Here is a 72,089-nt window from a genome sequence, read left to right as displayed (position 1 = left end):
TGCAACTATTAGAATCATTTTAACTCTTGCATTGTATTTTGGTTGATATATAGGGCAATTCGATTTCAATAATGTATTTTTAAATGGGTAATTAAGTGAATTAATTTTGATGAAACAACCGCCTGGATTTAGTGAAGAAAATCTGGATCAAGTTTGCAAATTAAATAAGAGTTTGTATGGATTAAAATAAGGATCATATGCTGGGTTCTTAAAATTAGTATTGTTTTGTCTTTTGGTTTTCAGAATGTTCGATCAGACCTCTCTTTGTTTTTTAAGAACAATGGTAAGCTCCAATTCTAAATTTCAGTATGTAGATATCAGAAATTATTTTTAATATAGAAATGAAGATAGTGTTTTGGTTGAATATTGATATTTGAATTGTATTACAGTATTGTGAAAATTATTCAACACGCTTCTATGTGTTTCAATATTCTCCTCACATGTTGGCCAAAATGTTGCCACATATTCAACACGTCTCTCATGTGTTGGTCAGGATATTACCATATATCCAACATACCCATGTGCGACTTCTCACCTACAAAATTTACCTTAAATAATTTCATTTCCAATAAAAACACCAATAGTTTTTTTATATAAAAAAATCAACGGCTATTTAGATGACATATTGATCACAGGTAAAGATCTTTTTGCTATTCAAAATATTATTTGTATTCCGTCTTTATTTTCATCTCTTTGTTTTCAGGCAATTGATTCTCAATCCTTAATAAATTTTTATTTTTTAAAAATTTTTGAGAATTATTTCTATCTAATAGATTTATTTATCTCTTATTTTAAAAAGAAATTAATTTTTCTTAAAATATATTTTTTGAGATTTAATTGTCTTATAATAAAATTTATTTTTAATTTTTTTTTATCTAACACATACGTTGAAAATTTGATTAAAAGCGACTCAAAAATCATTTGATTTAATCGAAAAAAATTCTTGAATATTTATAAAAAATAAAAATATCTACTTTAAAATTTGTTAGTGACTCATGAGAATGTTTACTATTGTTATTAACCGATATTATCAATTAATAACCATCGTCAATCGTTTGTTGATTATCTTTCGACTTATCTATTTATTTATTTTTGGATTTTTTTTAAAAGAATAGAAGTGAGTAAGGCATGCCCTCTCCAAAATGTTGTTGAAGGACTACCAATGAAAAGGCATGAATCTCCGCTGTCCCTGCCATGCCTGACTCTTCTGAAAAACACTGACGACAACAAAACGTGAACAACAACAATATCAACATATTATCAACTACTCCCCCTGCCACGTTCATTCTGCGTTCCCTCTTTCACATAGCTACAAAAGAAAGGAAGAAAAAAAAATTAAAATAGTAACAAACTCTTCCCGTCTTCCGGTCTTCCCCGTTCCACTTTCTCCCTAAACACCATTCACGTCCTCCTTTTCTTCTCTGGCTCGGCCACGGAGAGAACCAGACCGGTTCGGTTCGACTCATCAGAAGGGGGATCCGGCTTTCTCCGCAGTTGACAATACGTAACGGCCTAACGGAAAACGGAAAAACTAAACAAACTATTTGCTTTTCTTTTCTCCTCGGGTGATGAGATGAGAGGGAGCTACTTTTTCAACCGTTGGATTGAGCAGAGGGTCCGCCTGCTCGCGATCTCAGCCGTTAAATCGTTCAAGATCAAGCTCCTCCTCTTCTTCTGCGTCGGGCTTACGCTAATCGTGTTTTCCACAAGTGCTTCCAGCTTCTTCCTTTGGAATAATCAAGCACCTGCTCCCTATTATGGCCCTGATTTCAGGTTCTAACTACAATACGCTTTTTTTCCTTTTGATTACTTAATCATATTTGTTAATATGTTAATTGCTTAATATATGCTTGTTTTTTATTTTTATTTTTTTTCAATTCAGGCCAACTTAATTGGAGAAATAAATTAAAATAAGAATAAAAATTGCTATGTTTGTTGGTGAGAAATCTGTTTTTTATGAAAGTTTTTGAGTTTAATAATGAACGTGTAGAGTGTTAAAGTAACAATTCTAGGCTTTCCTTAGAGGTTCTTAGCTTCCATAAAAATGTAAACAGATTCTACATTAAACGACCACTGAGGAACTTGTATTTTAGTACTTTGTTTGTTTTACAAGAGAGAGATCCATGTTAGATTCACGTTCAAGCTGCTGGACGAAAAGCTATAGAAAATGACAAAAAGTTTTTTGTTTTGTCTTTTTTAAATTATGTTGAACATTTCTTATTAAACAACATCTAGCTTAACAGCTGCACTAATTCCATAAAAACGATTTCTTTTCAAGATAGTGAGTGGAAATGAACAGCTTTTATCTATGAGGTAGTACTTGATTAGATACCAGAAATCAAAATCATCTTAGTATTGGTGTTTTCAGGTTGAACTTATTTTCTTAACTGGTGTTCTGAGATTATGCTGCTTGTAAACGTCAGCAAAGTGAATTTTAAGGCTTTTGTGTTGTGTTTTTGTTCAAAGGAAAGGGTACTCAATAGTGATGAACACATGGAAGAGATATGATCTTCTTAAGCAGTCCATCAAGCATTACTCATCATGTCCTCGCCTTGATTCAGTGCATATTGTGTGGAGCGAACCAGATCCGCCTTCGGATTCTCTTCTGAAATATCTATACCACGTGGTGAAGTCCGTGCCTAAAGATGGGCACCAAGTCAAATTGAAGTTTGACATCAACAAGGAGGATAGCCTGAACAACAGGTTCAAGGAAATTAAAGATCTAGAGTCCGATGCTGTCTTCTCAATTGATGATGATGTCATATTCCCTTGCTCTTCTGTGGAGTTTGCATTTGATGTTTGGCAAAGTGCACCTGATACAATGGTGGGGTTTGTACCTCGTGTCCATTGGGTTGATTACTCGGTATGGTTTATCTAACTTCACCCAATGCAAAATGTTTTTGATGATTTTGTTTCACTATATTTCTTTCTGTGCTTATACTTTTGTTGAGCAACGACCAAGCCCATCCTTTTCTTATTGGAATTTTCATACATTGTTTCTTGTTCATTGTTTTGCTCTTCATCGTTTGGAGTCTAATATGCAGATTTTCAAAACACAGGAAGCAGTCTTTTGAAACATAAAGTGAAGCTCCATTCCAAATTTTTGCATGCCTACTAATTGGCATCAAGAGAGGCATAGTTTTTAAATCTTTAGTTAAAATATTCGAGCCTCACAAACTGAGGACTTGGCAATCTAATTCTAAGGGATGGGAAAGCTAATTAGCTGAACTTTAGTCAGAGAAGAAGGGATTTCATCACTCTATCTTATGTCCATCCTTGTAAAACCTGGTGGCTTTGTTTGTTGCACCTATAAACTTGACGTGAGCTTAAGATTAGTTGAATGTTAATTCATAATTCTGCAGTTCCTTACACATTTACTTTATTAATATTTCTATGTAAAATATCAAAAACTTCTTAAGCCAATCTTCTAGTTATTGAATGTGCTTGCAGAAAGGTGGCGGCTCCAAATTTAAATATGGTGGATGGTGGTCCGTGTGGTGGACGGGTACATACAGCATGGTGCTCTCCAAGGCAGCATTTTTTCACAAAAAGTACTTCATTCTCTACACAAATCAAATGCCAACGTCACTTAAAGAATATATAACTAAGAACAGGTTGTTCTTTTCAGCTAATCAATCATTCACTGCTTTCTTGTTTATGAAGTTTAAACATTCCATATTGTCGATTCCAACTTCTTTTATTGTTTTCTTAATACCCAGGAACTGTGAAGATATTGCAATGTCTTTCCTTGTTGCAAACGCAACTGGTGCACCCCCCATATGGGTTAAAGGTAATTTGTTGAATACCTGAATGCATTTTATGCTTTTAATTAAAAAATACCAAATAATTATTACGTAGGAATTGGATAATTTATTTTTTTTCCATTTTTGCTTATTTTGTTCACTTGGAAAGTTCCTTTCCCACACTAGCTCAAATGTATATTATTCCTTTGTTCCAAGTGATTTGTCATTTAGCTAAAACTAGCCCATTTGCTTTAGGGAGTAATACTTATTGATTGCTAAAGCTTCTTGTAATTCCTACCTTTGTGATGTTTATTTGGAGGTTGTTTTCATGTGTCTTGCATAACATGATAAAATGGTTTTTGATCTTGTCTGAATAAAAACAGATCTATACCCTTAAGCACTGCTAAACGGATGAAGCTGTCATGACTAGTAAAGGTTTTAAGTATAACTCACCTTGACTAACTGCACCTTCTTATCCTTGTCTCTTACTTCAAAGCTCTATCATATATTTCAACAATTTACAGTATTGATTCCTTTTTTGTCCTTTCTATCAAAGAATTCTGCAATGCACGGTTAGCCGTGGTAGTGCAACTTGCTTTGAAAGCAATGAAATTGCTTGTGTTTTGTTATCAATTGACATTTTTTATTCTCACTCAAGTGCTTCTGCTCAAGTACATTTCTGGGTTAATATGTACAATCTTCCGTTTCCTTTTATTCGTTACTGTCACTTACGATGTACCAAAAGGTGACAGTGACAAATAAGAAAGAAGCGGAAAGAGTACCTGGTCGCCATGCTCCATCTAAGCCTTGTTTTAATGTTGTCCATGATTCCAATGATCGTAACGCGTAGTGAACATTACCAATGCCCCTCTTGAACCATCTTGCTTATACCACCTTAGTACACAAGTTTGTCAACTTAATCATTCTTTGTTACAGGAAAGATATTTGAGATTGGATCAACTGGAATCAGCAGTTTGGGAGGTCACAGTGAAAAAAGAAGTGAATGCGTCAACAGGTTTGCTTCTGTGTTTGGAAGGATGCCATTGGTGTCTACCTCGGTGAAGGCTGTTGATAGTCGCAATATTTGGTTTTGGTGAAGCTAGATTTTCGTGTTATAGTTTTTATAGAAATTTCAATGTTAGCTAGTTGGGTTACTTGATTTCACTGTAGTTACAGAGCTGTATAATATTGTGAATCTTGCACACAATTCATGCACTTAGTAAGGATAGTTAGCAGATTCCTTAGATTGATTTCTTGTATTATTGTCTGTAATACAAGCACAACAGCATGGTGCTTTTTGTTCCGAAACCAAAATATTATGAATTTGATTGTAAAATATAGAGGGGTATTACACCCTTAGCAAAGATACTTCTCTTCTATATTTTTTGGTCGGGTTTATGTTCATCCTTGAAGCAAGGAGAAGTGAGCAATTTCATGTCACAGTTCTCATACACAAGCTAAGAGGGAAGTAATTCTAATCATATTTTCTAACTCGTAACGATATATCTTGTTTCATGGCTGGTTATGCTACTGTGAGGAAGAAAAGTTTTTTCCTCACTTGCTGAAATGTCGTGGTTGCAGCAGTGGGAGAGGACGCGTGTTGTGTTGGTTTCAATATAACCAGACAGCTGCTGTTGCATTTGCAAAGATGGCAGAAACCATCGTTGTGGCTAATTAGGGTGAATTAGGCAGTCGCTGCGTATTGTTTTTTTGTTTTTCACTATATTTTTGATAGGTTAAAGATTAGTCCGTAAAAAAGTAACGTAGTAATATGTATGCTTTTTGTCACAAAAAAAATTAATATATATATATATATATATATATATATATATATATATATATTTATGACTTAAATAAATTAAATAAAAAAAAGTGTTTAAATTGAGCAACTGTCTCATTTAAGATTATTTTTAAATTTTTTTAAAAAAAGAAGTTCCATTTGATGAAGTTATAATCTCATCGTCATCTTTGTCATAGTATTTGCTACTATATTTGCATTCTTTATAATCAAATGAATGTCAACAACAATTCTAATGCATGATATTCCATATTTTGAACATCAACGGATCAATAAATCCAAAATCATCTTAGTGATTAGTAATAAAATTAAACACTTCTACACAATCCGTCTCATAAATAACATAACCCACATTCCAAACTAAAAGATATCCTCTCCAAATAGCAAACAATTCCCCTTAAAAAAACTATTACTCTCAATCATTCTCAAACATCTCATTTGCCAACTCCCATTACAATCTCTAATAACGCAAGTAAAATCAACACTATCACCAAAACTAGGATAACTAGCATCACAATTAATCTTAAAAGTACTAATGGATGGGGGATTCCAAGAACCACTTAAAATAGAGGGGAGGGACATACGCTGTAATTCAAAAATACTCATAAGCTCCTTTTCTGAAACTTATGCCAGACAAATCACTTTTTTCCGAGGTCAAGTCTCATGAGGATTAAAGATGTCATTATCCCTTACTCGTCATATCCACCAAAGTCCCAAAATAAACATGAACGGATGCTCTCTGCTATGATACAAGAACCAGTTCTTCAAATCTAGAGGATGACAAGAAATATCCAACCTATGTCATACAAACTGAGCCTTTGGACAATCCTAAATACAATGTAAAACCGATTCTTGACTAAAAAGGCATCTGGGGTACCTATCCGATGACGACATGCTTCTTTTGAAGCGAAAACTTGTAGTAGGAAGACACAGCCAAGCCAAACATTTGTGCTTTTTTCGGAACAAGCTGGCACCAAAGTCAAAGCCAATTTTCTCGCTCTTCCCAACCAAACAGCTGCTTATACAACCACAAGTAACCGTTATGTGAGTCATAGACTTTGGCAGCAGACCCAAATCAATACCAACCTATTTCTAGACCTGTTTACACATCTGAATTGTAAGAAAGAATATTACCTTTTAGATTTTGAAATAAAAAGGAATAAAGAGAATCCAAATACTATCTACCAACCAATCAGATATCCTGTATCCGGAGGTTCAAATCATAAATGTAAATATAATCCATCTCATTATATAATTGCCCTTCTCTCCTCCGTCTAGAAAACAAAAAATTCTGGTTCAAATTTCTAATACACCTAGCAAATCCATCTTTCAACACTTTCAAAGTCTTGCAAAGACTCTTTTAAATGGGAGAGCCTTTGTTCTTAGGACAACCAAAATAGTCATATTGAAATTATCAATATTTGCCATCCAATAATTGGACCCATAACTTATTTGGATGATGGAAAAAAGTCCAAACTAGCTTTTCAAGAAGAGCAATATTCACACAATATGGATCTCTAATTCCTAAACCTCCATATTTTTTTGGAGTAATTAGTACCTTCCAACTAACAAGATTCAATCCTCTTCCATCAACTTGTCCTTTTTAAAGAAAATTTCTCATCATAGACTCCAGTTTACTAATGATCCCTTTGAAAAAAATAGAGACTTGCATCTAGTACATGAAAATAGTGGCTGCAATGGAATTAACCAAACAGATTCTACCTGTCCAATTGAGTAAACTTCCATTCAAGTTTGCTAGTCTATCCCGAATCTTATCCAGGACACTATTAAAAGGTAAACAAGTCACCCTAAAATGGCTAATGGTAATCCCAAGATACTTATCCAAATCTTAGATAAATCTGATGGAGGACACCCCAGTGAAAATCTCTTTCTTTGTCGTAGAAATATTCTTAGAGCAAAGCGCTTTAGACTTTTTCACATTAATTTTCATCCCAGATGATTTGTAAAAAGTCTCTAAAATCATCATCACAATTTACACTTGTTTTTTTTATAGCTTTACAGAATAAAAGCAAATCATTTACAAACATTACGTGGGATATTCTTGATTCTTCTCTAGAAACAGGAATCGGCTCCCACAAGTTCAAATTAACCTGATGACTAATAAAACATGTCAATCTCTCCATACACATCACAAAAAGATAGGGTGAAAAAATCTTGAAACCCATTAGGACCTGAAACTTTAAAATAGGCTTTAGTATGATCATTGCCCTATTTTAGAGTATTGTAAAGGTCGTCCTCCGCCTAAAAAAAAAAATCAGCCTTTCTGATTTATTGCTAATTGGGCTACTCATCCCGGGTATAAGGATATTGTGAATTAGTCATGGTGATCTGGTAATAGAGGAATTCATGACAAGCTTTCGAAAATGTAGAAAAATTCTTTAGAGTTTAACTCAAAGGTGTTTGGTAACATTTTTGTTAAGAAATGTAAATTAGAGCAATAGATTAATTATTTGTAGAAGTGTTTGGAAGCGGTGAATAGCATTTATTTGCGCTAGAAAGAGCAACCGTTGCTTGATAATTATAATAATACTCTAGTGCAAGAAGAGCTCCTATAATTCTAAAAGTACAGAGAGCAATGAATAAAATTCGGGAATAGGAATATAAAATTTTTTCATGTTCGAGCTCTTATGCAAAGAAAGTATAAGATTTATTACCTTTTTTTTAATGATGGAGTGTGAAAAACTAATTCAAAAGTTCTGAATCGAAAAACAGAATCTTTCTATAAAAACTTATTCTATCATTTGGATGATGTTAATTTGGGTTACTTTAGTGATGTGTCTCTTTTTTTTTTTGAATAACAAAATTTGCAATGATCTTACGATATCAATTATTATAGAAGAAATTAAAACAACAATTTTTCACATGAATTCTTTTAATATATATGCTTTAATCTACGTAAAAGCATGTTCAGAACAAAAATCTACATAAAAAGAGTTTAAAATAACATAAAAAGTAATAAAACGTGCCTTCAACGTTTCACACCCTAAGCATAGGGTTTAGGTTTTTTATTCAAATATTTTTATTTAAAGGATTTTATCAAATGATTATCAATGATATATTACAAAATTTATTTTATTTTGGATCTCACTAAATTAATTTAATATTTATTTTAAAATTTAATCTTTTAAACTTCTTTTTTTAACTTACAAAAATATTCTTAGTTTAGATTTAAAGACTTTAACAAACTTCTTATATATAGAAGTGTACATTGCCACTTTATAATTCAAAGAAAAAAATTCAATAGACTAAAATTTTAAAAATAACTATTATATGTATCTGTGATATGTAAGAAAATTTAATTTCTTTTAACAATCATTTAAACCAAAAAATTTTCACTACAATAAGCTAAAATTGAAAAATGTAAAGTGTAAGAAAAAACATTTGTATTATTTTATGTCAACAGAATTTTATTTGATAACATGAAATAGATGAGATTAAAATCAGTTAAAATTAAAAAATGTCTAAAATTTTAATTTATAAAAAAAATACTGAATACTAATAAGAAAAAAAATTATTTGACAGATTTCTTTAACAAATAAAATTATTATTATTATTATTATTATTTTAACTGATTATTCGACTAATTCAAATTAATTTAACAAATTAAATTATTATACTACAATAAATCAACACATATTTTGCAGGAGCTGAATAACGGCCCACAGCCACAGCTCTAGCAAAAACATAGTATCAATGTTTTTTATATTTTTTGTTAGCATCACTTCTTAATTTTTCTCAATCATGCAGCAAGTATTGGGGCAAAGTCCTTCCTCACCAAACATATGTGAAATCTACCAACCAAAAGGCCCAACATCATAGCCACCTTCATTAATGCATAATCTCCCTATGATTGTGGTTGGAGGTTTGATTGAGTGGCATATCACAATATCATACGTTTCCTTAATAATTATACCCAAATTCAAGTCCCACAAAAAAAATGAACCCATGTAGTGTATAAGTGTGATGTGTAAATGTGTGGTGCATAAATAATATCTAAAATTAAAGATTGTTTAATTCATTTGACCCAAAAAAAAAAATCTTCGTATGGTTAGAGGTTTGCATTAGTTGTTATGAAATTATTTTTCTCAAAAATTTAAACAAATAGAAAAAAATAACATTAATAATTATATCTCTAACACTAATGGTATATATTATGCCACATTAAAAACCACATCCGGATTCGACTCTCAGTGAAGACACTAGATGAACTCTCTCTAAATAGTGTTAGAGAGTGTGTGTGAATTGTATGACAAAAAGAAATGCATAATCTCCCTTGCTTATCGATGAACAGCGTCTAACACCTCCTGCAGCTTCTGCTCCTGTCGCAGATGCTCCCTGTGCTTGTCCCTACATCATTACCACGCGTCACCCATCCCATTCGTCCACGCAGCTTCATCAACCGAAGAAGAATCTTCTCTTCATCACACTAGCATTCAACTTTGAGTAATTGACTTTTTCTTCAAATTTTCAAAACATGTTTTTGAATTCAGAAGGGATTAAAAGTCAGTTTGAATAAACAATTTAATTAAAATATTTTTCAAAATTAAATTTAAATTAAGAATAATTTAAATTATTCTTTTAGTCACAGAAATACTTATAGAGTTATAAGACAATTATAGACAAGAAGCGCATACATTCCATACTTTATTCAAAGATTATAGAGCCCATGGAAGACGGGTAGTGTCCAAACCTGAAAAACAAATTTGTAAAACGACAAAGAAAACGTAGCGAGAAAAAATAATATTAAAACAACACAAATATGGGGAGGTTTATGAGAAAACCATGTAGCCATTTTGTATTGGTTTCTTTCCTGCTATGTTGCCATTTTTAAATCTGTGATTGACAATTTAAATAAAAATTAAAAATGTGATAGAACATGTTTAAGAATTAAGTGGCAATTGATTTCTAATTAATGATATTATAGATTATATAGATAATTGAGTCTACCATTCTAGATTAAGTTTGGAAGAGACTTGCACCACCGTTCTATTCAGTTTCTTTTGTTATCTGAAGTCCGAACTCATTATTTATATGACTCTTTCTATGGTGCACGTAAGATTTGTGTATGATTACTATTCTTGTAGAAGACGTTAGCATTATTTTCTTGTCTGACTATAAGTGGCATGCACAGATGCACTCATTTTTTGGTGTAAAAAAATGTATTATACATTTATTATCGTACCTCAATTCATTATCGCTGAATTAATCTAACAATTTAATCCACAGATAAATAAGACCCGATCCTAGTGGATCATAGAACATTTCCAATTTCACCGTAATAGACATGTCCACCTTCTTTTCTCTGTCTCTTTTTTTTTTTTCATTTTTTGGGCAAAAACATATACTTTCTAGAAGAGGTTATGTCTCACATCCAAAGTATTGTGCTTCGGCTTCCCATGTTTGACTAGTTTCTGTGTCCAAGCTTCTTCTATATTCATCAAAAGTCAATGATTTACTTCTACTTCGTTCCGTTAATTTGCTAATTAAGCAAATGACCCTTTTAATTTAACTCTAAAGTTTGCTTCTTGGTAAGGTGTATTGGGGAATTATATTAAAAAAAAAGAAAAATGATAGGTTACCAACATATTATCTGCCAATTTCTGCCAACTCTTATTTATATTTGTGTTTCATGAAAGTGTGTTCGTAGATGTGTCTAATAATTAATATATTTTAAATACATATATAAAGAGACACATCCAAAAAATATATCTATAAAACACTTCTATTAAACACAATTATAAAAAAGATATTTTTATTAGATACATCTACCAACAGTCCAACACACTTCTATAAAACACAATTATAAATAAGAGTTGGCAAAAATTAGCAGATATGCTGTTGGTAAAGTAGCGGAATCGAAAAAAAAACTGTGTTAGAGAGCATTTTTTGAGAATAGGCAGGATTAGCTGTTTAACAAGATTAAGAAAGAGCTGCCCATAATTGTCATCCTTCGTAACTGTTATGAGTCAGGTGAGTGCATTATTTATGTAGCATCGGTTAGGGATATATTATATATATAAGTAGGAAAAGTATATAACAATTTTTTCTTTGGAAGATATAATCTTATATAATTATTTCACTAATATTTGGATAATACAAGAAAATATAATAATTTTATGGAGACGAATTCGTAATTCACATTTCATCGATTTCCCTCAGATTGAGGAGAAATAAAAATAAGAAAACAAAGTGGTATTATATATATGGAACTAGAGTTTGCTAATCTATAAAAATATTTTGGGTCAATAATTTTTAATATTTATTATTATTATTTAATCAATATAAATATTAAATTATTTTTAATAAATAAATTTTATTAATTTATATATATAAATTTTAATAAATATAAGTACTTAATTTATATATGTAAAATACTAATAAATATAGGTATAAAAATATTTTTTATTATAAAATTCTTAATAAATATAAATATAAATTATTACTTTTTAAATATGGATTAAAAATGATAATATTTATTAGTTAAGTACTTTTTAACCTGTAACCGGACAAAATCCATTTAACTACTCGTTCTATATCCAAAAGTTATTTCATTCAAAACAACAAAACTCATGAAAAAACTTCATCCCGTTCGGCTTTGTGCTTGTTCTAATAATTCAACTTTTTTTTTTCTTAGTTTAACGGTTTGTTTGTGATTTAAGCTTTTTTTAAATAGAAAAAATAAATAAAAATATTACAGGATTTGAAACTAAAAAGGAAAAATTACTGAAAAGATCCATGTGAATGTAAATAATCCAAAAAATTGTTAAATATTTTACAGGAAATGGTTGTTACAAGAACCATTTTACAATGAGAATTTAGTTCATATATAAAGGAACTACAATTTCTTTCTTAATTTCTAGCTTCTGACACCTTTCCCTCTTTTCTTTTCCCTCCTTTAAGTCCTTATTATTGGGTATCATTGTATCAAGCGTCAAGACAATGACAGTGCCATTCAAATGTCAGTGTCAAGCAAGGGCATTTTCGTGTCCCAATAATACCCCAGGAACGTCTTTGCTGCATCGAGGCTCGGAAAATACGTTGGCTCCAGGAATATCTGACTCAGCGAGTCGCCGGAACCAACTCGGTTCCCGCCGGCCTCTGCACTCCCATCACCGCCGCCACAACCTGTTTGTAACCGAAGAAGAATCTCTTCATGGCTGCCTCTATTCCCTGCATCCGCTTCCCTGCAAACCCTCCCCCACTATCGTCCTCATCACCTCCAATATCTCCGGCACCATCCTCTTCATTTCCCTACACATCTTCGTCACCTCCACTAGCTCCTTCGACCGAAAGCAAAATGCCGCCGTATCGCCGAAACACCGAATCTCGATCTGCTTCTTCAGCTTCATCAAATCGTTTGGATCCATCAATAAGTGAAGCTCCTCGATCTCCGTTAGAAGCTTCCAGATCCGCTCCACTGCGTAGCACTCCCTCGCCGCCTTCTCGAACCTTCTTCCTTCCACCAACTCCGCAACACTCTCGAGCAGCACGCGCGCGGCGCGTGACCAGGACTCCACAATCTGGTGCGTCGCGCGGAGATTCAAGTTCTCGAAGTTATCCACGTGATCAAACGGCGTCGTTTCGAGGGAATGAAGCTCGTTTGGCCTGCAAATGGCGTCGTAACGGAGGATCGGTTTTCCGGCGAGGTTTGGTTCGCCCAAGCCTATAGTGTACGGACACCTCGTCATCTCGGCTTCCACGATGGCGAGGATTCTCTGAGCCACATCCCTGGATCTGTGCCACGTGGCGAGCCTTGGAAGCAAGCTAGCCTCGCTGTAGCTTCTGTAACCGCTACTGCTGCTGTCACTAACCGGAACTTCGCCACGTGTCTCAGGGCTTTCTTGCTGGTCCTCGAAGAGCGTTGCGATGAGCTGTACCTGGGCCTTGGCGAGGGACTCGAGCCTGCGGCCCCACTCGCGTTTGTTGGCATACGGCCTTGGGTCTGAGAAAACGGTTGAGATGAATCGGAAGGTGATCTCGAGGGCGTGGAGGGCGGGCTTGATGATGGGTTCGTGGGCCCAGTTGGGGAAGTTGTTTGAGGCCCAGAGTGTTCGTAGCTGAGGGAGGCTGAGGTAGTTGTCGTAAGCTTCACAAAGGGAAAACGACGCTGTTTTGAAGTCGTTTGGTGTAAGATGTAGCTGCAAAGCGGGTAAGTTTGGTTGAAGTACGGATTTGTCTGAAACGGTGAGTTTTGGGGACTTGGGATGGTGCATGTTGATGTTGGACCTTACCATCTTTGATTTCCACTCTAAATCAACCATTTTTGGGATTATGATTGATGAAAGAATAAAAGTGGTACACTTAGACAATGTTACTGATTTCGGTAATGCTAGAATTTGAGATACTAATAAGAAGGTAGATGAATGAGTATTTATATGGATGGATAAGAGGAGAGAGGTTGTGGAAACAGGAAATTTGAATAGAGATGGAAACGAAAGGAAAGACGTGTGGACTGGGGGGAATGGGGGCAAAGGGAACACTACACGAACGAGGAATTTGAAAGTCGCGGCGCTATGGAATAGAATATCATTTTAAATTTCATTACGTAAAATGAGGAATTAGATTACATACACTTCATAAATAAATAGATAAATTCTGATTAAAATATGTGACTGAGGGAATACGGAGGGATATGAGAATACATGATGGAGCTTATCCACAACATAAAAAGACAAGAAAAGGAAGTTGAAGAGGAAGTGTGTTATCTTTGTTTAGAATCTAAAAATTTCAATAGTGGAGTCGTTGAAATTGGACCTTCTTAGTAGTAGTAGTAGTTTCTTAGGTGCTACGCGTTAGGACTTTCAACCCACGCCTTAGCGTCGTGGCCAATCACTCTTAGCCATGTTACATTAATATGCCACCATGGTTGGGTTGTTGGCTCCATGCTTCTCTTTCCATAAGCCATGCTTCTCCATTCGGAGATTTGAAACCCCCACTCAAATACATCTTTATCCAATTCCACCATTTATTATTATTCCTTCCATGTACGTACATTAATACCATAAATAAATTATTTCTTCTCCTGTGCTAAGATATATCCAAAATCCAAATGCATGCTTACTCACTATTTTTATAAAAAATTTCTATATATACTTAAAAATCAATTACCAAGTTAATTATTATTATTATTATTATTATTTTACACTTTTCCAATATGTATTAGATATAAATAGTTAATTAATAGTTAATTTTTAGTTAATTCTTAGTAGTAGTAGTAGTAGTTTCTTTCCTTACATGATGAGATGCATCAGATTTAATTACTAAGCTGCTGTCGCCTGGGTTACCTGCATTATAAAATAATTAATCATAGTAGCTTATATTCAATATTTTATATAATTTAAAATATATTGTGTATTATAAAGTTATTAAAAGAATAATATATATTACATTACCAACAAAATTTATTATTTTTAATATAATCAATATACTTGTTTAATAATTTTTTTATTAAATCTTAAATCTTTTATCTTAAATCTTAATAATATAAAAATAAAATATTAATCTAAAGTATTAGTTAAATATTAATAAAAAGTGATGATCTCCAATTTTTTTTAATATAAAATCACCATCCCTATAACTTTACATTCTAATGAAATTGAAAGGTTGAATCTAACCACTGCTGTACGAATACAACAATGTTTAAACAAGGGGAATCTAGTTTCCCATGATGCCATAATTCTTCCTAAATCCTAATCCCTTATCACCTCCTAATACAACATAAGCTGCCCAATTGACATTATGGGACGGCAAAAATATCCATAAAGTTTTCCATTCATGACATCGTTAGTCATAAACGACATTAATAAATTGTGTTACTATTTACTATTTAAGGAGCATGCCCCAAAAGCAAAGTTGCCAAGTGGACAGCGGAAGGATAATTTTTTGATATCCTTATTTAAATTTAGTTCAATTTATTTACAATCTAAAGTCAAAATTAGTTTTCTAACCCATTTGAGCGAACTTTAATTCCTTGTCCGTTGTCCCGGTACTTACACATCTGAACAAAATGACAACACTACGTTCCTAAAAACACTTTAAATAAATTGATTTATAGGATTTTCTGTCCATTTTTTCCGCAAAGGTTTCTCCATGATCAGTTTAAAAGAGAAGGCTTCATCTTTGTTGTTTCTTATTTTTACTGACGTCCTAAATATCGAATCTATTATCGAACCGATTGAGTGATCATTTAATTGTTTAATATAATGGTCTAATCGTAGTTAAATTGTGTTCGATTCAATTTAATTAAATAAATAAAATTATTAAAAATATAGAATAAAATCTTAAACATTTAAATTTGATAATTCGTATAAAAATAAAATTAAAAAATTTGTAATTCCACAAGATAACTTACTCTATATTTATCATTGAAATTTCACATTCGTATTCAATGATCAAAGTTAATTATAGCATCTAATAACAACTTACTAACTAATAAGTTACCAACAAATATATATATATATATATATATATATATATATATATATATATATATATATAGTGTGTGTTAGGATGTCTATAGGATTGTGATTATGATGTCTTAAAATTAAAGTAATATTTTTAAATTTAAAAAATAAAAAATAAAAAATATTACTAAAATATAAAAAAATATATAACTTTAATTTTAATTATACTTATATAGTCAGCTATCATAATTACCGAAATATTTTAATACTAAAATTTGTCTCATACACACAAAATAAAGAAAAAAATATAAAAAAAGAGATCTTAACATATTCGACGTTTAAATGAGTAATGAAAATACTCACGTGTGCGTATACACAATTGAAGAAAACAGAAAAAAAAAAAAGTAAAAAAAAAAGAGATTTTAGCATGATCGTAAATAGGTAATGGGTACACATATATAATTAAAAAAGATAACGTAAAGAAGATACACATATCATTAAAAAACATATGTAAAGAGTATAAAGTAAGAAAAAGAGATCTTAATCTATTCCACGTTTATGAATAGGTAATGGATACAAATACAATTAAAGAAGATAGAGAAAAAGAAAGTAAAAAAGAGAGATTTTAACCTGTGAATCTATGAATAGGTAATGGACACAGATACTTATACATATAATTAAAGAAGACAAAGAAAAGAAAGTACACACAAATAAATATAATTAAAGAAAGTAGAGAAAAAAAAAAGGCAAATAAAAGAAGGTACACATAAATATAGAGAAAAGAAGGTAAGTAAAAGAGGTCTTAACCTGTCCGGCGTTGTGAATAGGTAATGGACTTTGTTCTATTCCCATTCCAAGTTTGTAATCCAAGTTGCTACGCTTTTTGACAACCTACTGCGGCTGTAGCCACTAACCAGTTCAATGCCATTTACATGGCGTGGTGGCAACCACGAGCCTCCACTCATCTTTCTTTTTTTTTTTCATTTTGGTCGGTGAATTGGACAATCCCCAATTCTAAGTACACAACACACCCACACACTCCTCACACATATTATCATATTTTTCCTCAATTACTTTCTCTGGGTTTAAACCCTTGACTTTGATTATATATATATATATATATATATATATATATAGGAAGGGGGAGAGATGCTATTAGAGCCAAGGCTCATTAGCACTCATCCTTCTCAGTCAAAGGTGACATCGGGTTATTTTGGGCCGCGCTAGGGATAAATTTGTTACCCCTATAAAATACTGTAACAAAAAGAAATTTTCCATCGAGTTAGTTAATGGCTTAATGCCTAAAGAATAATTTTTGTATCATTTTTTCTATATTTTTTATATTTGTTTGTGATATAAAAATAATTCTTTTATTTTCTCCTATTTTATTAGTAATTTTCAATATTTAAAATAAAAAATATACATAAAAAGTGTACATATATCATTCCATCTCTAGTGTCCATCTTTAACCTTGGTTGTGGCGATAGTTATTATGGTCTCACAACTCACAAGTCAGTGAAGTCACGTATATGTAGTAGCAATAGTCACCGCCAACATTGGACGATGACCAGTAATAATATAATTCTTTTTCTTTTATCCTTTCACAAAATATTACGCCTATTATTTTTATACTTTAAAATTAATCACTAAAATTAATTATTAGTATAAATTATATGTTAAAATATAAAATATATATTAAAAATAAATAAAATAATATATATTATATAATTAATTTTAATAACTAATTTTTTAATATATAAATAATATTTTTTATTTTAAAAAATAGAATAACTAACAGTTAATCTCCCACTTAATGATAATAACACTTTTTAAAAGTCAAATTCAAGTGCTATTCGTTTTTTTTTTTAATTAAGAATTTAGCTATTTACTACCTGTTTAAAAATTTGTTGTCTTCAATTTTAATGTAATTTCGATGAGAGGTTCATTAACCAATACTTTCAAGGACATTGATTACAATTTTTTATGGTAATTTTTTTTTCAATTTCTAATGCAAACAAAAATAAACAAAAACTATTTTTTTTCTTAATCAAATAAAAGTAGTCTATATTCAAATTAAAGATGTTATATTTGTATATGTAGAAAATTGATTGATAATTTCTTTTTCATTATCAGATAGATAATGCCAAATCTTGATAAAATTAATGCACAAAATTGGGATGAAAACTTGTTTGACTTATAACATGTGGGAGTCAACGGTACGGTGGGAAGGTTGGTATAAATATTTGGTTTATGCCCACGAATGGTGATAACCAAACGAGTGATTATTACAATATTATTATTATTATTTTGGTAAGCAATTTATTATTATTATTATTATTATTATTATTATTATTATTATTATTATGTAATAAGAACCCAAATTAATAAGTGATATGTGATATTTTTAATTTAATTTTGATTGTAAAATAAATTTATATTTACATCAAATTACATAATGCTATCGACTATATCAACAAAATAACTAATTTTTATTTGTTCGCATAAATAATCATCTAAAAATAACTAATTTTTTGTGTTTAATAATTTATTCTCTCAATATATCAAAATTAAACCTATATTTCTTTTTGTGTCTAAACAAATCAGAAGAGCAACCATAAGTAATATGTGATATGATCCTTAATTATTAGTGGGCTATGATTAGAGTGCATGGATGAAGGATGCAGAAGAATAATATTATATAATTAATAAAATTTATTATTTTTAATTAATATTTAACTAATTAATAAAAATATTTTTATATTAAATTTTAAATCTTAAACTATAAATTTAAAATTCTAATAATATAAAAATAAAATATTAATTAATATTAACAAAAGGTATTAATTCTTAATATTACTCAATACGAAATTAGGGCATTAAGTGGAGAATGACATGCATATTTAGAGATAATGAATCAATGATAGTAGATCATCTATAGAAAGCAAAAGAATAGATATGTATATTAGAGTTGGATTTAGAACGATAAGTAAGAATCCTACGCTTGGATGTAGGATGTATTGGAGTTGCATTACCAATATTTGGGTTTGAAAAGACCACGAAAGAGAAAAATTAAAATTAAAGGAAAGAAGAACATGAATGGAAAAAGAAGATAGCGGCATGCACTTGCTCTATTACCACCACTTCCATGGATATTGGATGCTATGGTGCCCAAAATGTTGGGACACTTAACAAGTTGATTGTGTTCTTTTTAATGTGTTGTTATCACACAAGGTTCTTTATTTCTATCCATAATAATATAATATGTGAAGTGTGGCCTAGGATCGGATAACAATCATTTTATGGACTGATGACTTTTCTAATGTCGTCTATGAATTCAAAAGCATGCGGTCTTTCCTTTACCAAGTTGAGCAACCGATCCAAGTCGGTTCTTCTTTATTATTATTTTTTCTAAAAAAATTGTGTTTTGTAATAAAATTTCTTTAAAATATTACATAGACTTGCTTTGGAAGATAGAATCTCCATTGTTCCAGTGATTAAATATTCAAAATGTCCCACGATATAATGACTATTAGAGTTGCTTATCAATTTAGGTTTGGGTGTTAAAACTTCTCACCTAACATTTCGTTTATAGAAAAATTCTAGAGATATTAATACATTTTTAGACTTTTTCTTTTTCTTTCTATTTTTGTTTGTTTGTTTTTATTTAATTAGACCTTTCTTTGGCATAAAAAAGAAAACAAAAAAACAAAACTGTTATCTCATACTATCATATATTCAATAATATCAACTTCGTAGCTCAGGGCCGGGGGACTCGTAGTGGCCATTTGGAAACATTATATATATATAGCCTTTTAAAAATATTTCGATAGATTGTTTTAAAAATATAGAATAAAATATATTGTTGGATTATTAGATTAAAAAAGTTAGGCTAAAAAAATTGAATTAATGATTAAACAGTAACAAAAGATAATAAATTTTGATAATTTTTAATATTTTTTTAATTTAATTATGATATGGCATAGACAGGGGACGTGTGGTTACACTAAAAATTAGATTAAAATAATTCGTAAATTGTGGTTATTTTTATTATATATTTATTTTTTGACGTTACATTTTATTTTATTTTCTTCCTATTACAACGTCAATAATTGAATAAGTTTTTTCAACGTAAAAATTATGAAAACAAGATTTTGAAACAGGAACGAAAATGATTGTCTAAGAAATTAGATGTTTGTTTGCTTTGAAAAGGAAATTATTGCAAAGTAATTTATTTCAGATATGATAATTGATAAACTTTACTTAATAAAAAATTGTCCGTAACAATTAAAAATGAGATATCAAATTTAAGATATGAGTATTAATAAACATGCATGTTATATTATTAGTATTTTAATAGATATTAATTTACATTTTTTATTTATAAAAATTCGTATAATATAAAATTAGTTAAGATGGTATAATTAATTTATACTTTCACAAACATTGATTATATATATATATATATATATATATATATATATATATATATATATATTAATATGGATATGTATGGCCGGACATCATTTGGGTCACCAGTCTTGGCGAGGTTAACCAACAACTCCACTATGATGAAAGTAGTCATAAATTCATTTTAATTGGCTTGGCTAAGCCAAGGATGTATCTCTTAGTGTTTGTTTGAGCGCTATTATTTCAATGAAAAAAGATTTTTTTTATTATTTTTTAGCGTACTTGGCAAATTTCTAGTAGTAAAAGTAAAAGTATTAGAAAAATAAAAAAACATCTTTTTTGAGAAGCTGTAATTTACATTTTTTTAAAAAGATTTTTTTTTCTTAAAAAAAAGATGTTTTTCATGTAATAAATAATCAAAAAAGTACTTTTATATTGTTATACCCGGCCAAACATAATTGATAAATAATTGATCTTTTAAAAAAAGATAACTCAAAAAAAGTCCTCAGCTTATTTTATATACAAATAAACTTCAATTCTATTCCATAAATAAAAAATACATTAATTATTTATACTAGTGAGAGAAAGAAAAACCTTTATAACTTGAATGATGTGGGACTAATACATAATACAAAATTCACTGTCCTAAATAATATAGAATTTATATTTTCTTATTACAATTAACTAATATAATTAACCTACTAAACTCTACTTGGTCCTGCGTTAATGTATTTTTTGAATATTTTATATTCAATCTATATTAGTTTATTAGCGAGTAAAATTTCGTACTAGTCCCTTAAACTTACACAATTACTTAATTTAGTTATTGAGATTCTAATTTTACTATTTGTAGTCTTCAGATTGACTTTCGAGCACTATAAGAGCAACTCCAATGGGCATACGTTGAGGCCCTGTTTCTGACAAAATAGGAACTGAGACTGTTGGAGCAAAATGGAGTGGGATCCTTGCACAAGGATTGATGGGACAAAGTCCCTCTGAACGGGGACTGAGAGCAACAAATAATAACTTGCCATTTGGCAAGTTATTATTTAAATAAATAATTATATAAAATTTTAATTAATTATATTAAATAATTATATTAAAATAAATAATTATATTAAATAATTAAATAATAATTAATTTAGTATAATTATAATAATTAATTATATTAAGTAATTATATTTGTATTTAATTAATGATTTATATTAATTATTTAAATAATAATTAAATTATAATTAATTTATTAATAATTATAATAATTAATTAGATTAAATAATTAATTTTTATTAATTAATAATTTATATTAATTATTTATATCAAAAATAATATTAAATATATGAATGATTGTGTATTATTGTTATATATGAATTTATTTAATATTAATATATTTTAATAGTGAATTGTTTTAAAATTTAAATATTTAAATTATATTATTAAAAAAATTAATTACATTAATTACAAGTATTTTAATTAATTAATTAAGTGGGACCACAACAGGGACTAAAGTTAGTTCCTCCTAATGGAGAAGAGAGAGATGCTTTGAGTTCCTATTTACTGTTTATGACGCAAAAGCTGATGTGGAGTTACTTTTTATGACAGGTGGGCCATAAACAGGAATTGGGATGAGTTCCCTACTGGAGATGGTCTAATGGTCTCTAGTCTTTTTTCAGTAATGACTCGGCTGTTGTAGTACTGATATGACAATTTGGTACCACGCTAAAGTGTGCCATGACTAGCTGATCTTATTGGTTCTAGTGATAATGTGGCAATCCGGTGCCATACTAAAGTGTGCAATGGCGCAGCTAACTACTTGATTGATCTTTGATTTCTTTCAGGGTGATAACTCAGCTGTTGCAATACTGATGTGACAATTTGGTACTATGCTAAAGTGTATAATGAGTAGTTAACCTGATCATATTGCATTTTAGACCTAATTTGATCCTTTCTCTTTTTTAAGTATAGTTGTGCATAAAACTAATTCTAATCTATGCAACACATTCCATAATTACATACAGAAAGTTAAGAATTTTTAACTGTTTTTTCATATTTCATTACAATTTATTATTGGTTTCTTTCCATATAATAAAGACATTATAAGAGGCACAGCAAAAAATGAATACATGAATACAATTTAATCATAAAAAGGAATGAAATTATTATTACATCTCTAGCTGCAATAATTATAGCAGTAATTTTTTCACTACTTGTTAGTACATATAGTTTTAATACAACAAAGGTTAATCTTCCAAAGTTGTTGATGATAAATGTAGAACAACAATTTCATTGCTAAAGGTGTAGGATTCTAATATGTACTTATCAATTATTCATGGCTAGTTACAAAACAAATGACAAAGCTTGCAGACCAAAATGCCCTTTTTCATCTTTAGTACACACGTGCTCTGAGCAAGTAAAAAAGAATTGCAATTGAGATAAGTAGTTATTCCAATATTTTCATACACCAGAATATAAGATAGTAACAAAATGATAAAGATTTACACAGAGAATGTAATCACAGGAAGGAAAGGATAGTTTTCTTACTTAGGTACTCAGATGTCAATATGATTGAAGTTCCCATCATTGACATACTAAATAATCTTGGACCAAACCCTCTATAAAAGCCTATCCAACCACCTTCGTTGATTAATTTTTTTGCGACTTGTTTTATAGAGCTTCCATATTCAGTGGCAGCAGCAACCATCCCCCATACCTTGAACTAACATAATCTTTTAAACGGTAGGAGCATTTTCATTCGATGGGTTATCATGGCCCAAGAATCTGCCATGCGACCATGTGCTAATTAATTGTTTAGTAATAGTGTTAGACATCAAAATATAACTGTATGCAAATGTACTAGAAGTTCATTACTCTATTACCTATGAAATTCACCGATCCTAAAAAGCTTGTAAAAATAAATTCCTTATAAGATAATTACAAAATTGGGTACCCGATTTGAGAGGCTCTTTCACTGTAAGAAATTAACAATATAATCATCGATTTAGTGATTAATTATGGTAGTTGCTAAAATTTTAGTCGCTAAATTTAAAATAGTGACCGAAATTAGTCGTTGATTATTATCGACAGATTTTCAATAAAGGCTACCAAACTCTCGCCAAACAATACCAGTCGCTAACAAAAGCTATATAGTGATCAAATTTTCTGTCACCAAATCGGTCACTAAAATAATCGATTACGAATTAGTAACCAATATTTCAATAGCTAATTAGCAACCAAGCGTTAGTAACCAAATTTTTTGTTGCTAATAACAATTAGGTTTTTTGGTGACTAAATCTGTCATTGATCCTAATTTTTTAATTATAATTTTTTTTACTAAATTTTGCATCTATTATTCTTAAATACTAGTTTTTATATAATTATAATTCAACAAAATATAAAAATCATCAAACTTAAATTTATAAAAGCATTGCTTTTAAAACTAATTACATCATTTCAATGTCTCTAATTACTAATTATATCATTTAAAATCTTTAATTAATAACTAAAATCATAACTACGATGAAAAAATTATTCTTTAGAGGTATGTTTATCAATTTTATCTTCTCTTATATTTGTTTTTCCATCGTATCGGAATTTTAAAATTAAGTTTTTTCATTATTTGTTAAAACAAACAGCTATTAAGTTCAATTTTTTTTATCTTTTTTAATGTAATTTTTAAGTTATTATTTTCCTCTTGTATTTTGTTAATTATTTTTTCATGCTCTGATTTTCGCAATCAATTAGATGACCTAAAAATTAGAGTCACAATAATTAGATTTTTTTTAACTATAGTAAATTCTATCCTAAATCTATAAGTTTCTTTTTTTTTAAGTCACAAATATTTCAGCAATTCCTACAAAATGAGAGTGATATATAATTGACCGAATTAAAATCTAGAAGTATATATTAGGACATAATGATGAATCTACCTAATATAAATAACCAGATAACCACTCACTTGAAAGTAATATTTATTTACTTATCCAATTAACTTAGCTATATTGAATCATATATAAAAAAAAGACATGGCACTCGCAATAAACTGTTTCTTTATTAAAAATTGTAAGTTTCAATAAGACAAATTGGAGGGATATTTTATTACAAGAGATAATAAAAAGAATAAGAATAATATAATATGGTGTATCCTTCCTTCCTAGCTTGTGTCCCACTCACTCATGTCGTTGCCTTTTATTGACAATCACATACATCATACATTACATACATGCACGTTTTCATTATTTTTATTCTCTCATGTCCCAACTACTACTTAACTATATTGCTCCCTTCACACAACAATCTATAAATACTTAAATTCAGCACATACACTACTCCTAGTTACATTTACTAGCTAGATCTTATCCTTCAATAACTATTATTTTAGTCTTAGCTAAGCAACAGAACGAACTAGGAAATTTATCTACTTAATATACTAAAATCAATTTTCTCTTAATTAATAAAAGTGAGATGTCATTTTTTTACGAATTTATATTTTCTTTAAAATAAATATACTATTTTCTCTTTTAAATTTGTCTAATAAAAAAAATCTTTATTATAATTATATTATAATTAACATTAATAAATAATACATAATTATATTAATTTAAAAATATCTTTATTATAATTATATAAAATTAATATTTAATATATTATTAAATTATTTATCAATTATTGATTGAAAATATTTTTAATAATAATAATAATAATAATAATAATAATAATAATAATAATAATAATAATAATAAATATGATGATATGATAATGGTAATGGTTATTCTAATTATGATAAAAGTCTTTAATTCTAATCATGATATGATAAAATCTGATGATATTAGCAAAACAAATATATAATATATAAGGTAAATAATAAAAAAATTAATTTAATAATAACCAATTTATATCTCCCTTCTAAATTTATTTTAAAAAAATATTTTTATTATAATTATATTATAATAATATAATTATTATTTAATGAATAATCCATAATTATACTAATTTAGAAAAATATCTTTATTATAATTATATAAAATTAATATCTAATGCATTATTAAACTAATTATCAATCAAAAATATTTTTAATCATTTTAATTATATTAATTTTAATTATATTAATATAATTTTAATTATTATTCATTATACAATAATTTTATTAGTGGCAAGTTGTTATCTTAATAGTGACCTATATATAATAATAATAATAATAATACTACGAAGTTGGCCAGGGTTATTGTGATCATGATAGAAAACAATAATTCTAATCATGATATGATAAAATCATATAAATTTAACAAAATCGATATATGATGTATAACTAAACGTAAAATAATAAAAAATTATTTTAATAATAACTAATTTACATATTATTTTTATTTTACTAAAACTTATATATAATATTTTTTTGTGGTACATAAATTTAAATCTGAATCAACTCATAATTTTAAATTTATTATTTTGTTTTACTTCTTCATTGAATAAGAATGCATTTTTCGTTTTTCATCGAAGTTGATCATTTTAAGGTACAATTTATTATTTTTTATAATATTTTTCATATACTCATTCTATTATATTATTCTTTTGATAATTTATTAATTGTTCTTACTCCAAGTTATTTTTTCGTCTAATGTTCTAGTGTGATTGTCTTTTGTCGCAATCGTTTATAATGCATCACATCCATGAAATACCTTATCGAGTTGTATTCACTGATTCAGATTCTAACTACATGGATATAAGCGTCCAAAAAAGGAACAGTAAACTCTATTTTACCGAAGGATGGTTGGATCTACTGATATATTATTATGACCAACCTAATAGAATGTGGGTAAAGTTAGTTTTCTTGGAAGGAGCTCGATTTTTTATTGAGGAATTGTTTCTGCGGAGCTTTGTAGGCCAAGTTCAAGTTCCATTCCCTCCATGCTTTTTACGTCTGCCCAAAAATTTTCGAAGTGGAGCACATAATGAGATTGAATTCCCTCAGTTTAAGTTCAGTTTTGGTAAATTCATGACAAACTCGGAGATGCAATTTCAACGATTGGTAATATATTTAAAATTTTCTTATTTTAAGCTTTTTGTTAATAAGATAATTTTATAACATATTTTTATTTTTTTCAGAAATTACCAGTCTTCTTTTGCATTAATACAATGCCATTGAGGGGAACAAGGGTCAGTTTAGTTTTTCGGTGTGACGATTTTATACCTTGCCGCATTACATGAATAGTGGATGATGAAAATTATTTAACAAGGGAATGGTCTAAATTTGCACGAATTCTAAGCGTTCAAACTTACGAAGTTGTTTCAGTTGGTTGTCGTTACGAGAATGACTTTAATCTATATGTGTCTAAAGACTATAATAGATTAAATATTATTTAAGTAATTTAGTTTTAATATTAGTATTTGATTAAATTAGTTTTAGAGAAATTTAAGTTGTTGTCTCAATTTATATATTACGACTATTTTTTTTGGATATGTTATTTTTAAATGTTTTAATATAAATTTTTTTTGATATTTAAGTTTATTTTCTTCTTTGAATATATGTGTCACCTTTTTTTCTCTATTTGTATTTCAATTTAGTAACGCAATTATTAATAATAAAAGTGTACTTCAAACAAAAAAGAAAAAGAAAACTTAAAATATCACAATTTAAAGTAAAAAGATAAAGCATGTGAAAGAAAATAAATTAAAACAAAAAATTAAAATTGCTCTATTAAAAAAAATTATATACAATTTACGTATAAATGGGATTGAAATTGAAGATTATATATGGATATAAAACATAAAAAATTATTGTACGATTGTAAAATAATATATATATATATATATAAGAAAATAATTATAACAAAAAATAGTTAATATATGTGATTTAAGTATTTTTATGTATAATTAATATATATGTATGTATAAATAAGAAAATATTTATAATTATTTAACAAAATTAATAAAAATGTATACTACATAAATAAAAAAACTATCATAATTTATGAAGACTACACGTGAATTTTTTTTTCTTTCCAAATAAATTTATTCTAATTATATTACAATTAGCTCATAAATAATGCATAATTATATTATTTTAAAAAAATATTTTTATTATAATTATATTAAATTAATATTCAATACATTATTAAACTAATTATCAATCATTAATATTATTTTTATTCATTCTAATTATATTAATTGATATAGTTTTAATATTCATTCATGTGCAATAATTTTATTAGTAGATAGTTGTATCCATAATAATTAGTTGTATTCACAATTTTAATAATAAATAATTGTATCCACAATAATTCATGCTCTAATTCTTATTCATTCTATAGTTTTTTTTTCTACTTTAATTAGTGGATAATAATAATAATAATAATAATAATAATAATAATAATAATAATAATAATAATAATAATAATAATAATAATAATATTGTATAGATACAAGATTAATTAGTTAACAAATGAAAGAAAAATTTATTGCACGATTGTAGAATAAATATATATATATATATATATATATATATATATATATATAAAGAAAATAATTAACAAAAAATAGTTAATATATATGATTTAAATATTTTTATGTATAATTAATATATATATATATATATATATAAAAGTAAATATTTAGAATTATTTAACAAAATTAATAAAAATGTCTACATAAATAAAGAAACTGCTGTAATTTATGAAAATTATACATGAACTCTTTTTTTTTTAAATGAATGTATTCTAATTATATTACAATTAGCTCATGAATAATGCATGATTATATTATTTTAAGAAAATGTCTTCCTTATAATTATATCAAATTAATATTCAATGCATTATTAAACTAATTATCAATTATCAATTTTTTTATTCATTCTAATTATATTAATTAATATAGTTCTAATTCTCATTCATATGCAATAATTTTATTAATAGATAATTGTATCCGCAATAATTAATTGTATGATTTGTATCCACAATTTTATCAACAAATAGTTGTATCCACAATAATTCGTGTTCTAATTTATCATTCATTCTAATAATAGTCCATAAATTAAGAGGGTTCTTTTTCTTTGCTTTAATCGTGGATGATGATGATGATGATGATGATGATGATGATGATGATGATGATGATGATGATGATGATGATGATGATGATGATGATGATGATGATGATGATGATGATGATGATGATGATGATGATGATGATGATGATGTATGGATACAAGATTAATTAATTAATAAATTAAATTTTAATTATTATATTTTATTTTTTACTCATATTTTTATTCATTAATTATTTTATTTTTTATATTTATAGTAAATATTGAATATAAAAAAGAAAAAAATAATATTGTTTGTTATCTATTTTATTTATTTACAATTATAATTAAATTTGATATAATTATAACAAGTATCTATAATTAATAGTAACATGATACTATAATATTAAGTTATATAATATAATAAAAAAGAACGTAGCAATTTATATTTGCTTTATATATATTTATATATCTCCTCTTTTAGGTCTTTTATAAAAATATTGGCATATAATTAATGTAGATAACATATATACTGAGCAAGTATCTCCATTAAAATAATCATAAAGGTTAATAAAAAATACTGACATAATTTTTATCTAATTGTAGCAAGTATTTTTATTAAAAGTATTGGCTAATTATTACCGTGTACAATTAGTGTGTGTGTATATATATAAGGAGTAATAATGAATTATTACAATTATTTATCATCTAGAAAATTTGTATCTCAGACATAGTTCTTTTTCTACTTATTATTTTTCATACTTAATGGCTACTAGCTACGATTCTATCAATACTATTACCTATGGTAGATTATGTAATGAAAAAATTTGGAAAATAAAAGCAAGAATTATAAGGTTATAGAAATTCCATTTAAATTTGACAAGAGTAAGATAGCTTACCTAGAAATGGTTCGCATGGATGATAAGGTAAGTTGATTATTTTTCATGATTTTTTTCAAGTGATGCTAGGTCCAATTTATAAATATTTTTTGTTCATATTTTAAGTTTATTTGATAAGTAAACCTTTGCACGAATCAAAGACAGTGCAATTTAATAGAGTTATAAGTGTTAATAACCTTTATATTTAATTTGATTTACAGTGTGATGATGAAATTCATTATTTAATCAAGAATTAATTGGCAAAGATGTTTGAGAATGATCTGATCGAAGAGAAGGTTTATGTCATTTCAAATTTTCTGATTGAGGAATCAAGCGAAATTTATCTTCTGATGACTGCACAGTGTGTAAAATAACTTTTAAGAAGAAGTTACGTATAGTAAATATGGTGAATGATCGTAAAAATTCCTAACAACAATTTTAATTTTCTTGCTCATGCTGATATATTGAGACAAATAAAATAAAAATTTAACTTATTTGGTACGAAATTAATTTGTATTATTATTATGTTATTCATTTATTTGTCCTTAATTTCATGCTTTTAATTCGGTTTTCTTTTTTAATTAGATGTTATTAGACTCTTGATCGGAAAAAGAGAACTTATATCATGGTCAAAAGCAGAGAAAATGAACATTACATTGTGGTTGATCTTCATGATTTGCAGTATGTAAAATTTTAAAATTTCACAATTAGAATTTATTTTGTAACAATTATCTATTCATATGCAAAATCTTTTATTTTTTATTGTATATTACTATTATTTATTTCTCTTAATTTTCGCTTTAATTTCACACATAGTCAATTGTATGTTGCATTATCAAGAGTAACAAATAAAGATGGTCTGCTAATGCTGTTGTAAGATCATAGATACTTGAAAGATAACTGCACGATAAATGTGGTATATAGAGAAATTTTTGAGAGCTTATAATGAAAAGGTAATAATGAAATATCTTAATTAAATTTATTAATTTATTAAAACTTTTTACTATCAATTAAAAATATTGGTAAATTCTAGGTGCTAATGGATAATGCATTCTTATTGTACATTAATAACTTGAGAATATTAAAATTATCATAAAAATCCGTATTATTTTATTCTTCTGATAAACAATTTTATAATTACATTAATCATATAATTTTGTATACTAATATTGATATAGTGTTGTTTCATGAATATATTTTGCAGGCATAAAAGGATAGTGTTGAGTTGTTATTCAGTGGGTTTAAATTATTTATTATTTATTAGAGAACTTTCTGTATTAAAATTCTCTAATAATTTGTAGTTCATTTTGAACTGATTTTGATATATTCTTACTTCACAGTAAACTAACATAAAAAAATTTGTTGGTGGATTTAAGTATTATTAGATTATTTATGATCACATTGAATATATATGTCTGATTTATTGAAGAAAGTAGATTACTAAAATCGATTTTAGATTTAATATAGTTAACACTAGATTAAGAAAAAACAAACAATGCATAACATGTTATTTTTTTTATTAATCAAATTATTATAATTCAAATTAATTTTAACAAAATAACTTAAAATTATAATTTCAATCTTATCATGTACATGGCACGGATTATTACACTTGTTTAATTGTAAATAATAGATAGATTGACGGTTGAATTAATGTCGGTTCAGAATTTCACAAAAGAATGATATTAATAATATAGTTCTAAACTAACAATTAATTTTTTATCAAAGTTTAATTTTGTTTATCACGAATGGAAATAAAAATATCGAAAGTATTAGATCTCGAGTCGTCTCTCAAAAAAATTGCAATGAGATATACGTGTCAGCGGTTATGAAAATCAGGAGTTTAAAGATGATATATAAATATACGAAAAATTAAATGACAAGAAAGCAAAGCTAACAAATACTAAATTGATCCCCTACGTTTAGGCATAATCGTATTTTGGTCCTTAAGGTTTAAAGTATCTTATTCGAATCCAAAAAACTTTCATTTAGTTTCAATGTAGTCCCACCATAAAGTCAAAGTTAAATAAATAACAGAATGTCCTACATGACAGCAGTACAAGAACAAGGTCGACAATTTAGAGAACAAGTACAAGCTCCAGAAACACAAAATTAACCGTGAATACTTTAATACATTTATTCATCATTCTCCGATCCCTACAATTTAAATGAAATATTTTCTATAGAACTAAGAAGAATGATAAATAAATGTATTGATGCATCCATTTTAATTTTGTACCTTTGGAGCTTGTATTTGTTCTCTAGATTATCGACCTTATTCTTGCACTGCTGCCACGTAGAACATTCCATTAATTATTTAACTTTGACCTTAGTATGAGACTACATTGAAGCTAAATGAATTTTTTTTGGATTCAAATAGGATACTTTAAACCTTAAGGATCAAAACATGATTACGCTTAAATGTAAGAGTTCAATTTAATACTTTATCCTTTATTTTATTAAACATAAATGTTACAAATTTTTAAAAAATTGTTTTTCAAGTTAGTGTTGATGAGCTATTTTCTAGAAGTAAAAATTTACAAAACCAAACTAAAGTCTAGGAAATTCAAATAGGTTTGGTCACAAGGTATTTCTCTTCCAAAAATAAACTAGGTTTAATTACCCTTGATCCTTGTAGTTTTATTAATTTTTTAATTTGATCCTTATAGTAAAACTTTTTCTTTTAACAAAAGAAAGGAGATTGCAAATGTAATTCACTATATAATCTCTAATTAATTTAACTTGCAAAATATATGGCATTACATCTATGTCCTTGTTTATTCTGGTTACCGTACATGATACTATCTGATTTATTATCCTTAATTCTTCAAATTATTATTTCACTTCTTAACAATTGTTAATTTTGTTATCATTAGACTACTCCAATCTAAAATGTATGATAAAAATTAATAAGTTATAAATACTTTTTTAATCTATTATTGTACCGATATGAAGAAATTGAATGGTCACATGTTAACATTCTTAATTTCTAAAAAAAAAAACATAATAAATTATTAGTCAACTTATTAACAATTACTAACTTACTATTAAAAGATAATAATTTTTTAGCCACAACAACTAAAATAATAAACTCCTACAAAAATTAAATAGCTATCATGGTTACAAAATTTGCACAAATAACTCAACAAAAAACAAATTACGATCATGAATTCATTTACTAAATCCTTATAAAACAGATAATTCTAACTTCTAAAATTAATTATTAATCCTTAAAATTATTCATAACTAACTACTAATAATAATAATAACTAATACATAAATTTCTAATTAAAATTCTCTACAATATTACAACATCTTAAATAATATTTAATATTAATTAGTCATTTACTATTATTTAAACATATTTTTCTCAATTATAAAAAATAATAATAATCAGTCTATGCCTAAATTCATTTTCTAACAACATTAATAACAATTAACTTGCTAGCAATGAAAATTATAATTAAAAAAATTAAAATATTCTCAAAATAAAACTAACGTGCTTTAAAAATATTACTACTACTTATTCAGTACTAACAATTTCTCATAATAATAATAACATTTAGCTTCATTTATAATAATTATAGTTAATAATTTTAAAAGGATTTTAAAAAAATTAACCCTGTTTTCAATAATAATTATGTTACGGCCTGGCCCAAACTGATAACGGGCCGACCCGACACGTAGACCATCCGACCCGAACGGTTGGGTGCGAGCTGGCTTAGCCACCGACCCGGACACGCGTCCTTGGTAGCTCACTACTACAGCTGTGAGGAAGCTTCGAGGAAGGTGGGCCTGCACTCGCGGGGACCACTTCTGACACGGTATATATGAGGAGGGTCCTACTCTGCCCCCAAGGTACGACACATACCACTTTATCCCTTTCTCGCCTGTACACTCAACTGACTGGGACGTCGGAGTGTCTTTGCAGGTGACACCCCCCTCCGCGTCAAGAGCTCGGGACGTCGGCTACCCAAACTCCACCCTCACGACTCAGTTCCAGGCTACACCCCACCCATTCATCCGAGGATCCTTCCGAACCGTCCGGTACCCAAGATACCGAACATTGGCGCCCTCTGTGGGGACGCCTAGATGGAGATCGTGCAAGGTCCAGGGGACCAGGGCCGCGCGGCGGGCCTCGAGGGGGCAGCTTCCGTTGCCTCTCCCTGCGAGCGGATGAGAAAGAAGCCCCTTCGGGGGAACTGGTAGCGACAGCGCTAGGATAATGCAGGAACTGCGCCATAGGGTGCAGAACCTGGAGTGCCAATTAGCATATCAGGAGCATCATCAGCAAACTTCCGATCCCGACTATTCCTAGTTGCCCGAGAGTCGGGGAAGAACCTCCCACCGAAGCAGTCGCTCCCGGCGTGCTCCTGCCTCGAGATCAGAATCGGAAAGTAGCCGGAAAGAACGGAAACACCCAAGGAGACGAAATGACACAATCATCTATGCCCGAGGTAAGGGGGTGCGCACCGCTAGGCGAGATCGCGAAAGCGGCGAGGAGAGATCCAGGGAAACACGGTGACCCGTGATCATGGGCGCCACCCCATTCCATCGTTCCATCCTCGAGGTCCGGTTGCCAAAGCACTTTGACAAACCAACGGATATGAGCTATGACGGAACCCAAGACCCGCAGGAGCACCTCATGGCTTTTGAGGCCAGAAAGAATCTAGAGGGAGTGGGAGACGAAGTAAGGTGCCGCATCTTCCCAGTCACCCTAGCAGGGCTTGTGATACGGTGGTTCAATAGCCTCCCGCAGGGCTTCGTGGCCGGCTTCTCGGATATTAGCCGTGCTTTCTTAGCACAATTCACCACCAGAATCGCGAAGGCAAAATACCCGATCAATATGCTCGGCGTCACTCAGAAAACCGGTGAGCCGACCAGAAAGTACCTAGATCGTTTCAACGACAAATGCCTGGAGATCGAGGGGTTAACCGATTCGGTGGCTAGTCTTTGTCTGACGAACGGACTCCTTAACGAGGACTTCAGAAAGTACCTCACTACAAAACCGGTCTGGACGATGCAAGAAATCCAAACTGTAGCCCGCGAATATATTAACGATGAGGAAGTTAGTCAAGTTGTGGCTGCCAACAAGCGGCAGCCCTCTTACACTCAACCCAGGTAGCACGGTAATGGAGAAAGACAGAAGGAGCACGCCAAAGACGGCGGTCCGAGCAAGGCACCCAGACCGTTTTCCCGTGTCAGAAAATTCACCAATTACACTCCCCTCACCCTCCCCGTCATAGAAGTTTACCAGCAGATAGCTGAGAAGGGAATCTTGTCAAAGCCCCGTCCTCTGAAGGACCGAACCGGGGAGAACAAGAGTCTCTACTGTGATTACCATAAGGGCTATGGACACAAGACACATGACTATTTCGACCTGAAGGACGCACTAGAACAAGAGATCAGGGACGGAAAACTGGCCGAATTCTCCCACCTTATCAGGGAGCTGAGGAGACGAAATCGTGACCACGATGGGGAATTCAAGACCCAAACGGTAAAGCGACGACAAGAGCCAAGGGACGACGATCACGGCCTTACCGTAATGAACGTAGTAACCGTGAGAAACACAGCTCCAAGGTCGAGATCAGCGCACAGGAAAGACGCCAAAGTCCTGGCGGTCTCCTCCTCATCTTCGCGAGGCTCCAAAAGGCTCCCATCCATCTCTTTCGGCCTGTAAGACCAATGGTTCGACGAGGTTCTGGAAAGCCCCTCCATGGTCATCACGGCCAGGGTCGGAACCGGTCTCGTCAAACGAATCCTTATAGATACGAGAGCAGACTCGAACATTATATTCCGCAACGTGTTCAATGCACTAGGGTTACGGGATGCCGACCTAACGATTCACCAGCACGGTGTCGTAGGGCTAGGCGATCACTTCATCAAGCCAGACGGGATAATCTCCCTGACGGTCTTCGTGGGACAAGGATAGGGGCAAAGATCTATAATGGCTAAGTTCGTAGTTCTGTGGGACTCCACAGCCTACAACATCATCCTAGGGAGGAAGACCATTAACGATGTTGGGGCAGTGATCAGTACAAAGCTGCTGGTGATGAAGTTTGTCACTGATGATGGATCTATGGGATCCATAAAAGGAGAATTGGAAACGGCAGTCGCTTGCGACAACACCAGCCTCTCCTTGAGGAAAAAATCCAAAGAAGCATCGGGGGTGTTCCTCGCCGACTTGGATGCTAGGGTCGACGACAAGCCCAGACCTGAACCAGAGGGGGACCTGGGAAAGTTTAGGGTCGGGGACACGGAGGAAAAGTTCACGTTCGTAAACAGAAACCTTCCACATGAACTGAAAGAGCCTTTGGTAGAAATGATCAGGGCCATTGGCAATTTGTTCGCCTGGACGCCAGCCGACATGCCAGGGATAGACCCTCATCTCATGTCACACCGCCTAGCCGTCAAGCCAGAAGCACGACCAGTGGCTCAGAGGAGAAGGAAGATGTCTCAGAAAAGAGCAGAGGAGGTGGCCAGGCAAACGGCCAGCCTCTTAGAAGTAGGTTTTATCCGAGAACTAGACTACTCGACCTAGCTGTCGAATGTAGTTCTGGTAAAAAAGCACAATGGGAGATGGAGGATGTGTGTGGACTACTCCGATCTTAACAAAGCATGTCCCAAGGACTGATACCCCCTTCCCAACATTGACGCGCTTGTAGATGCGGCGGCAGCGTACCAGTACCTGAGCTTTATGGATGCCTACTCTGCCTACAATCAGAAACCGATGCACCGGTCAGACGAGGATAAAACAGCGATCATAACACCGAAAGGAATCTATTGCTACAAGGCGATGCCGTTTGGCTTGAAAAACGTGGGGACCATGTACTAGAGATTGATGAACAAGATATTCAGCGATCTCATAGGCAAGACGGTGGAAGTCTATGTAGACGACATCCTGGCGAAGACCACCCGGCCTGATGATCTCCTGAGCGACTTGGGGAACGTGTTCGCGTCCCTCCGACAATACGACATGAGGCTCAACCCGCTCAAGTGCGCCTTTGCCATGGAGGCCGAAAAATTCCTAGGATTTATGATAACCCAAAGGGAGGTGGAAGCCAACACCGAAAAGTGCCAAGCGATACTCTAAATGAAGAGCCTGGGCTCTGTCAAAGACGTCCAGAGGCTGGCAGGAAGGCTCATCGCACTGTCCCGCTTCCTCGGAGTGTCGGCAGCCAAAGCCCTACCCTTTTTCAATCTGATGAGAAAAGGGATAGCATTCGAATGGACCCCTGCATGCGAGGAGGCGTTCAATCACTTCAAAGAGATCCTGGCAGCACCCCCCGTACTCGGGAAGCCCAAGGTTGGAGAACCACTCTACCTGTACTTGGCCATAACGGAGGAGGCGCTTGCGGCAGTCTTGGTGCGGGAAGAAGGAAAGGCTCAACAGCTAATCTACTTTGTGAGTAGAGCGCTACAAGGAGCAGAACCGCGGTATAGCAAACTGGAGAAGCTAGCACTGGAACTCTTGACCTCTTCCCGTAGACTAAGGCAGTACTTCCAAGGCCACCAGATCATCGTGAGGACAGACCAGGGAATCCGTCAAGTACTCTAAAAACCTGATTTAGCGGGAAGAATGATGACTTGGGCCATTGAGCTCTCCCATTACGACTTGCGCTATGAGCCCCGGCATGCGATTAAGGCACAAGCAATGGCCGACTTCTTGGTAAAAGTAACGGGGGACCCATACGAGGAAACTGGCATACGGTGGAGGCTCCATGTAGACGAAGCCTCCAACCAAAAGTCCGGAGGAGCCGACATCATCTTGGAAAGCCCTGCCGGGGTCATATACGAGCAATCGATCAAGTTTGAGTTTTCGGTATCAAACAACCAAGCGGAGTACGAAGCCCTCTTGGGAGGCCTGAGCCTAGCTCAGGAAGTCGGGGCGACGAGACTAGAGGTGTGCAGCGACTCACAGGTCATCACCTCGCAAGTAAATGGAAGCTACCAAGCTAGAGACTCGCTGTTGCAAAAGTACTTGGAGAAGGTTAGAGAATTAAGCAAGCAGTTCGAGGAGGTCACGATCCAACATGTCCCAAGGGAAAGGAACACACGGGCAGACCTCCTATCTAAGCTAGCAAGCACGAGACCGAGAGTCGGCAACCGATCTCTCATCCAAGGCATGGTAAAGGAACCAGCAGTTGCCCTTCACTTGACAAAGTTAGGCCCCTCTTGGTTGGACCCTATCATCGATTTCCTGGAAAACGGCAAACTCCCTGACGACGAGAAGGCAGCTAAAGCGTTGAGAAGGGAGATAGCCAAATATGCGACCATACAGGGACAACTGTTTAAAAAGGGACTCAGCCAGCCCCTATTGAAGTGCCTACACCCCGAACAGGCGGATTACGTACTCAGAGAAGTCCACGAAGGGTACTGCGGCCACCATATCAGGGGCAAAGCCCTAGCAAGAAAGCTTATCCGAGCTGGATACTACTGGCCATCAATGATGGAAGATTCCAAAGAATTTGTGAAGAAATGCGTCAAGTGTCAGGAGAACGCCAAATTCCACAGAACACCCGCTTCCGAACTAAGTCTACTGACGTCCTCCCAACCCTTCGCACAATGGGGAATCGACCTCTTGGGACCTTTCTCGGTTGGTCCGAGGCAAGTCAAATACCTCATAGTGGCCATCGACTACTATACCAAATGGATAGAAGCCGAACCATTGGATAGCATATCATCCGCCAATTGCAGAAAGTTCATGTGGAGGCAGGTGATAACTCGATTCGACATTCTGGAAGTCATCATCTCAGACAATGGGACACAATTTACTGACAAGAAGTTCATAGAATTCCTCGCCGGCCTGGGTATAAAACAAAAATTCTCTTTGGTAAAACACCCCCAGACAAACGGGCAAGTTGAGTCCGCAAATAAGGTCATCTTGCTGGGCCTCAAGAAGCGGCTAAATAACAAAAAAGATGCATGGGCCGACGAACTCGCCTCGGTCCTCTGGTCTTACCGTACAACCGAGCAGTCTTCCACGGGAGAAACCCCCTTCCGCCTGACGTACGGGGTGGACGCTATGATTCCCGTGGAGATCGACGAGTCGAGTCCCCGGATACTTCTGAAGGGAGTAGAAGAAGCAGTAGAAAAAGGACCTGGTGGATGAGGCAAGGGAAATGGCCCATTTGACAGAAGTAGCACTGAAGCGAAGAATGACCCTGCGCTACAACACCAAAGTACTCAGGAGGGAATTTGGAAAAAATGACCCCGTCTTACGACGCAACGATATAGGGCTATTGACCCAAGGGGAAGGAAAACTAGCGGCAAAATGGGAAGGCCCCTATAGGGTCAAAAAAGTTCTCGGCAAAGGTGCCTACAAATTAGAAAAGCTCGACGGCAAGAAAATCCCAAGAACATGAAATGCAGGTAACTTGAGAAGATTTTATTCCTAGCTCAGGCGCGCCATCTAGGCGGCTTGACGAACTCAGTGATCTACTGTTATTAAACGCTTACCATGGCTATAGACCTGTTTAACTGCCGATTAATGTTTACTTAACAAATTTCTCCTTTTATTTTTTCCCAACTATGCATCCCGCGACAATACGTTCCTCATAACGAATGGTAAACGGGGTAACAATACAGCACCTCAGGACTGATCACCCCGGGAGCCAACCAAATTAAAGCCATAACAAACCGCCGCGATAATAGTAAAGCCACGACATGGCTTCGCCAAAGAAACCCACATAAGGGTAAACGATCAACGAGCGTACATCGACAAAACGGTAACGAAACAAGACAAAAGTGCAGCGAGATAAGCTGATAAAGACGATAATCGCGAGTCGACCAAGCGGCCAACAAAATATAAACACAACCTGTTTCACATGTTCTACAACAAAACCACAAATCCATAACAAAAGCATAAGATACAAGAGTTCACTTTCTGGGCATGTCGACAATCTTGCCATCCTTGATCGTTTTGAAAACCCCGATTGCCGACGTGTCAAAATCGGGAGCCACGATCTTCACCTGAGCCTTGAGAGCCTCCTCGGTCATGAAGATCGCGCTCTTTCCCTACTCTTTGACCTCCTTATGCCTCTTCTTCAGCCCCTCAACCTCAACTTGAGCGTCCTTAGCCGACGAGACGGCCACATCACGCTCCTTCTCCAAAGCCACCACCCGACCTTGCGCGGCACCGAGCTGGCTTTCCAAAGTCATTTTCCGCTCGATCAGACGGGATACGGAAGCATCAGCAGTCTTCAATTTTTCTTCGGCAGAAGCAGCTTTCTCCTCGGCAGTTTTAAGCTTCTCCTTCGCCTCAGACAGCTGCTCCTGTAGCGTTTTAACTTGAGTTTTGAACTTGTTGTTGGCAGTAACGGCAGATTCGAGCTTCCGGCGTAGCGACTACATATCCGACACTCGAGAAGCACAAAAAGACTATGGGCAAAATGGTCTTTGCGTGCGGGGTTTTAACCCATTATGAGCATTTAATTCTCTACGCGAGGAACGAGGCGATGAATGGTCGTCCCAGCAACGAACAGACACGCGCGCAAGAGGCACGTCCCCTCCACGGATGGCCAACCTGGCGACAATGCGTGAGTAAAGAGATAACACGCCACCAACAACCCACACGACTATTGCTGGCGCGTTGGGGGCACTGTTACGGCCTGGCCCAAACTGATAACGGGCCGACCCGACACGTAGACCACCTGACCCGAACGGTCGGGTGCGAGCTGGCTTAGCCATCGACCCAGACACGCGTCCTTGGCAGCTCACTACTACAGCTGTGAGGAAGCTTCGAGGAAGGCGGGCCTGCCCTCGCGGGGCCTACTTCTGACACGGTATATATGGGGAGGGTCTTACCCCTCCCCCAAGGTACGTCACATACCACTTTATTCTTTTCTCGCCTGTACACTCAACTAACTGGGGCGTCGGAGTGTCTTTGCAGGTGACACCCCCCTCCGCGTCAAGAGCTCGAGACGTCGGTTACCCAAACTCCACCCTCACGACCCGATTCCAGGCTACACGCCACCCATTCATCCGAGAATCCTTCCAAACCGTCCGATACCCGAGATACCGAACAAATTATAATAAAAATTGAGCCGTTGGCGCTTTTTAATTTGGTTATATTTAAATTAAATAATAATTATAATAAATAATATTAAAAAATTCCAAAAAAATACGTTCTTTATAAAAAAATTCCTATCATTCAGTTTACATTTTAAAATTCAACAACTAACAAAAATAATAATAATTAGTTTACTAACAATAATATTTATAATTAAAAATTAATAAAAAAATTCAAAAAAATCATATAAATACTGAAAAATACTAATAATCATTCTATTTATATTTTTAAATTGCATTTCTAACAACAATCATAAAAGTAAATTTTTAACAATAATAATTATAAATATAAAATATGTAAAAAATTAAAAAAAACTTAGAATGACTGAGATAATATATAATATGAAGCTCAGGTCTATCAACATTTTTAATTTTGTATTTCTTTGACATACTTTTATTTCTTCTACCATGCACAGCTGAGAGGAGAAACGAAGAAGAAGAATGGGGGATTAAGTTGATAGTGAAATCTGAGAAAGTAATTGTATGAGTAAAACCCCATAATGGTCCCTCAGATTGAGCCCGTGCACTAATGTTACCCCTGACTTTCGAAATGCTCTAATTGCACCCTTTAGATTGAACTCCGTGCGAAATCCTGGTCCCTCCACCCAATTCCGGCGTGACTCAGCAGTCGGAGCGCTGAGCTGGCTGCTTATTGTCCACGTAGGCAGCCTTAAACAGCTAGCTGATGTGGAGGATCATCAAACAATGTCCAAATTCCCTAAATTAGTCCCTGGTACCAATTATAAACCCTAAGTTGTTCTTTCCTCTTCCTATGTGAATTGGTTCGTCGTCCAACTCAAGCTCTTCTTCCCTCTTCCTCTTATTCTTCTTCTTCGTTCTCTCCCGCCATGAGTGACAGTCAAGCTTCTCATAGGTCGAATCACTCATCTGCGACTAGAATCTGGAGAGGGAACAATGTGCGTGCCCGGCATTCAGCAGTTCCAGAGTGGTGTGGTTGTGGGTGTAGGCCTGTCCTTCGGTGGTCAGGGACGGAGAGTCATCCTAATAAGCCGTTCTTCGGGTGTCCGAATTATAACGTGAGTGCAATTACTGGCTGAAATTTATAATGTTGGTTAGTTGAGGTAGTTGTTTGATAAGGTTGATGCATGTTTGCAGACTAGTGGAAAGAATTGGTGTGGGTTATTTGTCTGGGCAGATTCGGTATAAGATGAGGTGTCGCTGAAGTCTGATGAAGAAGATGAGCATGGTGGGATGAAGATGAACATTGCATGGAAGGTGGGCAAACTGAAAGCAGATTTGAGAAATGTAAAGCTGATAGTCCAAGTGCTTGGTTTAGGGGTATTTGTGTTAGTTGTGTTTTTGTTGATGTTACTGTTAAAGGTTTGATTAGGGTGAGAACTGAAACACAGAACCAGTGTAATCTAGTTTATGAACAATGTAAATGACATTAGTTTGTTTTTGTTCTTGTAAACATAATTGATATGGATAACCAACAGTAGTAAAAGCTTACATAAGGCACAATTCATAACTGAATGATAATTAAAATAGTTCATATAAAATTCTGCAATAATGCAGTCATGACAATAACAAGCCAAAAAACTCTGAGCATTGTTTCAGTTAGATTCCAGCAACTTAGTTAGTATTTAAAAGTTGCAGAGGTGTCTATAAATCACCATTTTCAAACAAAAGAGACTAAGATAATTGTTTCACAAAATATTACAATCTTTTATAATCTCAACCTAAACCTAGGATCATAATCACTTCTTTCTTGGCGGTTTGAACCCTGGGGTGGGTACAAACTTCAGGAAGTTGGCGAGCCTTGCTGCAGTTGCCTCACTAGCTCCCTCCATTGGATTGAATGATGCAGAGCCAGTTGGAGTAGGTGACCTTCTTCTAGGTGGCAGTTTCCCAAGTCTTGTAGGTGTGTTCCTGTTTTGTTCATGCTCCTGCAATGCAGACAATATTTGACATAAGGCCTATAAAGTTTGATAAATAATAAAAAGACATTACATGAAGCATTATTAAACACAATACCTTTTGGGAGTTTTCAGCTTCAGAGTATGAGGGCTGAGACAAATAATTTCAGCCTGCTGGACATCCACATCCACAAGAGTGGCAGGAGCAGGGGCAGATGCAGTAGCAGTAGCAGTAGCGGACGCTGTTGCAATTCCAGAGCCTGTAGCAGTAGCAGAGGCAGTTGCAGCTTGAAGTGCATTGGAAGTAGTTGTTGTAGCTGACGCAGTGGCAGTTGCAGTGACATTCTGAGCAGCAGCCTTAGGGTCTTTAGCAGCAGCCTCCGCAGCTTTCTTCTTCTCAGCCTCTGCAGCTTCAGCCGCCTTCTTCTTCTGACACCCTCTTTTTGTATGACCTTTCTGCAAGCAATACTTGCAAGTGAATGGTTGTAGCTGTCTCTTCAGAGTGGTGGTTGGCTTGGATTTCTTGCTAGAGTGACCCCCCTCATCCACATCCTTCCTTCTCTTGGTTTGGAGCTGTCCAGGTTTCCTCTTAACCAAAGGTGCCAATGGTCTGTTGGCCTCAAATCTTTCCCATAATTGTTGGCCAGGTAAAGGATTTATGTGGTGGGAGTAAGTGGCTTTGTAGGACTCCATTGTGAGGAGCTTGTGGCAGAAATCTTCTGGCCACTTGTTGACCCTAGCAATAGCAGCACATGCGTGCACACATGGGATTCCTGCAACACCATCATCAGCAATAATAATTAGGTGCATAGTTAATTAGACTCACTAGGCAGAGTAGTTAAATAATTAAGTAACAGTTAAAGACATTACCTGTTAGCATCCAAAACTGACAAGTACATAGCCTTTTCCCCAGATCCACTACATGGTGTGTAGGGTGTCTATGTACCTCGAACTTCTCGTATCCGGTGTCTCCAGCCCAGATTGGTTGCCATTGCCTAGATTCCTTCCTCAGCTTCTCCAGTCTGCTCTTGATCACTGGGGGAAGTATCCCCACATGATTATCCAACTTCACTTTATTTTTGGCCATCGTCCTCATTACGAACATCCTAACCTCTTCCAGCAGTGTGATTATAGGCTTCCTCCTAGCTTTCTTAATCTTTGCGTTGAATACTTCGCACGCATTGTTACATATTGAGTCTAACTTTGGCTTGTGACTGAACTGAGATCTTGTCCAAGAATGTGTTGGCCACTTTTCTAGGTATGCCCATGCCTCCGGATTAAGCCTCTTTAACTTTTCCCTATGTTCCCTGAATTCCTCAAATGTTGTGGCTCGTGCACAATCCCACAACAACCCTCTTAATTCCAGATCTTTCCATTGCTTGTTGAAATTCTTCCACAAATGCCATACACAGATATGGTGATGCACATTGGGCATCACCTCCTGTACAGCATTTATAAGTCCCTACAACACAGAGTGGATGCCAATAATAATTAACACAGATACAACAGAGAGAAGTCTGTTGAATACACATTTATATGCTCACCCATGTAGACCTTTACTTTTTTAATTTTCACCATAATAGTCCTTGAGTTTCTAACAAAGGCACCATAAATGTCCCTAACTTTTACTATCGTGCATCTACATTAGTCCTACTCAGATATCAGCAAGCCTCTTACAGATCCAGGATATTGTAACACAGTGATGCAAATAAACTGGAAACTAAATCAGAAGAGATTAGCAGCCATGTACCTTTTGCATATCAGATATGAAACACCAACCATGTGTCTTGTAATCTCCCAAATCTGCGTGCAATAGTTCCAGGAACCATTTCCAGTTGGCAGTGTTTTCAACTTCTACAATTGCCCAAGCAATGACATATATGTGGTGGTTTGCATCCTGCCCAATAGCTGATAGAATCTGCCCTCCAAAGACAGTTTTCAGAAAAGCACCATCAAGTCCAATGAATGGACGACATCCTGCCTTAAATCCATTCTTGCAGCCAGTTAAACACACATACATTTTCTCAAATATGACATCATCGTTTGACGGTGGGATGGTGCAAATTTTGACAGTTGAACCCGGGTTTGTCTTCAGTAGTGTCTCCCCATAGTCCCTCACCATTGCATACTGTGCCTTTTCATCACCATATACAAGGTTTCTAGCATCAGATAGTGCCCTTGAGATCGAGTTCCTATTCAATGACAGATCATACTTTGTCTTGAAGAAGGTGTTTGCATCACAATGCCTGAAGTTGGGATACTTGTGACTTTCTTCACAAGCTTACTAGCAACCCAGTTACGATTGGCTGCTCTGTTCTTATCCTCCGTTGCACAGCTATGCTCATCTCTGAAAGTCTTCACTTTCCAGCAAGTATCGTCTCGGTCCTTGGAAGCAAAGATGACCCAACTACATTCCTTCACCTTGCAAACTGCCCTAAGCCTCTTCCTATCACTTTTATTGAACCGAATACGCCTTCCCTCCTGAATGGTGTACTCCCTAACAGCCTCTTTGAAATCTCACTTTGTATTAAACTTCATTCCAACCTCCAAGTGAAGCTCCCCGAACCTAGCCCCCTCTCTAAAAACAGGAAACACCTCATCAGACTCGATCTCCTCTTTTAATTCGTCTTCAGAGTTGGGTGGAGTTTTCATCTCCAATGAATGCCAAGAGTTGGCACCATCAGAATCAGTCCCAGGATCGTATGCATCATAATCATCATTCTTATTAGTTCCAACTTTTCCAAAATCCACTTCTACATCAGAATTACCCTCCACAAAAGCATCTTCATCAACACAAATCTTCTCCTTCATCTTACTCTTTCCCTTACCCTTATCCTGTGAAGCACTCCCCTTACTTGTTTTCTTCTTACCTTTTACCTTAGGTGAAGGAACAGGGTCCGCAGCACATGAATCAGATGAGCTGTCTTCACTTACTGGTTTATATGGCTCATCTTCTGAACTATCATCAGAATTAGAGGACTCCTCATCAGATGACATCAACATCACTGGGATCTTGCTACCCTGCCCTCTTTTCTGAGCCTTTATGCCTCCTATCCCAGTGGCAGACCTGAGGCAATACCTCTTATGAACTTTCATTTGACTTGGTTTCGGGGTGTTCTTGGCCTTCTTTTTAACTTTTTGTTCAGACGGCACCTTAACAGATGCTTTTACCCCTTCCTCTCTAGGTCGACTCACATTAGCAGTAGGATTCTTTTCATGATTTGGCCTAGAACCATCGTCTGGGGCAGCTGCAACATTTTCCTTAGCTTGAGTACCAAGGTCCCTTACTTGATCATCAATGTATACTATAACCTCCTCCCCTTCTATCAGTTCAGGTGACGAAACCTGATGTTCAATGTAGATATCAACAAGGCCGGCATTCTGTGAACCCATCTCACACATCTCTCTTAGGTCTGCATCACTATTTAACTTCCTCAATCCCTCCCCTATGCTCTTTCCAGGTACAAGCCACCAGACTTCCTTCATTCTGTCATAACCTAGCTCCTTATAATAGTTTCTCAGGTAAAATACATCCAACCTATCCACCTCAACATCACCTAGGCAGTTTCTGTTGTCCGGATAGTAATCAATCTTTCCATCCACACCCTTCTCAAAACTTCCTCCATGATGAAACATAATGTCCAGAACTTCATCCATCTGCCAGATAAGTTAACAAACAAATTAAACACATGCAACCTTTCTTTGAGGAAGAAAAAAAACAGAGCAAACCAAACCCCTTCCTAACAACGTAACCACAAAAACCTAACAACATAGAAATCTAAACAAAACACCAAACGAAGATCAACTCTCCTTCAATCAAGACACCACGTAAAGAGCCATCAGTGAAAACCAAAAAAAAAAATTAAACTTCAACTACATATTGTGTATTACTAACCTTGTTGTAGCTGACGATGACGATACCCTCTGCTTCAACAACTTCATACCTGTGGTGTACTTCCTTCTCCTGGCAATGAACTCACTCAAGCAATAACCAGAACGTGCCCTAATGTCACACCATTCTCTGGACGACAGCGAGAGGAAACGTTTGAAGAGAAGTAGGAGAAAGACTAACGAATGATCAACCCTCTCCCCAAGCAACGTTTCAATTCCCCTCCAAGGCAAAACGACGTCGTCCTGATTCATTAACACCATCCAGGCAAAACGGCGTCGTTTAAGGCTGCCTACGTGGACAATAAGCAGCCAGCTCAGCGCTCCGGCTGCTGAGTCACGCCGGAATTGGGTGGAGGGACCAGGATTTCGCACGGAGCTCAATCTGAAGGGTGCAATTAGAACATTTCAAAAGTCAGGGGTAACATTGGTGCACGGGCTCAATCTGAGGGACCATTATGTGTATTCGGATGGTGAGAGTGGTTAATGCATGAGTCTTTGTTTGGTTTCAGGGCACCGTTCGGAGAGAAGCTACTGCACGACGCGTGTCCATCCCCTTCCAAATCGGACCATGCGTCTGATGAATGGCAAATCGGACGGTCCGTTTAGTCAGTAGGAACTCGGAGGGTCCGAGTTGTGACTATACTGACACCACAACATTGTGAAGCACCTCCTTCCCTCATAATGGAGTCCAACACCACTCATGCTTCTATATTCAAATTAAAAAGCGGCAGAAACGAGAGGCTGGTTAACGGAGAAGAGAAGGACGATCAAACCCTAAATTCTCTACCGCCATTTTTGCAGTCGTTCTCGCTGCCGTTTTCGCCGCCGGCACCATTACCACTGCCGTGTTCGTTGCAGTAGAGAGCTTCCGGATCGAGCCACCTATCTTATCAACGCGTTTTCAAATCTGTTTCTCTATACTGTTGTTGCTGTCATTGTTGCCACCGCAGTTTCCGCCGCGGTTGCCATCACAGTTTCTGCCGCCGATGCCAACGTAATTGCCGTGGTACAACGCATTTTCAGATCTGTTCACTCCCGAGCTTCTTCTTCAACGCTGCTTTCTCTCACTCCAATTTCTCTCCTTTGGACTGCCGCTGGTACTTCTTTTTCTTCTTCTTCCCTGTTAATTTGCTGATATTTCTTCTTGGTTAATGATAAACTTCTTCTCTGTCTCGCCTCCTTAGTTCTGTTGCAATAATAGTTCTGATATATAGGACTTAAGTTCTTCACTGTTTCCATACGCAGTTTTTTGCACTTCATTAAGGATCTAATCTATTATATTATTGATGCAAGTTTCTTAGATATATTATGTTACATGAGTTTTCTTTTATCATTATTCGTTTTTCATTTCTGACAGATGAAGACATTAGAAAGGAATTTCTTAGTTCATGGAAAACCATGTCAATGGTAGATGATGATGCAATGGGTTTTGGCTTTGACTCTATTCCTAAAGGGAAGAAAAAGACATTTGACTTTGAGAAACTGTGAGTCTTCTTGAATTTTAGAGTTTGATTTTGGCAAAGTGAAATATGAAGTCAAAGGATGTTGTTATTGGTTTCATTCTAAAACATCCTTCATTTTAAATGTTCTAGTTGACTGATAAGATGTTTGTATTTAACACTTATACTAGAGAAGGGTTATATGATACATTAAATTTTTTATTTCACTAAAGGCAGGATATACATATATGCAAATGTGAATTAGTAGCACCTATTTATTTCTAAGAAACACTCTCTTGCTGTCGGGACATGAATTTTAATTTGGACGATGAGTTCAAAAACATATCATCATTTAAGATGGACATGTCTGACCTTGATTTTGCATGCACACTCAAAAAATCTTTCCAGTCTAAGGACAAAAAAGGAGAATCTTCTGTTGGTGGAAAAGCAGGAAAAGAAGATGCATTTAATTTCAGCTTTGATTTTAATGAGTAAGTGGCAAAGTACTCAAGAAAATAATCATCTAATGTGGAACAATGTTATTGTTGGCTTCAGCTATGGTAGTGTGAGTGTTTTGAAGGTTCAAATGTATTATCATATTGTCACTTCATTAATTATCTGGTTATGTTGCATATTATGTAAATGAAAGAAATGTTTAATAAAATAATAATAAAAATTATTATTGTTTTGCAGGATAACAGTTGGAACTTGTAATGTTGCTGGAAGACTTCATCTAAGGATCTTGATATTGAAGACTGGCTTTGTACTGAAGAACCAGCAGATATCTACATCATTGGATGTGTGTTCTATCAATTTGCCTGATAATTTTGTTATTTACTTTCTACTTTATGTGTTTTTCTCCCCAAACTGTTTGCCTTTTCACATTAATGACATTTGTACCTTTTTATATTTTTTCCCCTTTTATTAATGACATATGTTAGGATCACTCAAGAAGCTTTTGGGAGAATCTTATATACCGTGATCTAATCTGATTGTTCACATAGCTCTGTGTTACAAGTTTATTACATAGTTCCATTTAGTTTTTTTTTATGTTATAGTTCATAGAGTTTTGTTGTTGAACTGTATTAATTGATTTCAATGATATTTATCACCTATTTATTCAATTAGTATATCTTATTTGCAAAGTATCTTTATCTGCTAAATCTTTTCACTGATTAGCACACACAGATTTAATCAAGCAAAACTTCACCCTGGAATCCTGTAAATTTGTTCTTCACTGGATGCTGAGTTTTTCATTCCTATGGTTCATAAGAATGGATTTAGTGAAGAAAAAATATATGCTTAGCATGCATTTACCAAATATCTATCTGTATCCTTATGCTAAACTAAGCCTACTTCATACACTTACACTATGAGTTTCCATTTTAAAATTGGTCTTCTAATTGGTCTTCATAAGAAACTAAGCCTACCAAATGTTATTGTTGGCACCAGCTTTAATGAAGTGACACAAAATTTTAATTGCCTATACTATTCAACTTCTATGTGAATGATTTAGAGGTAATTCAATATGGACCATATTCACTTAATTAATTCATCTCCAAAATATTATAGAAAAAAAAATAAATGTTAGTAGTTCTTCAATTATCTCCACATCATTCCAAGTCCAAAGAAGCCTTTACACATCCTTCAGAATGTTAGTGGAATCATAAAGCCCAAAAGGTGAATGATTATTTTATTATTATTTTCTTTTGTTTTCTTTCTCTATTTTTAATTTATTTTGTTATTGCTAAAAAATACACCCACGAGAATCATATAAAATTTTATTTATTTATTTTTTATTTTGTTGCTGGTATAATGATGAGGTTTGTTTTGTAGAATGACTCTGTTGTTAGGATCCCCAGTCTCAGGGAAGACCACATTGCTATTAGCCTTGATTGACATTTTGCTGGAAAATTTGGCAAAGATTTAAAAGTAAGCAAATCAATCAAATTTTGCTACAATAAATTCATACGTTGTAGGCCATAGTTCCTTTTAAATTTTAGTAATTAAATTATTACACATGGATATTCTTGTTCCTATGTGTTTAATAAAAAAAGGATAATAACTGGGTTAGTTATGATGATGAAAAAATCAGAAATCAGGAGAGTAACGTACAATGGGAATGGGGTAGAAGAGTTTGTGGCACAGAGAAGTTCAGCGTATATTCGGCAACATGGTTAATTAGATGAATTAGTTTAGTACTTGAGTTTGTGGCCAAAGGTAACATTTTAAGCTTTTTATTTATTATGTGCTTGACATTTTATCAAAGGCTAATGATGTTATTAATTAGAAGTATTTATTTATTGAAACAGATTTCATATGGAAAGACAGCCACTAATAATAATAGCAGAGGCAGAGGCAGAACTTGTGACACAGACCTCTGTATACCAATGGTCAATTGAAGATGAGATAACATTAATATGTTTAACCTTAATACTTTGGCCCTTCTATACTTCCCATGTATGGATATTCTCACTCATTGTGCTTGTTTGAAAGTTATTGACTAGCATGTTTTATGGGATAGAATTAGACGCCTAGTATCTAGTTGGTGTAAAAATCATGATCTTTATAGGAGAGTTCCCTCATGTTCAGGGATTGGAAGGCTATGCTTTTAGATAAATATTTTGTTTTATGTTTTTGCTTTTGTATTAGCTATGATTAAATTTTTCTCTGGAGTCTCACCTGTTAATCTATCAAATTTGTTTTCATGGTTATATGAAATTAGGGTTGCAAACATTGAAACTGCTTGCATAATTGTGCAGGTATGAGGTTTAAGGTTCACCAGATGCATTCTCTACTTCAGTTCATCAATATAAAATACTTTCTAAAGGTCTTTTGGGATTGCATTCATATTTTCATTTTGAGACTTTTATGTAATTAGATGATATTGAAATATTGAAGTTGTTTTATTTTACTTTTTAAAGAAAAAAATAATAGTTATGTAGAACAATACCATATGTAATTATGTTTGGAACTATTGACAATGAGAATTTTTTTATTCAGAGTTATGTCTTATATTGAGGAATTGTGTTATAAAATATTTAGTTTTTAAATTTTGATATTAAAAAATAAATTTCTAATTTGAGAATATGTAAATGAGATAAGATTAATGAATGATTTGAAATTAAAAATAAATAAATAATTATAAGGTTTGTGGAGGTTTGAAAATGTCATAAAATAGTTAGTTTTTGTTAAATTAAAAAATCAATTTGTAGGAATTTTAAACTACTACAAAAGTGATTTAAAACCGTCACAAAACTTCAATATAAAACCCCCACTAAATACACATAAAACCCCTCATAAAAGACCTCGTGACACCTCAAATTTTGGGGATTTTAAAAATCCCCCCCAAACCATTTAGTGAGAGTTATAAACCTCCACAAATAAGAAAAAAACTGCCACAAATAAATAAAAACCTTGTAGTGCTCCTTAACAGATTTTCCAATCAATCAACGCGCGAATATATAATTTCTTTTTTCGAAAGGATTTCGTTTTCTTTTTTGAATTCCTTCTGCGTTTTCTTGCCTTCTCTCTTCGATCTCTTTTGTGCGCTTCTCTCTCCCTTCTCCTTCGTTGTTTACGTAAATTTCTCTTTCTGTTCTTTTTCTTCGTTTTTCTCGTTTTCCATTGTTTCTGAAATCAAGCTCTGAAATCGTTTTGAAGATAATGGATGATTCAACTTCAAATTATCAACTCAACCAGAGCGAAGTGGATTTTGAATTTGAATTCAATGAAGTTCCTGAAGTCTGGTTTAATTTCAGTTAATAATTGAATCTGAATTTGAATCCAGTTAGTAGTTTATGATTGTATAGCTGAATAATGAGTGAACCTTGTCTGTGAAATTTGCTGTTTATTGTTTCTTGTTTGAATTGAATCTAATGTACTAGTTCTGATGAATTTTCTGCATTTTATATCAGGGGTGTAAATCAAGAATATTTGGGTATATTTCAGGAATATTTGGGTGTATTTACAGTTTATGACTTTTCATCTCACTAAGGGTGTTTTAGTTGAATTGTTTTAGTTCTGTTTATTGATGATTCATGAATTTGATTATTGTTATTTTTTATGATGGTTTTATAGTTGTATTTGCATTCTATAGTTTATGCTTGTTTTAATATGGTGTATTTTAGGTGTATTTTGCAGCAAATTTGTGGTATTGATGAGTAGTTTGTATCCAAGGTTGGGATGACTTTTAACACCCTTGAAGATGCTGCAAAATTCTATAAGGATTATACGAAGGCTGCAGGTTTTTCTACAAGAGTTCGGAGCACAAATAAAAAGGGAAACAAAATTAAGAATGAATTGATTACATGTAGCATAGAGAAAAAATGGAAATTGAAAATATCTACGACCGAGAAGACAAATTCCTTAGCTGGATTTGAAGTAGGGAAATCAAAATTTTTTTATTGTTTTGAATCCAATCAATTGGTTGAGGTGTGGTTCAATTTAGAAGAAAAAATATAGCATTAGAGGAAACATTTTTCTATATTTGTAGCAAATTTGGGTGTACTTGTAAGAATTTTGAGTGTATTTTTATTTTGATAAGTTCTGCATAACTTAAAACTCTTCCTCTTCCTCCTCTTCATCTTCAGCTTCTTTTTTTTTTAATCATCATCACTATTTTCTTCTTCTTTTTTCTTTTATTTTTCTTTTCCTTTTTGTTTCACTTTCTCAAGTTTCTTCTTGTTTTACTCTCTTAATAAGAATAAAAACAAAAAAATCAAACAAAGAAGAAGAAGAAACACATAATGCTGTAAAATTAATTGGAATATGAAGAACTTACATTTATTTAACTAAAAGAAAGAAAGAAATAAGGAAAAGAAGAAGAAGAAAAAATGCAGAATTAGAGAAAATATTTTTCTGTACAAAAATGCTATTTGTATACTAAAATCAGCCACGAAAATCAGCCACCAATGTATTTGTGTATAAATACATGTGTGCTTTAATTTATTTTCAATGTATATTTGTATTCTAGTATGTATTTTATACTAGTAGTTGACTTTGGTGGCTGATTTTAGTGTACACATAGCATAACTCATTTCTGTATTTACAGCAAATTTGGGTGTAAAACGAAGATATTTTGGTGTGATACGAAGATATTTGGGTGTAAAACGAATATATTTGGGTGTATTTTTATTCTGATAAGTTCTGCATAATTCAGAACTCTTCCTCTTCATCTTCCTAATCTTCTGCTGCTACTTTTTTTTTTTCATCATCATCACCATCTTCTTATTTTTTTTCTTATTTATCTTTTTCCTTTGTTTTACCTTCTCAAGTTTTTTCTTGTTTTACTCTCTTAACAAGAATAAAAATAAAAAAATCAAACAAAGAAGAAGAAAAAATACATAATGCTACAAAATTACTTGGAAGAGGATGGACTTATATTCATTTAACTAAAAGAAAGAAAGAAATAAGGAAAAGAAGAAGAAGAAAAAATACAGCATTAGAAGAAATATTTTTTTGTACAAAAATGCTATTTGTACACTAAAATCAACCACTAAGATCAGCCACCAATATATTTGTGTATAAATATATGTGTTTTAATTTTTTCAATGTATATTTGTATTCCAGTATATTTTGGTGGCTGATTTTAGTGTACACGTAGCATAACTCATTTCTGTATTTGCAGCAAATTTGGGTGTAAAACGAAGATATTTGAGTGTATTTTTATTCTGATAAGTTCTGCATAATTCATAACTCTTCATCTTCTTCCTCCTCATCTTCTGGTGTTTCTTCTTCTTCATATTTTCATAATTCTTTTTGAGAGAAAAAAATCAAACAAAGAAGAAAAAATATATAATGTTGCAAAATCAAAAAAAGAAAGAGGAGAAACACGACGATAAAGATGAAACACGCGAAGAAAAAGGAGAAGAAGAAGAAGAAAGAAGAGGAGGAGAAACGTAAAGAAAAAATGGCAGTTGTGATTTTCATCAAGAAAGTAACGGTGAAGGAGCGCTTTTTAGAAACGTGATGCACGTGTTAACACATTTTTATGAGTGAACGTAATTTTTGTTAGATTTGGCCCAACTTGTAAGATTTATAAGTAAAATAAACTTATATGTATAGCATAACGATAAAAATAAATAAAGATACATTTTTGTCGAATTAACGTAATTGTATAATAAATTTAATTCAATTATAGAATTAAAAGCGAATCAAATCAACTTTAAACCAACTCAAACTTAATTAGTTAAGATTTTAATAAGTTGAGCCTTAAGATTGCGAGCAGAATTTAAGTTAAAATTTAATCAAATTTAAACAACTAATTTATCCTAATTAATCTAATAAGTATTGACTTAAAATAAATTAAAATATTATATTAATCACCAATACTCTAACATATAATACGCAGCCTCAAAAATATTTGTTCTTCCTATTAAACTTACTTTACTCATTCTTAAATATTTTTACTAATAAGTAAAGAGTATTACAATTTTTTCGAGTTAAATAAATTTTAACTATTTATTATAAAATATACATTTTGTTCTTAAAATTTATAAAAAAATATAAAAATATCCTTACAACCAATTTTTTTAAAAAAAATAGAATTAATTTAATAATAATTTTATAAAAGTAATCTTTAATATAAATAAAATCAAACATAAAGTTATGTCAATGATTTTTAGTTATAATAAAATATTAATTTAATTATTCTATTAATTTTATATTTTTATCAAATTTATAATTATTTTTTTATTTTTTTAATTAAATTTTTATATTATTTTTAATTTTATAATTAAGTTATTTTTGCGTCAAAATTAAAAAATATGTAGATAAAGATTTAGTTATCGACATTGAACACACTTCCAAGTTCTAAGATAGATTGGAGGAGAGGGCTCGTGTTTTACTTCCGCATCGGAGTGGCCGCATTATTTGAAAAGAGAGAGAGAGAGAGAGACAGTACCCTCTTCTGTCCCACACGCATAAACCAACAAAAGCAAGTAGACCATGAGAGGTGGGTCAGGTGGACAACGTAGTTCTCACTTCTCGGGGCATATCAATAAATTAAAATAGTAGAATCCAATCATATGGAATTGTCCATTTATCGTTGTGAAATTGGTTCCCCTGTGTTCTCCAAGTTCAATTTTGAACTGTTTGGTAGAAGAATAGAAGATTACCATGGCTAACTTGGAAATAGAAGAGGAGCCAATGCTGTCACCTCCACAACGATCTCATGGACTCCAGGGTTCGGATTTTCGGGCCCGAAGCAGGTCTATGCACATTCCCATGGTCTCCCACCGAGAAGCAACTCGTACACTTGATAGTGTGAAAACCTTTCCCCAGAAGAAGAGTGCTTCATCGTCATTCTATTCCACTGCCACTCATGAAACTCTACATCTTTCTTCGTCCCGCCGCGGCGGTGGCCCACTTAGATGGCATCGTGCTATGACAGGAAGGCTTCAATATAATCCTCTTCAAGCAGAGGTATTTGTGCTTTAAAAAACTCAACCTCCTTATCTTGTTTTTGTGATAAAAGAAAAAATGATAACATAGGTTTGTAGATTTTAAAAGAGATAATTTTTTTTTTTAAATTTAATTTAGAGAAACTTTTAAGAGCCAGCAACTTTTAGTAGTTTTAGCCATTATTTAGTTAATACAAATATTAAATTATTTTTAACAAATAAATTTTACTAATTTATGTATATAAATTCTGAAAAATATAATTGTAAATTGTATTGATTCATGTGTACAAAATTTTAGTAAATATATGTGTAAATTATATGTTTTTTGTATACAAAATTTATGTAAATATGGGTGTAAATTATTACTGGCCAAAAATAATAATATTTATTGGTCATTTAGCATTGTTCTTTAATTTATATTTATTAAAATTAAAACTTTAATATAATTTTATATATTAATAAATATTTAAATTTATTCTAATATTTATATATTGTAACCTTTTTTTTAATTTTTAAAATTATTTTACTATATGTAATTCGTGTTATTTGTGTTTATTCAAAGTAATTTTTAAACATAAATGTTACTAACTTTTAAAAAGTTATTTTTCAAGTTAGTGTTGATGAACTATTTTCTAAAAGTAAAAATTTACAAAACCAACCCGAAGTCTAAGAAATTCAAATAGGTTTGGTCAGAAGGTGTTTTTCTTCCAAAAATAAACTAGGTTTAATTACTTTTCATCCTTATAGTTTTATTAAATTTTTAATTTGATCCTTATAGTAAAACTATTTCTTTTAACAAAAGAACGGAGAATGCAAATGTAATTCACTACATAATCTCTAATTAAATTTAACTTGCAAAATATATGGCATTACATCTACGTCCTTGTTTATTCTGGTTACCATACAGGATACTATCTGATTATTATTCTTGATTCTTCAAATTATTGTTTCACTACCTAGCATTGCTAGTTTTGTTATCATTGTCCACTTTGAGGGGAAATTTTGATAATATTGTAATATTATGTATTATGCTATTGCTTTCATGTAACCAAGTTTATTTCTTTCTCCAATGTTTTGAGTGTTCACAGTTTGATAGTATTTTTGAGGGTTCTGCTTGGAGAGTCCCTTCATTCTGCTCTTCATGTGTTCCTGGAGTTATACATCCTGACAGTGTAAAACAATGGAACAAGATTATAGCTATTTTAAGCTTGGTGGCAATATTTTTGGATCCATTATTTTTCTTCTTATTGTATGTTGAAAAGGTATGTTACAAGACTTTGTCCTATTTATAACCCCACCATTGATTATTTAATATTTGTACTTATTGTTTGTCTAGAACAATTAAATCAATAGAAAAATAATGTAAACATAAAAAGATCATTTTATTTTGATCATCAGAGAACTCAAATTCATTGTTCTTCCCTTTACTTAGTTGAATTATCTTGCATGTTATAGTTACAAATATTTTCCTGATACCATCTGAACATTTTATTTGCATTTTTCATATTCATTGTGCAGCATTTGAATTGCATTGTTATCAGTTGGACAATGACGAGACCACTTATTTTACTTAGAAGCATAAATGATTTAGTATATTTCATGAACATGCTTCTCCAGGTAATCTCCAAGTTACAACCTTTTAGAAGTACTCTAATGAATGTATTTCAGTAAAAGTTTCTTGGCACCAAAGGAGGACCAGGGTATAGAAACTTTTACATCAAACATAACTGTCTACTAGAAGATTATTAGATCATAAAATAATCTAAGGGATGATAAATACATGTTGCTCAACTTTTATGTATTAGTAAATAAAAACTTAATACATAAGAGTGGTTGGCCATTCAAAAAGGTGTTTAAACACTGGAAATTGATTGAAACTTTTAATAAATGGAGAGTGCAAAGAAAATGTAGCTGGTAACAATATGATTGAAAACATGAAATGAAATAGCATTGTGATCTCATGGATAAAGATTAATAAGCATAGCTCCAGCTTGTATAACTCTGTAATTTCATCTTTTCAGTTTAGGTTGGCTTATGTTTCTGCCGGGTCAAGGTTAAGGGGTACTGATTTAATTGATGATCCAAAGAAAATTGCTCGACATTACCTGACTAGTTATTTCTTTCTTGATTTGTTTATTGCACTTCCTCTACCACAGGTAAGTGTCTTACAATCTCACTTTCTTTTTCATGATGGCATGCTTTTTTCTCTATTAAAAAAAAAAAAAGAAGATATCCACTTAAGTATTTGACTATGTCACCCATTTTATTTTTTTATTTTTATGTGAAAAGGAGATATAAAAGTTATTGAACATGAATGGTCATTTCATTTTCTCTCCATTTCCTAGAAATCAAATCTTCAGTAAAATTTGTGCTTCATGGTTAAAATTACACGCTAGCTTGTGCAGCTAGCCAAAGAGTCTAGTCCAGGTGAAATGAACCTATCCATCATATCCACTAAATATTGCAATCAACCTTTATTTGTCATTATGAGAAAATCATTCACAAATTCCCTCTTTCTACACTATCAACTAAGATTCTTTATTGATCAAACAGAGTTTGAATTTATTTGTAGACTTCCAAACTTACTTTATGGTTTAAAACTATCTCCATTGGCGTGTTTTGAACCGTAAACCTTGTATTTCAACAATTGGTCATGATTTGCAGTTAGATAGATTACTTGGTATTTTATCTTCATTCTCTGTCAAATCTAAGTATTTATCTTTTAGTGTGTGTGGAAGATATTGCCACATTGGTGATGAGGATAATGATATTTGTAAGCTTAAAGAACATAAACATTTTCAAACCAAGGATTTAGTGTGCCTCAAGTATTTTCTTGGAATTGAAGTAGCTCAATATTCTACTTGGATGGTGATTTCTCAGGGAAGTGTGACCTTGATATCTTAGAAAAGATTGGTCTGTCATATAGTTGACCTTTGGATACTCCAAGGGATCCAAATTTTATGTTGTTTCCAAGATAAGGGAGCCCTTATTATATTGCAACCAATATTGGATACTTATTAGGAAATTACAGTGGGTTTCTTCACCTTTAAATAGACAATCCTGTTAGGTTATTATGCAAGATTGGAGTTAACTTGATATCTTGGAAATGTGAGAACAAAGTGTTGTGGCTAGATCAAGGACTAAAGTAGAATATCAAGCAATAGCCTAGTAACTTATCACTAATATGGGTGAAGCATTTTCTACAAAGGCTAAAGTTTAATTTGGAGATATTAATTAGATGCAGCTCATATGTGACAATCAAGCATCCTTGCAGGTTGCCTCAAATCCAACATTCCATGTGAGAATCAAGCATAAAAAAGTAGATTATCATGTCATTAGAGCAAAGGTTCAATCTGGATTCATTGTGACTCACTTTGTGAATTCCATTGATCAATTAGTAGATATCACAAAGTCTATTAGGAACTTCGAGTAAGTTGAAACTGTAGCACACTTTTTGCATATGATTTAAAATTTTATATGATTTAGTTTGAGGGGAAGTTTTGGACATACGAAAACATCAACAAATATTTTTTAAATTTTGTTGTAGAGTTATTACTCTAAGTAACTGATGTATTTAAATTTATTGTGAGAAGTTGGTACTGTTGATGAATTTAGCTGTGTATATGGAATTATGGATCTCTATAATTAGAATAAAAACACACAAAATGAATGTTCCTCTCTTATTTTTCTATTACTTGTTACTCTCTATAGACAATCTCTGAAAAATTTACTAATTCTTATTTTAGCAATAGATGCTCCTTGTAACTTGTCTGAAACCAAGTAGCCTAAAAAATCAACCTAGTTATATGCTAGAAATAATTTTATCTCTAACAACTTCGATGTTTTTTATAGAATAATATTCAATTACTCATCAAACTCCTTTTCGGTTATATAAACAGTGTACATTATGTGCGGATCACAGTATTGTTTCTGCTGCCAAATGTGCAGATAATAGTATTGTTTGTGCTGCCAAGATATTTCGGAGCGAGTCATGCTGAGAGTCTTTTATGTGGAGTGATCCTTGTGCAGTATATCCCCAGGTTATTCCGATTTTTGCCTCTGCTAATTGTCCAGTCTCCAGAAGGATTCATATTTGAGTCAGCATGGGCAAATTTTTTTATAAATATCCTCATTTTTATACTATCTGGACATGTCGTTGGCTCTTGTTGGTACCTCTTTGGTTTGCAGGTGAGTGAAAAACATTCTTGTTGATACCTCTTTAGTATCACTTGGTTCAATTGAGATCCTCGAATCTTCATATAATTGTCTGTAATACGTAATGCAGTTTAAAATATTTACAAAATAAAGTGCTTTGTCAATATGTGTGTGCTTTCGCATGGAAATTTATTGCACCCTTTTTCCCCCTTATTTGTATCTTAGTGCGTCTCTTTTATTATCATTGATCATAAAACTATACTACAAATTTCGGATAACTTTAGACACAAGCAATTTGATTATGCAAATGAAGATTAAATAATATTCTACTATTAACGTTACTCTTTTCTTCCCCCATCCTTCTTCTAGAGGGTTAATCAATGTTTGCGAGATGCCTGCCATAATTCAGTTGTTACTCAATGCATGAAGATTATTGATTGTGGGTATGACCGTTTCTCACACTATACATCATCAGATTCAGAAATGTGGAGAAACAATGCAAATGCAACTGCTTGTTTGAATTCCTCTTCTGGTGCTTTTGATTATGGGATATACGCCAATGTTGTACAACTTACTACGCATCCTAAAATAGTCAAGAAGTATCTGTATGCACTGTATTGGGGCTTCCAAGTATGCGTTTCATTCTTCCCTTCTGTTTATTTTGTAAATTTTTTTTTTTACATTTTAGTAATTGCACATCTCATTTTTCTTCCATTGGAGGAAAAAAATAGTCTTGTTTGTAAACCAATCCCTTTTCTTTCCTATTGTCAGTTTTATGGTTGATCTTTCTCCAAAATGGATCATTGGTAACTCTAACTCCTTTAGGTTTCAAGTGTAGACTAAGCACTTTCCTACTTTATCTTGAGTTAGAAATATTATTTAATGATATGAATGGGGAAGATAATGCTTGAATTTATTAGCACATGCTCATGGATACTCTCATAATAAACCAATAATACTAACTTAGGCTATTATATATCCTTTCTTATCTTGAATACAGCAAATCAGTACCCTTGCTGGTAATCAAACCCCTAGTGATTTTGAGTTCGAAGTCCTTTTCATAATGGCAATCACAGGAATAGGACTCTTGCTTTTTGCACTTTTGATCGGAAACATACAAAACTATCTTCAAGCTCTCGGTCAGAGGTAGAACTTTGTTTTCTTTCATGCTGTATCCATCCTAAACTTTTTTATGACAATGTTTTTCATACTCATCTGTAATGATGTTTTTCATACTCATCTGTAATGCTTTAGTTGTACAATTCCTTGTATATAAAAATTTCAAAATAACTCAGGTAGGCGAGTGATAGGCACCCTAATGCGTAATTGTATTTGTATATAAATATCACTCTAAATTCTATCACCACATCAATATTCCTGTAAGTTTGACTGTAGCTGATATGTAGCTCATATTTTTGCTATTTTTTCATTAAGATATTTTGAATAGATAATGAAGAAGTCTGCTATAAATATTGTAGTTTGTCATTGCATTATTTTGTTCTCATTGGTCGGTTTAACTTTTCTAACATTGCCAATCTTAATTGAGATTTAATAGTGAAGTTCTACTGTGTTACGGGTTACAGTTTGGTCAGTGTATTTTCTTCCATATTGCTTACAGGACACTAGAAATGCAACTTAGAGGCCGTGATGTTGAGCAATGGATGAGCCAGTTTCACTTACCAGAAGATCTTAGAAGGTCTGAAATGCTTTTATTCTCTTGATGAATCGCTTCCACATTGGATCATGCATATTTTCCAATTGGTTGATGTGATTCATTGGTTATTAACTTAGGCTGCCGTTTGGTTATAAGAACAGGATAAGACAAGACACTAAGAACAAGATACAAATGACAGAAACACAAAAATTAGTATTCTTGTATTTTGTTTGGTAATAAATTAAAACTAATTATCAAAATCTAATCCATTCTTATTTTTTCTCATTCGAAAAATTTGGGAAGAAAAATATAATAATAAAAAATATAATTATGAAAAATTAACAAGAATAATAAAAGAAAAAAAATAAGTTGTATCTCTTGTTAGTGTTTCTATGTCCTTCCTGTCACGATGGACACTAAATACACCAATGTTTCTGTCCATGTCTCATCTGCCAAACACGTTTTTGTATTTCTATGTCCATGTCTCAGTGCTCCGTACTTGTAAACAAATGCAGTCTTGATGAACATGAGAAGTTTCATGTTTGTAATAATTTTCTTAGTTTGTCAGTGTAAATGCTTTGTGTTGCATAACTGGTTTTTGGTTTAATAATCTTCTTCTTCCCGTTATTTTATTTTATTTTATTTTATTTTATTTGAAAGGGTTTAATAATCATTTACTACTCTTTATATGATAACTTTCTGTACAATATTTATTGTTCATCTGGCTTACAATCATCATATTCACATGGATCAATTCCTTTCTGGCATAATTGAATTGATGCTGAAACTGTAAATATATAAGCAGCTACTTCTTACTGTACAATAGAGCATGTATGTGCTTTGAATGCAATAAATATAGTATGCCTCGTATTTTTAATTTTGTTTAGGGTGTATGTCGAATTAAATTGTGGATAACATAAACACAAGTGAGATAGGATTTCTATCATGCAGGAAAATAAGACATGTTGAACGGTATAATTGGGCTGCAACAATAGGGGTGAATGCGGAAATGCTTATGGAGAATATGCCAGAAGATCTCCAAAGAGACATAAGGCGTCATCTCTTCAGATTCATTAAGAGAGTAGGCACCAAAAATCTTGAATATCTATGGTAGCTTTCTAGTTATGTTTATGCCAACTCATCTTGTTTACACTTTGAGTGGATCATAATTATGTGGTTTACATATTAGATGAAGTACACAATGTCAGCCACTATGTTTCATATGAATTTCTGTTTGCCTAAGGTTCTCTATTCATAACATGATGGAAATGGAATCAAACAAATGTTTAATAAGAAGCTGACATATGCTGAACAACCTTGAAAATTCTCGATAATGGTGAGTCTGAGGATGTACCATTCATGCAGGTTCGAATTTTTTCTATGATGGACGAGCCTATTTTAGATGCCATTTGTGAGAAGTTAAGACACAAGATATACATCAAAGGAAGCAATATCTTGTATAATGGTGGTCTAGTGGAGAAGATGGTGTTTGTTATGCATGGGAAATTGGAGAGCATCGAAGGAGAAGATGGAATTAGAATTAGCTTAACCCAAGGGGATGCTTGTGGTGAAGAACTCTTGCAGTGGTGTTTGGAGAATTCATTACTCTACACAGGTACAACAATATTAAATGATGTGATGATGTGCCTCTTAAATATTTTCTATCATTCATCAACATGATTTACAATATGATTTCTACTGTAGCAAGCAGAAAACCAGAAAAAGTCTTGCGTAGTGAAAGGACAGTAAGGGCCTTAACAAATGTGGAGGTGTTTTCACTCCGAGCTGATGACCTTGAAGAAGTAATAATTCGTTTCTCAAGATTATTTCAAAGACCACGTGTTCAAGCAGCCCTAAGGTCAGTTGTTCCCTTTCTCTCATTATATCTTGATTTTCAGTTCAGCATAATCATCTTCCTTATGACTTAAAAGTATGTTAGTTAATCAAAAATTATAATTCTACATACACTGAGTCCAGAGTTTAATGAAGGTTTTGTGTGGAAGTTCTTCACCAGGTCTACATTGCTTACATAAATAGATCATCGATATTAGTATGGTATTGCTTAGTTAAAAATGAAAAATGAATATTTGTGATCTGATACAAGTCTAACCCTTTAGAACAGGGAGTAAAACCAAAATATATTTTCGCCTCCGGAGGTGAAAAAATGTCATTATGTGCATGGAACTAGTAAGAATAAGCATATTTGTGGTTTTCACTATAAAAGTATTTTATTTTCTTTCATTTTTTCGATGTACATGTCTGAATAATTTTTTGGTAATTTGTGATATTTTAGGTATGAATCACCTTATTGGAGATCCCTTGCTGCAACACGGATTCAGATGGCGTGGCGAAACAGGAAGAACCGTTTAAATCGTAAGCGTGCTGCCTCACAAACAAATTAGGTTCTAGATTGCATTGTAATATATCTGTAATATTATATGTAGCAACTGTAATATGTGCTGCATATTAACACATAACAAGTGTTGCTTTTGCTTGTATAACTAGAAGAAATTCAGGTCTAAAAACAAGAGATGTGGATATCCAAATAATACTAAGACGGGTCTGATCATGTATGTTGAATTCATTGAACTCGTGCCACATTTTTCAAGCAAAATTTAACTATCATGATTCATCAGTCATGACTATAGCAGCTCTTTCTACCGAAGGTTAACTGACTACAGCTTTTATGGGAATGAATTGGTAAGTAAAAAATAATTTTAATTTGCATGTTTTTATATCATATTTAATTTTTTTTTAAAGCATTCATATGATTTTTACTTAGTTTCAAATGTATATAGTTCAAGAATATAGTTTGCAAATAGCTAACACTTGATTCATCCAGATAAATGCATCAGAGGATGAACACCCTGTAATTTATGTCACAAACAACTTGCCATTTATGACTCATTGCGAGGACTCGGTTCGTTTTTTTTAATCCAAAATGCATAAATTGCAGTAGATGGTTGCGATTTATGACTAATGCTAAAAATTGTACTGCGAGGTGTTTGTTGAATTCAAATTTTGTGTATAAAGCGCACTTATCGGGTAGATTCTGATTCGTTTTTAAATTTCTTGTTCCCTAGTGCAATTTCTTTAGTTTCTAGAGTTAAATCAGAATTTCTTGGTGCAATTTACTTGTTTTTCAGTTAAAAAAAAATTTCATTGCGATTTTCTATTTTAAGAAAAAAGACATGTAAATAATATTGTATTCGGAAAAAGACATTGTTAATTAATTAGATATTATTTATTTTAGCTTAATTTTATGAAAAATTCTAATAATTGATTACCTTTCTCATATCACGAACACCGACCTTTGATCCATTTTGAACAAAAACGATAATTTTAATTGGATAACAATTTTGATATATACATACAAAAATTCAGTCATCACTGAATAGAAATATATATGTAGGATATTTTTTTAAAAAATGATTATTGATTTTAATTGGATCCATATCATAAATTGCTGAAACAATAATAAAGCACCTAATCTGTGTTTTAATTTTTGAATGTGTCACTTGAATAATTCTTCGTTATCTACTGGCTAGAAGATTGTTGAAAAAAAGTCCCGTATAATATGCTAGTTTTCAGTATTGTGCAAGCTCCAAAATGCTTCGGGGGTTTAGGCGTGAACAATGCAGTGTTTCGAAATACAGTATTGTTGTTCAAGTAATGATAGCAATTTTTAAAAGAGGATTGTTGATTATGGAAGAAAATTGTGTGCTTCTGCAATGACTTAAATCTAAATATCCTTTTTTCTTGTCAGCCGGTTCTTAACACAAAGGGTCCGTAGAGGGACATTTGTCAATTACAGATAAGAGAACAACAAGCGAGAGATAAAATGATCAAAGGATTATCATTAGAGTTAAGAGATGGTAGAAGAATTTGTTTCTGGGAAGATAATTGGCTACCATGTGGGGTGTTGCAGGATGTATTTCCAAGACTTTTTTCGGTTTCAAATCAAGTCGGATCTGTAATAGGGTACTGTGGGTTCTGGGATGGGTTGGAGTGGATATAGATCTTTCATTGGAGAAGGGTATTATTCCAATGGGAGTTAGAATTAGTTAACCAATTTCATGGAGTTCTACAAACTGTCAGGTTAACAAGGGAGAAGGAGGATAGAATAATATGAAAATTTGATAGATCAGGAGTTTACTCTACTAACTCATTTGTGCAGGTTTTGCAGGTCGAGACTCTCCCGAAGTACATTACGAGTTATAGTTTCACTAGATCTATATGGAGAGGACTAGTACCACCAAGAGTTGAGCTATTCAGTTGGTTTGTATTAGTTGGTAGGATCAATACTAAGGAAAGATTGATTAGATTGGGTATTATTGATTACAGAGATATGATTTGTGTTTTATATAAAAAAGAAATTGAGAATGATTTCTACTTATTCATTGGCTGTGAGTTCACATGGCAAGTGTGGTGTGCTTGGTTATACGCTTATAATAAATTTTGGTCTATTCCAAAAATCATTAAGCAACACTTTGAGAGTTGGACATGAGCTCCTGTAAGAAAAGTCGAACGTAACAGGTGACTGATTGGTTTTTTTGCTATCATTTGGAATATATAGTTGGAAAAGAATGCCAAGATTTTCAGGAATCAAGAAACATGCGTTGCGGAAGTTATTACCAAGTCGATTAGGAGCTACAAAGAGTGGGTTGACTTTGTTCCGTCTAGTTGTTGATGGCAGAAATAACTACAATTTTTTATTTAGTGTTTGTATTGTAATTCTGGACTTTCTAAATGCTCTACTTTACTGTGTTAAACTTTTTATTTCAAAAAAACTAAACTAGTAATAAATTGGTCAAACTATTAAATAATCGAATTATTAATTTTATTAGTGAATCATAAATTAAATTGATTTACCGATTATAATTAAATAATTATATAAAATTTTATTTTATTTTTCTAGTTTATAATAAATATTTTTTTAGTTTTATTTTTTATTAAATTAACTATGTTGTAAAATTTTAATAACTCATCAATTAATATAATTTATGATATTGGTGGTGTAGGAGATAATTACAACATAGAGAGGCTCATTAATTTTAAGGTAAGCCACCGATTCAAGAGCAGAAAAGCTGTGCATATGGAGCTGTGGAGTCTGATTATCTAAAATATTATTGTCGATGAAAGCAGAACTCAGTTAGGTGTCTTTGGAGAATACGTCTCACTGAGACAATTAAATCTTGGCTACTGATAAGTAGTGATTAGTCACACTTTATGTTTTTAGAATGAAGGTTTTTGATATTTAGGAACAAGTTACATGTTTGTGGTTATGTTGTACTTCATGGAGATTCAAAAAGTTTGGTAAACTTTATACTTATCTAATACTAATGTAATGATGTACAAAATAAAATAAAATATTAACTACTTACCAAACTACTTGTATCAGATATTTTCTGTACAATAATAAAAAATAATTATTACCTATAAGCTAAGTTAAAAAAAATTAAAATAAAATTTAAAAAAATTTAACTATATTAACTTCACGGTTAAACGTTCTCGTAATGTACCAGATCACATTCAATCTATTAAAATTTAAGAAATATACTTACGTTATAGAAATGAGAGGAGTGTTGAAATTAGTCCTACATCAAAAAAAATAAGAAAAAATAAGAAGTTTATAAGATGAGAGATCCATTTTACAATTAACCCAACACCAAAAACTCAAAATCTTTTGAACTCAAAATCTATAAACTTTTTATTTTGTATTTATGTCTATAAATTTAATATTTATTTTATTATTTAAAAAAATTTAATAATTTAATTTAACTAACATATATCTTAAAGTATATATTTTAAAATTATAAATTAAATTTTTTTTATTAAAATATAAAATATTTAAATTTTTAATATATTTATTAAAAAGTTAAAAATTTCTACTAATAATAATCTTATGATGTGTTTTTAAAACACATATATATTAATTAAATTATAATAATTTTAATGTATTTGGTATTTCTTTAATTAAGCTCTCTTAAAAGCAAAAGTTTAACAAAGTTTCACTGAACCATCTATAAAATAAAAGATACTTTGTAGGCATCAAATATAAAATTACTTAATAGACAAAATTGTTTTAAAAAGGAATTAAAGTTTTCAAAAACAAAGCTAAACACACCCAAAATAAAAAATTTTCTATTAAAGTTTTACTTGCTAATTTCTTTAGAATTACTTCGAGTTTCTAAGATGTTACTACATCATCCGTTCCATAATGATATTCTTTTATAATTTAAGCATAATTAAGTAATATTAAGAAAATAACCAAGTGTCACTTTTTTTTTACATTATTAAGATAAATTATTAATTTTAACTTCGCTAATATAAATTATTTTGTTTTGGGACTGACGTTAATGAATGATTACCTTTTACGATTAAATTTAAATTGATTGTCCATGCATAACACCTCACTCTGATGCAATCAACGATTGATATCTTTTTCTTCTCACTTTTTGCCATCGAAAGAAAAATCAAGAAGAAGGGAAACCCAACAAAGAAGAAATAAATCGATTAATTTTTGGTATAAAATATTATAAACATTAAATCTAACCATTTATTTTATCACCGTGAATCCATACTATGGATACGCTTCATGCTAATCCCTATATTAAAAGAATGTCTAGCATCTATATATTCATTAAGATTTGGTTTACTAAAACTTTTTGAAAAAATAATAAACTCTTCACTTGTACATCATATTTTATTAAAATTTAAATTAGTGTAAATTTATTTATTTTTTATTTCTTTTCACTTCTTTCTCCTTTTTTGCAATACCACCCCTCCACCCGTAATAACACTACAATTTTACCTTTGATGCCGACAATTACTACCATTATTGGTGATACCCTACACTTTAAAATTTAAACTTTAAAAAAAATAATTTTAATACTATTAATGTAAAAATTGCTTCCTATATATTTTCTATATTGATATATAATTTATTGTGTTTAAATTTAAACCGATTTAAATAAAATTATTCATCCAATAAAATATAAACCCAAAACCGATTAAACTCACTAATTTAAATTAGATTATAAGATTTTATTTTTAGCAAATTATATGAATTGAATCAGATTTAAGTTTCACTTTTTAAATCAAACAAATTCAATTCAAATCGTAAAATATGATATAATATTATTAATTTATTATTAAATTTAAATTTTATTTATAATATGTTTAATTTATTGCACATTTTTATATTATTATTATTATTATTATTATTATTTAAGGAGCATTTTCTGAATATAAAACAAGATTCATTTATTTATTTATTTTACCGATATAAAATAACTTCTACTTTTCAATAATAAAATCTTAAAATTTTATTTTTAAAATTTAAATAATTAATTCAATCCAAACTACAATAATTTAGGTTGGATTAGATTTAGACATAAAATCAAACAAATCTAATCCAAATCTTAACAAATTATACATTTCAAATTAAATTAATATATTTTTAAAAATAATCCAAATTGCACTGCAAGCACATCTATAATTCATATAATTCATACGTAATAAACCCTTGTTCACTTTTCATTATTCACAAAAGAGGAAATATATTAATTACCAAATTATTGACCGTATATCATGAGCATTTTTTTAAAATAAATAATTTAATTATTTTATTTATCAAAATATATAATTTATAATATATTATCAATTTACATCACATAATTTATTTCATTTATCGTATAAATAAGATGAATTTGTATATAAATAAAATAAATCAAATTTTATTTTGTACGTATCTTATTTATAAACGAAAAATATTCTTCTGTTTATAATTTAATTTAAAATTTTTAATATACTATTTTGAGTACTAATTATTTAAATATATCTTTTATTTTAATTTTTTATCAACTTTTTTAAGTATCAATTGCACACTAAAATTTAGATTATTAAGATTATTTTAATTATAATTTTTTTATAATAATACACATATCTCATTTAAACGAAATAATTATTGTTACGGTGGGTAACCAGAGATTAATAGAATGAATGGTGTAGGTTGGCCCAATCGTCCGCGAAGGGTGAACTCCGAGTTGGTTTACACGCTGGAGCCTCCTTCCGACTTGTATACGTGGGTGAATGGGGGGTGGTACCTGCAAAGACACTCCGATGCCTAAGTCAGCAAGGGTGTTAGCAGGTCTAGAGAGTATTGGGCTTAGAGATACCTGAGGGGTGTCAGTGTATTTATAGTGGTGAGCCAATAACTACCGTTGGAGTAGTGCCGTATCTTTAGGGTGTTAACCGTCCAATTATCTTGGGGAGGTTAAGATATGGCTTTATGAAGCGGTTAGAGAGATTTTAGGGGCGGTTACTCATTTGAATTGAGTGTTTATCTGCCAGCTAATCTCATGTCCGACTTCTTTAGAGCAAGTCGTGGTTGATACCGACTTCTTACGTGAAAGTCGGTACTTAGCTAGGCTTAATCCTACAGATTAGGCCTTTTATTTGGACCTGGGCCTTTGACATTGGGCCAGGGTATGAACAGTGCCCCTACTTGAGCCCAAAGTCTCTTAGAGCTTGGGTTCAAGTATTTAACTCGGGTTCGTAGTCGACTTATTTGGAGGAAACATGGGTCTTATAAACCGACGTGATTTTCGCGACCTTTTGTTTCTGACAGTTACGTCAATTCAAGCGTCGTGTCCGTTGGGGAAGTATTCAGGGATTTGAGGGCTTTGGTAACGGTGCAATCTCATTAATGACTGCTCCGCTTTTACCATTATGCCCCTTGGCATGTTTATAAATACTTTCCCTCTCTTTCATTTTTCCGTTTCTGAAATCTTTCAAATTTCTTCTTTCCTTGCTCGTGCTGCATTCTGGTGCTCGAAGATTTCTGCTTTTTCCAACCTTCACTTTTCGGACGAAGGTTAGTTTTACTTCTTTCACGTCATGCCTTATGTTTGCATGCTTTTGTTTTGTGGGTGGATAGGTTGGTCTGTAGATTTCGGCTTTGTATCCCCTCTCTTTAGGGACCGTGTTTTTTTATTTTCTTTTTCTTTTTTCTTTTTGTAGGTTTCTGTTACCTTTTATATAAAGAAAAAATGGCTTCTGTAGATGTTCTTTCTCAATGGGTTGATGTCACGGTCCTTGGGGAGGAACCCTTGGTCGACGCTGAGTTTATCACTCATCTTCGTACTCATCACAGGCTTTGTACTTCGGAGGAGGACGAGCCAAAATATGAGTTGATAACCCTGGGTCCGGAAGACCGGGTTTGTTTTGGGAGAGTCAATGAGGCGGCCCCTCATTTTTTCTTTATGTATGAATGTATGATCACCCGCTTGGGTGTTTTTCTTCCTTTCTCGGATTTTGAAGTATCTGTTTTGCACCACTGTCGAGTTGCCCCTACTCAACTTCACCCCAATTCTTGGGGTTTTCTGAAGATTTATCATTTTGTTAGTCACGCTTTGGACTTTCCGACTTCTTTGAGGATTTTCTTCTTTCTTTTCCATATGACTAAGCCCTTTAGTGGGCTAAACAACAAACAACAATGGGTATCCTTCCGAGCCATACAAGGTCGGAGGATTTTCACTCTTTTTGATGAATCCTTCCATGACTTCAAAAATTATTTTTTCAAAGTGCAAGCTGTAGAGGGTCACCACCCCTTTTTCCTGGATGAGCATTCTTCCCCTCGCTTTCCCCTTTATTGGCTGGAGGCCTCCCCTTGTGAAAAGTATGGTCTAGATGACCTGGACGAGGTGGAGGCGGCCATTGTGGGGTTTTTCCGAGAAGCGTGGGGGAGGGCCCCATACTTGGATACTAGGAAATTCCTTCAGGGGACGCCGACCTTTGTTCGGTCGCAACTAGGTAGTGAATGCATTTCCTATTTCCGACTTGTTTCTTTGAGTTTTTGCCGACTTGTAAATTTTGCTAATTTATTTCTTTTTGTAGATATGGCAAGGAAGAATGCTCAGGAGTCTTACCAGAGGGTTCAGGAGGCTAAGGCAAAATCTCGGGCCAGGGCCGGTGGTGCCAGGGCAATCGTCTCCCCTCCTCCTCCTCCTCCTCCTCCTCCTCAAAACGTGGGGACTCCCTCTCAGCCCATTGTGATTTCTTCTTCCAGCTTGTCCCGACCACTTCCTTCTGCCTGACTTCTTTCTGAGCCAGAGAAGAAGAAGCGTAAGACTTTAGAGTCTAGCTCTTCTTTTGATGGTGGGGTTAAGGCGGATGCTCTTGCATTCGTCCGAAAGAACATCTATCCTCATATAAGCATGGATGATGTTTCTATTCGAAACCACCTCACCATTCTGGCTGAGGAGAGTTTTCGGGCGGCGGGTGTTTGTGGCAAGCTTTTGGATATCTTTGAGAAGACTCCCCTCAGCTCTTTGGGGGTAACCTCGAAGGTTGAGGAGTTGGAGGGGAGGCTTCTTGCTTACCAGGGTCATGAGAGGGAGTTGAAGGAGGAGGTAGCTAAATTGAGAGAGGAGAGAGATAGCCTCCGGGAGAAGGAGAGCAAGCTACGGGCCCAATGTACTATGGAGGCGAACTTGAGGAAGATAGCACAAGATAGTTACCAGAGTTTATTTCAGGATCTTGTGTCTGTGAGGAAGGATTTGCTGAATTCTCGGAATACGTATGCCGAGTTGGAGGACTCTATTGCTGATGGTGCCGAGGAGTCTTGGAGAATTTTCCTGGAGCAAGTCAGAGTTATCGCTCCCGACTTGGATCTTTCTCCTTTACATCCTGATAAAGTCGTTATTGATGGTGCTATCGTGGATCCTCCTGTCCCCGTGGTTGTTTCCGAGTCAGAACTGAAGACTCGGGGGCAAAGGATTATTGAGTCCCCTCCTCGTCCTGAAGACGCTCCGAGATCTTCAGTTGTTCCTCCGACCTCCTCTTCAGCCTCTCTTCCTGGTCCCGGTGGCGCTCCTCCTGAGTCTGGTGGTGGTGATCCTTCTACTCTTCTGAAAAAATGAATTTTTTATGGCTATATGGGGGCTCGGCCTGTGAGTCCCCCCTTTTTTAAACTCATTTATTTGGTGACGCTTGAACAATTTCCTTTGGCCTTTTAAGGCCGTAAACAAAAATATTCCAGCAAGTGCCCTTTTTGAATAAGGGTTTAGATTAACAAAATAAATGCCCTTTTTTGGATAAGGGTTTAAGTTACCTCATGCGTGTATGCTTTTCTAATTTCGATATTTCAAAAACCCTCTTGATCTTTCTCTGAAAACCTTTTCTATTGGCTTGTCTTGTTTTTCGAGCCTTTTCGTTCAAGGGCTTTTATGCAGCCTTTAAATTTTTCTTAGGTTTTCCAATCTCTTTTTGTTATCCTTTATACTCAACTTTGCTTTAGTGAGTTTTTATGTCTAGGTTATTTTTGTGATGCGTTT

At 32.8% G+C, this 72,089-nt stretch overlaps 3 protein-coding genes and 1 pseudogene across 12 annotated transcripts in view; 3 read left to right on the top strand and 1 right to left on the bottom strand.

Moving 5' to 3' along the window:
* LOC112802474 (glycosylinositol phosphorylceramide mannosyl transferase 1) overlaps positions 1 to 5,107 on the top strand; it is a 5,739-nt gene extending 632 nt beyond the window's left edge. The window contains exons 2-6 of one of the 2 annotated variants that reach the window (XM_072237726.1): positions 1,116 to 1,773; positions 2,467 to 2,863; positions 3,451 to 3,614; positions 3,720 to 3,790; positions 4,680 to 5,107. In XM_072237726.1, the coding sequence (XP_072093827.1) occupies positions 1,574 to 1,773; positions 2,467 to 2,863; positions 3,451 to 3,614; positions 3,720 to 3,790; positions 4,680 to 4,840 (993 nt within the window). In that variant the 5' untranslated portion in view covers positions 1,116 to 1,573 and the 3' untranslated portion in view covers positions 4,841 to 5,107. Of the gene's footprint in view, positions 1 to 1,110; positions 1,774 to 2,466; positions 2,864 to 3,450; positions 3,615 to 3,719; positions 3,791 to 4,679 lie in introns of both variants that reach the window. The other variant, XM_025845711.3, reaches the window with a different exon arrangement.
* Positions 5,108 to 12,282: 7,175 nt separating this feature from the next.
* LOC112802473 (nematode resistance protein-like HSPRO2) lies at positions 12,283 to 14,520 on the bottom strand (annotated as a pseudogene).
* Positions 14,521 to 33,795: 19,275 nt separating this feature from the next.
* On the top strand, positions 33,796 to 34,941 carry LOC112803939 (uncharacterized). The gene is made up of 2 exons (XM_025847388.1): positions 33,796 to 34,382; positions 34,467 to 34,941. The coding sequence occupies exons 1-2, from the start codon at positions 33,796 to 33,798 to the stop codon at positions 34,939 to 34,941; spliced, it is 1,062 nt and encodes a 353-aa protein (XP_025703173.1).
* A 19,366-nt stretch (positions 34,942 to 54,307) lies between these two features.
* On the top strand, positions 54,308 to 63,389 carry LOC112802472 (probable cyclic nucleotide-gated ion channel 20, chloroplastic). 9 transcript variants are annotated; one of them, XM_025845708.3, is made up of 14 exons: positions 54,308 to 54,963; positions 56,030 to 56,203; positions 56,460 to 56,558; positions 56,963 to 57,097; positions 58,216 to 58,370; positions 58,841 to 59,129; positions 59,466 to 59,726; positions 60,097 to 60,242; positions 60,715 to 60,792; positions 61,702 to 61,831; positions 62,116 to 62,365; positions 62,455 to 62,608; positions 63,044 to 63,123; positions 63,259 to 63,389. In XM_025845708.3, the coding sequence occupies exons 1-14, from the start codon at positions 54,658 to 54,660 to the stop codon at positions 63,270 to 63,272; spliced, it is 2,271 nt and encodes a 756-aa protein (XP_025701493.1). In that variant the 5' UTR covers positions 54,308 to 54,657; the 3' UTR covers positions 63,273 to 63,389. The 9 variants fall into 9 exon arrangements, with proteins under 9 accessions (XP_025701493.1, XP_025701492.1, XP_072093824.1 ...); XM_025845707.3 differs by having other exon boundaries at positions 63,256 to 63,389; XM_072237723.1 differs by lacking the exon at positions 58,216 to 58,370 and having other exon boundaries at positions 58,890 to 59,129.
* The last annotated feature ends 8,700 nt before the right edge of the window (positions 63,390 to 72,089 follow it).

This window comes from Arachis hypogaea, chromosome 5, assembly GCF_003086295.3.
Source record: "Arachis hypogaea cultivar Tifrunner chromosome 5, arahy.Tifrunner.gnm2.J5K5, whole genome shotgun sequence".
NCBI lineage: Eukaryota > Viridiplantae > Streptophyta > Magnoliopsida > Fabales > Fabaceae > Arachis > Arachis hypogaea.
The sequence above is the reverse complement of the archived record's forward strand: the minus strand, read 5'-3'. Positions and strand labels throughout refer to the sequence as shown.

Bases quoted from the DNA above. Each gene is read 5' to 3' on its own strand.
- LOC112802472 (XM_025845705.3), top strand. From the start codon at position 54,658: ATGGCTAACTTGGAAATAGAAGAGGAGCCAATGCTGTCACCTCCACAA. The intron at 56,204-56,459 runs GTATGTTACAAG...TTCATTGTGCAG, and splicing joins TCTTATTGTATGTTGAAAAG to CATTTGAATTGCATTGTTAT. The intron at 59,727-60,096 runs GTATGCGTTTCA...TCTTGAATACAG, and splicing joins CACTGTATTGGGGCTTCCAA to CAAATCAGTACCCTTGCTGG.
- LOC112803939 (XM_025847388.1), top strand. From the start codon at position 33,796: ATGGGCGCCACCCCATTCCATCGTTCCATCCTCGAGGTCCGGTTGCCA. The intron at 34,383-34,466 runs GTAGCACGGTAA...TTCCCGTGTCAG, and splicing joins CCCTCTTACACTCAACCCAG to AAAATTCACCAATTACACTC.